The 57,939-nt window shown below is 39.7% G+C and overlaps 2 protein-coding genes across 3 annotated transcripts; both read right to left on the bottom strand.

The window, feature by feature from the left end:
- Positions 1–26,163: 26,163 nt before the first annotated feature.
- Positions 26,164–40,197, bottom strand: si:ch211-266g18.9 (transforming growth factor-beta receptor-associated protein 1). Of its 2 annotated transcripts, XM_035389611.1 has the most exons (12): positions 40,129–40,197; positions 37,926–38,664; positions 37,258–37,452; positions 36,746–36,900; positions 35,933–36,015; positions 35,488–35,829; positions 34,380–34,437; positions 33,493–33,636; positions 31,780–31,917; positions 30,089–30,248; positions 28,704–29,125; positions 26,164–28,247 (listed from the first exon to the last, which is right to left on the bottom strand). In XM_035389611.1, the coding sequence occupies exons 2-12, from the start codon at positions 38,617–38,619 to the stop codon at positions 28,113–28,115; spliced, it is 2,526 nt and encodes an 841-aa protein (XP_035245502.1). In that variant the 5' UTR covers positions 38,620–38,664; positions 40,129–40,197; the 3' UTR covers positions 26,164–28,112. The 2 variants fall into 2 exon arrangements, with proteins under 2 accessions (XP_035245502.1, XP_035245509.1); XM_035389618.1 differs by lacking the exon at positions 40,129–40,197 and having other exon boundaries at positions 37,926–40,115.
- Positions 40,198–41,037: 840 nt separating this feature from the next.
- fhl5 (four and a half LIM domains 5) lies at positions 41,038–47,090 on the bottom strand. The gene is made up of 6 exons (XM_035389631.1): positions 47,008–47,090; positions 45,045–45,216; positions 44,122–44,296; positions 43,409–43,578; positions 43,090–43,276; positions 41,038–42,220 (listed from the first exon to the last, which is right to left on the bottom strand). Exons 2-6 carry the CDS (start codon positions 45,201–45,203, stop codon positions 42,069–42,071), a joined length of 843 nt encoding a protein of 280 aa, XP_035245522.1. The 5' UTR covers positions 45,204–45,216; positions 47,008–47,090; the 3' UTR covers positions 41,038–42,068.
- Between the last annotated feature and the right edge of the window lie 10,849 nt (positions 47,091–57,939).

Here is a 57,939-nt window from a genome sequence, read left to right as displayed (position 1 = left end):
ATATTTAAAACTTATTTCTTAATGATTTATTTGGTGATCTGATGTACTGTTCTGAAAGCTGAAAGGGTACACATTTTTTCATGCAAAAATAAATGAGACTGGGTAAATGTAGAAAGTACAAAAAAATGTTTTTTGATTTGGGTTACTGTGTAATAAGTGACTGGGGGATGGGGAGTCTCCTTTTATTTTGCTGCCGTTTATTGCCCTGAGCTCTGATAAGGGAATGAGTGGCAGGTTGTGGGCCAGAAAGGAGTCTGTTGCAGGGGCTGACTTTGAATCTGTGGTGTGTTTGTGGCCCATTTTTTCCTAAATTGTGGATATTCGCTGTACTACCATTCTGTGGGCGCCGATGCCCATACTGGGAGGAGGGATAGATCTACATAAACCTCCTTATCTCTAAAACTTTACACTGTACATGGTTCACAGCTTGACATAAAGAGCAAAATTGTACCAAAATGGCCCTGATCCTTCAGGAGTCTCACTATTAAACATACAGGACATAATCTGGAAAACACCAAAGAAATCCAAAAATCATTTTGTATTTTCTTGATTCTGTAGTGATTACATGTACTTCTGTTGCTGGTCGAAATTGAATTTCTTTTTCCACTCTTACCCCAGGATATAGACAACAGCAGGATGAAAGTTTGGAGTGGATTGAACTTAAAGGTTAAATTTGACATGTGTTTTCCCAAATGTGAGCCCAAGTGTCCCCAAAACCTCTCCAAATGGAACCAGATCTCTCCAAATTGGAATATTTTCTTCATTTATCAATATTTTCATAAAACCGTGTGTACATTTATGCATAATCGGAAACATACTAACAAATTCTACCGGATTTATCAAGCGCTTGTAGGCACAGCTTGTTTTCATATCCACATACATGTTGATAAATACCAATCAATTGTAAATGAAAAGTGCGTTCACAGAAATTGGTGAGCATAAATTGACACCCCTAAAAAGCCACATAAGGAGCTTGGAATTCCATTGCAGGCAATTTAAAAAGACAAAAGACAATCTGAGTAGAGATAGAAGAGCTTCTAATGAAAGTACAAAGTACACCAAAAATAATAATTTATTCAGTAGTGTAAGCAGTGGAGTGTCAGGAAAAGACTAAAACCTGGCAAGATGTAGGGGGAGTCGCCATAAATGTAACACTTGATAAATGTAACACTGCGATAAATGTCTTCATGTGAAATGTGACTACTGTAGCCATTTCAGGTTTGTACATGTGAAATTCTTTCCTCTTTGTGATATTTCCAAAAAACTTTTTTGAGCGAGCTAAGGAAAAGGCTATTCCAGAAGTAATATTTGGGTATAAGGCTTTACTTTTATTTACGATAAATCAAATCATACGTCAATTGTAAAAGTTATCTGTCATTGAAAAGTGTGGTTTTTGGAGTGTATTTTAGCAGGAACTATATGCTAGGTGAGCAAAAAAAAAACATGATACCCCATCTGTATAGGCTGTTATAGTTATGCCACCTCTGAGTTGCTATAACAAACGACATGCTTTTTTGTGCTATATGTTTAAAGAATGCCATCTAGACAAAACAAGATATTTGCTTTGTAATAGGTCATACCTGGGTGTTAAATAAGGAAACTTTTCTTGTCAGTTTGGATGTTACCACAACTCACTTCACGGTAAGTTACTTCTGCATCAGGCTATAGATATTATTTTGATCTATAATGTAAAAAAAAATGTTCATCATAGTTACTTATCACACACTAAATTTACTTAGAAACTGTCAAACCACTTAGTTTTACATTGCTTTGTGCTGTGACCTACAGTATTTATACTCAGCTGCTGCTGTAAGAAGCCCTCTAATTTGCATATGCAAACAGTGGCTGTATGAAAGGAGGTAGAACCTCCCAGCAGCCCTTGTCAAAACTTACAAATTTCGCAGGGAAGTGTGAAGTGAGGGAACTCATGTTTTTCACCAACACTCAGTGCGTTTGCATGCACAGTTGAAATCGATCTATATAGCTCGATTTGAGCAAAGATGAGATTTAATTGGATTATTGTCATTGTCCCAATATACATGACTCGGAAAGAATCGATTTATTGACTGAGGTGTGTCTGACGAAGGCTTCTTATAAATCCTGCTTCCTCCAATTTTGTCGCAACTTTTTTGAATAGTTTGCCATTCCACATTTTTCTTCCATCCATGTATTTTAGGATATTTAACTCCTTTAGTTGCAACAGCATGAAGTTGGTCTCCTCGTCCGTCCAGAAATGTGTTTTTTTCGCCATGATACTAGGGTAAAACAGAGCTTTAGAATGTCGCCAGCAGTTTATGCACGTGAGCTTGACAATGCATTTCTCACAGAAAAGGTCGTTAGTCGCCTTTTTTTAGTTCATTACAGTGGTGATAGAAGTGACAATAATTAAGTGGTACTGTGCTGATCGCCTTTATTGATCGCCGTACAAGGTTAATGTGAAGTAGCTTGCACAATTGGACAGTACTAACCATAAAAATGTACTTTGAATGGTACTTGCTCAATCGAACGGTGAATGTGAAAAACATTCAATTATAGTCAGTGGCACCGGAATTTTCTGTCACACCCTTAATAAACGGCAAAAGTCCCAGTAGAAGATTGAATTAAATCTTTTAAAGTTATATATTTTCTGAAACGTTATTGATTCCGCTTGGCCACCGTGAGTGTATAGTTGCTATGTAAATTACGGAATATGCACAGAATGCGTAGGCTTATTTTTGGCCTACTGAAGTGCATATATGCCGTAGTAAATCGACCCCCAACCGCATTATCTAGGTATGTTAGTCCGACTTTGTACAATTTCAATCGGACTACAATGTTAACATGATTTTTAAAAGTCCAGTTTTAGCCGGAATAAAACAATAAATCGACTTTTTCAAACATCATGTAAACCCACTGCCTAACTTCTCCTTTGTGTTCACGCAGACACACATAGACACTTGCATAATTGAGCAGGCCACGCTGTCTACAATAACAAAGTTGATTTTATTGTGTTGACCTCTCACCTTAGACCTGTTCAATGTGGTAAAAACCGGCCAGAAATTTTCCGCCACTGGTATAGCTCATAGGTACACAAGCCTCTTTTACCACAACAACATGACAGCCCACAAGGAGGATAATTTGAACTATTTACAAAAATATATAATCAAATCACTAAAGAATTTACAATAATATAGTATGCTCTATCACGATTGCAGTGTTCTTTATGCAAACATTTGCCAATAAATACACAAAGCTCCTATAAATAACTGATAAAGTATATGCTGGGCTGCCAAAAAAGAATAAATAAGCCGCAAATTCAACTATAAGGAAGCTATAATATTTGTTCAAAAGCTGTGTAAATGAGTTTTAATAAAATGAGTTAAAAAAAATGACACAAACCAGTGTGTTCATAAGTGCTTCTGATTGCATCCAGTGAGAAGGTCACATAAGTTTTTTGCTGACACCAAAGCCAGCAACATTGTTGTTTTAATAGATATAATCTGAAGCTTGGCTGTGTGCATGGGTTCACTTTCAATTTTGTCTAGTTTCAACATGTTTGAAACAGCCATTTTAGGTGTTCTCTCTGGTGTATTGTAAATGCAATCACCATTCTCATTTAATAACCGTGAAATGGAACACTATAACTGTAAGCTTGCATACCACTGATTGAATGCAGGCCTATTATTGTGGTGTTCAACAAAAAAAATAACAAAATTCAAACAAAAAGTAACAATGCTATTAGGATGGCATGCATTATATTAAATTATTCAGTTATCAATGACATTTAGAGTATTTACACTTATATATGTCAGGATCTGAAGCAATTCAGGTGAAGTGCCTTGACTTAAAGAGCACATCAACACTGCCTCATCTGAGAATTGAACCTGCGACTCTCAGTCTAATTCCTTAACCACTGCATTACTCTTATGCCACTTCAAAAGGTTTTCCCACTCCATAGATATGAAAGCTGCCTCTAACATGTATTCACACATACTTAAAATGATGACTATGGATCATCCATGAAAAAAAAACTGTATCACCCTGAGGTCAAGGACAATGAGCTGTGCTCCTCAAACACAAGCATGTCTTTTCTTCCACAGACAAGCCAACTGACCACAAATTGAGAGAAGGGGGTTATGAGTCAGACACACTGTAATTTCTGCTCGCACCAAAACTGTACTTAATGACTACTGTCAGGGCATTGTTAATCCTGGGAGATCAACAAGAGAGGCTTTCTCTTCCTCCCAACATCATCATTAGAACATGACTTCAGTGGCTTTCTTTTTTTTCTTCTTTTTTCTTCTTTTTTTTCCCTTGAACAAAACTCCTACTGGTTTTATCACAAGCCCCATTTGAAGACAGACTTTGTACCTTGCTGATAGTTCCAGGTTGTTTTTCCACTGGGGCAACAGTAACTATTGTGTACCCATGTACTGTAACTCTAAAATGTCACTAGAGGTGTACAAACTACTCAGAGTGTGTTTCTCTTTTCAATAAATAAATAAATAAATAAATAAATAAGAGGTGCAAAGTCACTAATTCATTTCAGTTTACCCCCACATACTAACTGCTATAGGTTTTACTGTGTTATTTACTATGTATTTATTTGTACTGCATTGTTGTTGTATGGGATGTGATATGTAAACCTTTAACCCTCCTGTTATGTTGCGGGTCAAATTGACCCTTTTTAAAGTTTGAAAATCTAGGAAAAATACTTAAAATTATTTTTTCAGTATGAAACTTCTTCTACTGGCCTTAATTAGTGTAATCAACATTTTAAATGAAAATGGTTCATTTCATGTATTTGCAAACCCCCCCTGTATGGGGATTGACCCAGGAACATTTTTGCTGTACCTAAAAAATGAACAGAACAGGAGGGTTAAACTGAGAAAAGTGCCCAGATCCTACCCTGGAACAGGAAATACAGCAATTCCTGAGGATGCAAATTACTGGCCACACCTGACTATACATCGCTTTAACAGTTTATGAGAATACAGTGTTTGACAGTTTGCTTACCAATAGACCACCACCAAAGATGACCTGGATCAAGGTCAAACCAATGTACTTCACTGTCGCAGGACCATAATCATGCTCACAATTGCTCATGCTCACAATTGCAGCCGTGAGATGGCTCAACCCGTTGCAATTTTTTTTTTTTTCATGGTCACTTTATGATGTGATCGGTCTCCAAAACTGCACAAACGCGGTTTAGCTCCTGTGCCAGTAAGACTTTCCACCTTCACGCCTGGGCCAGGCTGAAGCAGATTAGACCAATATTCAATTGCCAGCATCACCACGTTAAACAAAGTCCTTCAGTCCTTCAGTCCTTCAGGCTGACAAATTAAGTCCATCTCTGCAGCTTCATACATTTTTAAAAAGTCACCGCATTTAATAAAATTATATTCTGCAAATGTTTTCCTCTTGTGAAAGCAGCACACGTCCAGTCGTCTGTATGTACTTATGTACCGCTAAGCAAACCTGAGGGTCTAAATCCATCCTGAGGCTCCGAGACAAGTGAACTAAAATACTTAAACTAGTAGACCGAGAAGTTCTTTTAAAGACCCAGAGAGTTCACATTCCGGCGTGTTTGCAGACTCGTGAGCGTGAGTCAAACTAACATTCCCGGCACCTTGGCTGCTTCTTTCAGCTCTGTGTGGTCAAATGAAACGGTGGGTTATGACCACAGATGGATGCTGCTCACTATTTAAAATTTGTCTCTAAATTCAGATGAGAGATCTCGGTTGTTCTGTCACTTTAAATGAAGGTGACTTTTGCTGTCCTTTCAGGAAAGAAAAAAAAAGTGCCATGGCATGCAAGTTAAATTCCAGACATGGAAAACCACTTTCCAGCCCTTGGCCATTAAAGGTTGCAACAGGAAAGAAAGAAGGGTATTATCTCACATGATCACAGCCATACCGTACAATATTTAGTTCGAGTAATAATGTGAATTAAAGGATTTTATCTTTAACTATTGCGGTCACTTTAATTGGACTTTTTCGCTCCACGTTCTTAATGAGGTGTTGCATCACTCCAAACAGCAGCTTTTAGGACTTCTGTTTTTCTGCTCATGCTTCAGACACCCTTTGTGATGCTGTTCCTATTTGGGTCATTCTGAATCGTGGATTTATACAAGGTCTTTGTTTCTGAACGTAGTGTGTTTGAATGACTTTTTTCTCTTCATATTTGTTTGTGAGAACAAATCACAAAGTGCTTCATCTTTGAGTAACACATTTAAGAAGGTGTTACTTCCTGCAGCTTTTAAATTTATGAATGAAGTTTTGAGCAAACATTTAGATTTTGGATTTCAAAGAGGGCCTCGTTAAATAAATCAACCTTTGTTAAACCTGAGATGGATTTCAAAAGAGGGAGATGTGGCAAAGCCTTCTACACGTGACATAATGGGAGGTCAGGTACAGAGCTTGAACTTTCTAAACTCCAGACTACACCTCCCATCAGCCCCAATGGTGCTTTTCTGCTTGAACAAAGCTCAGATTTCTCTGCTTGCATAAAACGCAATTTAACTCTACAATACATACCCATCAAACTCTATGGTACTTCCATTATTCAGACAGCTGTATCCTTGCATCCTTCCTCCAAGACCTGCTCTTCCAAATGTCAGTTTCCTGTAAGTATCCACTCCTTGTCTTACAGAATCTTAAGAATGTTCCCCTTTTGCAAGGGGTTGGCTGTTTGAGTCTAGAGCTCGTGAAACACGGACAAGGGTATTTCTCAAAATCCCAGGCTCTGGGTTTCATCTCCCATTTACATAACATGTGTTAACAGATTTCATAAGAGCAACATACTCACAACTTGCTTAGTGCAGGCAGTAAAGCAAGATTAACCATAGCATAGATGCAAATAAATGATTCTAATACAAACCAAACCTAATGGTAAAGTGCAATTAATTTTGTTTATTTTAATGGGTGTTTTTCTTCCCCATCTATGTTTTAAATACTTAGCCTTAGCTTCTTGTTCCAGTTGCTTTTGGCAACTCCCAACCAATATTTGGTGGCAAGTTTCAAAGGGCAAACAAATAAAATTGACCTTATTTTGAACCATTCCAGCACACTGTGTACTTTTGAAAAAATCTGTGTACTTAAAAAAAAAGTTCTTTTGCCATTCTTCTGAAAACGTGTCTTTCAGAAAATGCATGTAGGCTGACAGGAGCTTTCTCTTTAAAAAAATGAGAGCAAAAGTGAGTTTATTGCAAATGAAAGGTCTGTCTACAAGGTGTGCTCTTAGAATCTCTCACTCCCTCTCTGCCAACCCAGCAATTTTCTTGAAATTACAGCTGCTTACTTAGTGGGCTGAGTTTTAAAATAGGTGCTCAGCAGTTAAATGCGAAATAATCAGAACAAATTCAGTCTGCACCCAGTATTGCTCTTAATCTTGTTTATGAAGTAAGCCCTGGGCCCATCAACCTGTTTACCTCATGCGAAACCCTCTTTTTTCCACTCAAAGTTTAAAGAAATTCCCCCAAAAGTTATGCTGTGAATTTAATCTCATGTTTTCCTCAGTGCAGTTTTATAATACTTTACAAACTCAATGGGATACACATATTTATGCCTACACTGAAGGTATTTTAGATGCGTCTATGCTTGCTTTACGTAACGGTCTTCTGAAGAACTGTCTAATCTAATTTTCAGAACATGGCAGCCTTACACAATTTATCTTTTAAAGGTACATATATGGGCCTGTAGCTTGTTAGCATTGTGAAACTGCCATATTCTGGAGGATATCTACATAAGGAACTAAACACAAATGTTTTTCTTTCCAGGACGAATTTCAAGTTTGGCCATGCCATTTTGTTTTATCACTTTAAGCAAGTTGGGGAGGGGAAGGAGGAGGGGTTCACCCTGATTTAAAACATGGGACAATTTAAATTGGTGTTTTCTCAATATGAGGCGGGGACAAGTTACAGCCAATCAGATGAGTGCACAGTGCTCCAAGTGGTGCAGATGGTGGTAACAGAGTTTAAAGATATCTCCACTTTCACAGTGTTCTTCTGAGCACACGACCTGTCCCTATCAACAAGAAGGCAAGAGGGGTTGAATTTGTCTACATGATGGACACACTTCCTGTACCATTCAATGGCTGATAATACCAAGACTCACAGTGGAAGTGGAGAAAATTTACCAGGATTTACTAAATTCCAGATATAATTGTTGTAGGGAAAAAATATGAAGTCTGTATTTTATGAATGGCTTGTTCTCATTATTAATACAAAAGCAGATGTTGCCAGCTTTTACAGTAGATAGCAATAAAAAGGTTATTGTTTATCCCTTCATTACCAGTAACTGCTCATCCTACTATTATTTTCATAAATAAGCACATTCAGTAAAGTCTGTTTTAATCGTTCCCTTCAGTTACAGCAACAGAGAGTGACCAGGCAACATAATCTCCCATTTCTGATACTGTGAAATAAATATAATCTGCAGGTGGTAATTTGTCTTGAATTGTAATTTGCAATAGTGCAGCAGATGAACTGAACCTTCATGTGACAAAAACACTACTTTGTGATGACGCAGAAAAAAAAAAAATGCTTGTTTTTTTCATTCAACCATGGAAATATACTTAAATTAACTTGAATTACAGCCATGTTTTAAACTTTTTACATTTATTAACAACACACATGTAAAAACATAAAATAAATAAAGCCTTTTTTTGTATATAACTCATTTTCGACAAAAAAGTCACTTAGAACCCTGTAATTCTCATATCATGACATGAAAGCAATGCTAAAATGAAAGAAATGTGCTGTATGTTTTCTTATTTGTGTATTAATACCTATAACATAGCATTAATTTGCATTTTGATTTTACAATGCTGCACAAATCCATTTTATCATCAATTAAAATCAGGATAATTAACCAAATGTCTTCTCATGATGTGAGATTAGTCATTCATGATGATCAGTTGTAGCCTCCAAGTTAGCAGATCCATATATATAAAGTTAACTTCAAATGTCAAGATGCAATCTAGCTAATAAAATCCTGCTGTTGCCAGTGCTGACTGTGGCCTGCGGTCCTGGGGGTGGCACATAATTGTCCATAGCCTTGCCAAAGGAGGGAAACCTTTTGGCAGGGTACTCCCTGTCTTGTTGTGTGACACTGTACTGGCTAGATGGGTACCAGTAGCCTGCCTGCACAGCCTGGTTCACTGGTGCAGTCCTCAGATATGTTGTGCATTGACTCCATCTCTCATATGCATATTTTGAAATGAAACTAAGCTCTTTGGGGGATTCATTAAAGAATGAAACTCCAAACAAGGATCTGGAGCACTGCAAGTAACCTGCTTTAGTCAACATCCTCAAAAGCCATAGGTAACATGCAAGACAAAAAAAAATGACTCACAGAAATTAACTGTGCCATTGCCTGTGTGGATAACAAAGGCATCCAGAAATAGGTATTAGCGACTAAATTAAACCAAACTAGAAGAAATGCGTTTCTTTTGATTTGCTCAATTAACTAAAGAAAACCCAGAACATAAGAGAACAAAGAGAAATGCCTGATTACTGATGATAGATTTACCATACTTTCTAATAGCACTAAAATTCTACCTTAGCTCATAAACGTCTTTTACTTATAAATGTGCTGCTTTGTGTAGTTTTATGAACTGAAAGCGGTCTATTTAATATATGAAGAGCAATAACTTGGTTCATTAAAATTAATAGGGGGAAAGTTTTTGAATCTTTCTTTAGAAACACTCCCTGAAGTTTAGGAGCTATCCTGTTAAACATGAAAGGGGGGAAAAGTGCAATACGCGGTTGTTTGATTTTCTTAATTCAACCCTCTATGCTTAATTGAAAGGAGAGCCCCTAAACAATTAGAAACCCATATTAAGATAATAAAAAAATGATTAAAGTTTCTACAGAGGTACCCCTCTAACAGCTAGATGATAAACTCAGGCATCTGGTAAAATTGTATTTTACTGCATACGCACAACACAAGATGAGTTGTAGCTTATGCAGTGAGTGAGAAACTTCACTTGTATTTCTATGAAAGGCATCGATGCATGGAAGGCCTACGGCTCAAGGACATCGAAATCAAGGTACACTTACTTTGCTCAAAATTGATTTTTGCCTCAGATTTGTGGATGGCTGTATTGAGATACTGACACTATGTACTGTTCATATATTTCAATTTGGCCTTGACATTTATGTTGAGATATTTATCAAACACAATCAGAAACTGATGGAATTAAACAAATGTTGCCACAGTGAATCAAAATGCCACTCTGTTGACAGCCATTTCCCTGGTCGTTCCCAATACACAGCTTTCCCGTGTTTAACCTTTGGAAACTTCAACTCCACTAAATAAGCACAAGTAATTTTATTTAACTACTTATTATTCGACTAACATTGCAGCTCACAAAAATGCATGCACAAAGTTGGATACAATTATCAATTAGCAAGCACAAATACAGCTTCATGCACAGTTCATAGTAAAGGCCTGAATATCCTGAAATGGTTGCAAAATTGGATAGAAGTACAGAGTGCAAGAAGTAGTTTAAAATACTACTGCAAACATGTACTTTTGAGTATTTAAGTCAGCATTCCCTTAAATCTTTTAGACAGAAAATTCCAGTTTTCCGTTGAAAAATCCATCTGTGTTAAGCCTTGGAAGGCATTTTGGATCGCAATCAAGCTGTTAGACAAATTAAACATATCGGTAATTGTGGTGTTTTAAAATAGCATTTCTATTTTATATCTGTATCTACTTTGAGTCACATTTTTTGTGGTTTAAGAAGATATTCCCTCATTTATACCCTGTCAATGGGTTGGGCGTAAGTGGTTTGCACCATTGAAATTAAACAAATTATATTCTTGGCATATTTTCTCCCTCTCTGCTATGCCACTGACAAAAAGAGCAAGCTATACTTTCACCCGCTATTATCGTTCTTGGTTCAGTCACTTTGCCGAAACAAGAATGTCAGAGTCAAATGTGATGAGACAAACCAGGCATCATAAGGTATGCTCTTTCTGAATGTTGTACACAAACATGGCCTCTACAGCCTGTTTTAACTTGAAACCGGCTGTGGCAAATCATTGGCTGCTATGTGGAGATGACAGATCCTAAGTTAGTACTTTGGGTTGCACAGCAAATGATAGGCAAACAGGTGCCTTGCGTAATTTCTCCAATATGTTATGCCTCTTGGGGGTTTGGTAGTTTGCAAAATTCCACTAACCTCAGCTGAAAATTAAATTATGGCATGCATTCTGGCCTGGGCAACACTTTTGTGCAATCATGATGTCACTTTTTCTCCCGAATGAACCTGAGTTCACCATTCTTATCACACCCATATTCTAGACCTTGTTCATTCTTGACTCCTTTTTAAAACTATTTAAAATGTATATTTTATAAGTATTTCATTGCTCTATAGGACTGCAGTAATGTTAGTTTCTTCTTTTTTTCTTCTCCAAAGTTTGGAATTCCTTCAGCTAAAAAAAGTCTGCTAGATAAGTTAAATAACTAAAATGAATAGAGAAGGGAATTTCAGTTTATGCAGCATAGCAACAGTGTCCATGTTTTTACAGCTCCATTGAGCTACATATGAAGGTTTTGTCATAAAATCATATTACCAGATGTCATGGTCTGACAGATTAGACAATGGAAAAAAATTGCAGTTGGTTCTATACATGTCTGTGCCACAGTTAAATAAAGCCTCTTTATTTACATAGAAACGAAGGCTTGTATGTAAATACTGACTGGAAGGCAGAGTGACTGCAGAATGGTTGTGTGCAATAATATGGAATCTCAGGCTTAGCAGGCACACAGTCTGCAAAGTGACTGGTGACCTATAGGGGGCAGTGTGTAGTACATAATGGAACATGTCACCAGAACGTTCAAGAACAAAATGAATGAATAGATTTGTGTTTTTATGTGACATTGAAATGGTCACTCTCTAGAACTGAAAAATGGTTGTGGAGACGTGGAAGAGTAAGGTAACCGCGAAACAGTTGCTTTTGGAGAATAAAGTAAAGCAAAAGCAAAGAAAAAGCAAAATGAGAAAGAAGCTGTATGTTATTTCCAGATGAAAGAACCAAGCGGAGTATCATTTTCATCACATTCAAAATGTGCAGTCTTCAATACATTGACCTGGGTTCAATAAACATCGGTCCTTAGCTTTACTTACAAATTATGTGTTTATTTTTTCTTCATAAACATTAAAGTTCAAAGCAAATGTTGATCACTTCCAAGCCATACATGCCAAAGCTGAAGTCTTTACTGCCTGATGCCAACAAATCACGTGTACATAAAAGAACACTCTTTGTCCAATAAAAAAAAAAAAGTTGTGTGCAATGTCAATAAAATAATACTCGGTATGCTGTCTATATTTATCTGGGTGTCCAGACTGTTATGTCTGAGCATCTCAGTTTGCCTTCCATCCTCAGAATTTGTTTGCTAGTTTGGTTTATGGATTATTTCCATGTTATATTTTGCACGTAGTGGTTCACAGATTTAGCACATGGTGCATTTAGCTTTTACCATCATGCAAGCACTCAGTTGCTACAAGCCTTGAAGATTTTGAGATGTGTCTTTCATTTCACACCCATGGAGGGGAAGCACATGCTGCGGGTGCCGCACGGCTAAAGAAGACAGGGTGAACGGTGGTCAACAGGGTGGTGCTGGGTTTCGGATCTGACGCGGTGAAGGGTTGATTCTGGAACGGACACATAAACTGACGAAGTGGAACTGGGCCCAGCTCTCCTGCCCTGCTGCCTGCTGACCTCTGAGGTTTCCCAAAAAACGACTTCCATGTCACCAGCTAAGGCTTGTGCATTAAAAAAGGACATAATAGATGGCAATCTTATCTGTATACTTTAGCTACTGTAGCGTTCCAAGACCTTCCCAGAAAATACTGAAACACGGACTCAATGGCTCAGTCGGTAGCATTGAGATTGCTAGTTTTAGTTTAGCCCGTATAATTAGCCAACTGTGGAGAAGTCCACAGGGCCGAACACAATTGGTTCTGTTCTGCTAGGGTACAGTGGGTTTAAGACCGAGGACAGGGGTTTGTTGGGTTGATGCTCAGTAGTATCTCCATTAAGTTTAAGCAAGAACATGTTAATGTTTCCTCTACTCAACGAACCATGTTTGTTCAAGTTTGAAAGTAAAAATTACAGACAAGCGTTGGTTGAATTCAGGCTATAATAGTTCAGTTGAACAAGATGAGGCATTTACAGTGAGACTCCCTGTTAGTCTTAGTCAGCAATCACAGCTCTCTTTGATTTACCCAGAGTGATTCAAATCACTGCTGTGGTTGCATGACCTCATTCTACTTTTTTTAATAGTCCTGTCCCCTATTATTGTGGCAGGGTGTGTTCATCTGTGGAAAGTATTGGCGCTAAAATTGTAATTGCACAATTCAAAAGGTTAGAGTTGCCATATTTTATATATAACACAGACTGTGTTTGGCCTCTAATCAATGGTGCCAAGCTTATGATGAGGTCCAACAAGAGCTTCAGAAGATGGAAAGAGGACAGGGACAGTAGAAGTGCTGGAACTTTGGGGTAATGTTCATACATTCACTGTCTAGTTGGAACTATAGTTCAGTCATGTTGGGCTTGAGATAGCAATAGTATAGACTTACTTCTTAGTAAAAAATGAACAATTATTTTCATTTTGCTACTGTTTATGAATATATATATATATATATTTACACTCACTGGCCACTTCATTAGGTGACAGGAGTGGTCTTCTGCTGCTGTAGCCCATCTGCTTCAAGGTTGGATGTGGTGTGCGTTCAGAGATGCTCTTCTACATACCTTGGTTGTAACGAGTGGTTATTTGAGTTACTGTTGCCTTTCTATGAGCTCGAACCAGTCTGGCCATTCTCCTCTGACCTCTGCCATCAACAAGGCATTTTCGCCCAGAGAACTGCCGCTCACTGGATATTTTCTCTTTTTCGGATCATTCTCTGTAAACCCTAGAGATGGTTGTGTGTGAAAATACCAGTAGATCAGCAGTTTCTGAAATACTCAAACCTGTCTGGCACCAACAACCATACCATGTTCAAAGTCACTTAAATCACCTTTCTTGCGTGTCTTTGCTAGTTTCAGACCGATGCAGTTGTCATTTTCCCGTCCACCGACCACGTTGTTTAAATAGCAAATGTACTTGCACCCATCTGAGTGACCGTGGGCTTGTTGGTCTTAAAATGAGGTGTGGTCAGGCGCATTGTTGGCGCATTGCTATCTTGAGGCAGGGGAAAGCGATTGCGCAATTGACCGACAAAAACCGGGTCTTAAGTCAATGGCGCAGTATTTTACGGTTATTTTAAGGGCGCATTATTAAGACAGTGATATGCGCCTACATAGGCGGGTACACAACGCGCAATATTTTAAAAAAATACATGTCATAATGGTTAGTCATAATATTTAGCAGAATTCTTTATTTATCAGCGTTCTTTCCTACTACTTGGCGAATCCACCATTATAGTAGCAATCCGCCGAGGTGCAAGCGCACCTGGCTTTTAAAGGGAGTGAGAGATGACACTCTGATTGGTTTATTTCATGTTACGCCCAGAACACACCTATGATTAATTAAGAGACTAAGTACAACCCCTTTGAACCATGCGCCTTACTTTGCGCTCAGATTATCCTCCGTTAAACTAGCAAAAGTGGATTTGGACACGCCCTAAATGCACTTGCGCCATGCGCTTTAGACTGTGCGCTTAGATCATTAAAATATAGTACATTGTCTTCTTTTGAAATGATTTAGAGCATTGTAATCACGTTTGATTACAAGCATTCGTAATCACAGTGATGGCCATGGAATGGAATTTTAAGATCACAAAAAACGATTTTCACAGAAATTCCACAAACAGCACAATCCAGTTTGTTTTTTTCAGAAAAAGTAAATGCTAAATTAAGGTAAATTGGTAAGCTGAGGACTGTGTGTATACTGTAAGTACTGTTATCATTATTGCTGCTGCTTGATTAGCTGTGCTTGTGGATGCATGGAAAGGATGTGCGTAATTCCCTCCCGAAAGAGAATAGGCATTGTTAGGGCCTTGGAAAGAAAAACAAGGTCACCTTGCATTTCAGTTTACATAAAGATGAGAACAGTGCACGAGAGTGGTATTTATGTACACGTCATCGATTTCTTGACCCAGATTTACACATGCTCAAAAAATATTCAGTAAAGCTAACATTTATTGTAATTATCTCATAAAGGATGGTTTAGGAACTCCTCACTTTCACATACTGTACACAATCAGCCTTTTTGGGGGCATTTACAGTTATTTATGGTTGATGGTCATATGTTAAGTTTCAGTTAACAGTGCCCTCATAAAATCTTTATAAGCTTGTCATAAGTGTTCATTGGGGCTCGTAACAACTATAACAAATATGAGGCATAGGTAATGGCAAGTATTGTGAATTGTTAAGGTTTTACATTTTATTATTTAGTAGATGTTCCAATGCCCCATTGAAAAATGTGTCATTGTATATTTCACAGTACAGTTCAAACATGTTGTCACACATAAGTGCCATAGTGTAAGGGAAACATGAATACAACTCAATAGTAAAGAGCTTTAATATTAATAAGTAAGTTGCTGAAGACCAGAGTATTACAAAATGTGAAACTCATATAGATAGTGCTCGGAAAGAGAGGGCTAAGTCTGAGTAGATGCAGTCCTGGGATCCAGAAAGACGGACCCATCACCAAGTGGTCACTGGTTTTGTACTGGTTTTTATAAAGGTCAGTGGTGAGGTGGATAATTTCCTCTCCTGCAAGTAGTAGCACCACATTGGTATTCCCCATAACAGCTGTGCAGATTGGTGGGTGAAAAGAAAACAGAGATCTAGAATTGCACAGGTTTGACCTGGTAGGGCACAGCTACCATGTCCTTGAGTTAGGCCTGCTTAATATGTTTAAAAAGCCTATTCCTATAGACTTGAAATCAATCAATAAAACATTTCCCCTGGTCAGCGAAAAAGACACTTTCCCACCAAGGTTTTCCCTAAGATTTTAAACCACTGAGAGTTAGGCAACATGACACATACCAGCTCATGTCGCAAGCTGAGAGCCCATTGGCTGGTTAATTTTTCCCTTCCTGTATTTCTCAGTCCAAACAGCATGCTAATTTTCCTCAGTGGCTTGGGTCCAAATAACAGTCCTGTTAAAAGAGTTAAAAAATAGATGTTTTGATCATATATAAGCCTATTTATTTATGTTCCCATGCTCGGCACAGCTATAAAATTAGTTGCTTTAGGGGAACCAGAATTTTTAAAAAACATATTTTAAAGGGTCTGTTCTTTAGGTTTTCTTGTACCTTACCATTATTGGTACCACGAGTCGCAAAATAAGATTCTCGTTGCCTTTCCCCGACCACTGAAACAGAAAAATGCGTCATGAGGGATGCGACGCAGTAATTTGTGGCCACTTTTCTAAAAATGGCACAGGTTCCAACGTAGTGTGTGTCAGATTTTTTCCCACCATGAGGTCCTGTTTATCCACCTGCGCTAAACGGGATATTTTTAAAACTCTGTGGCCCCTTCCGTGAAGGGAAATGATTATGAGAAAAGCACATTAAGGCCTTATTTATTAGTTGTTATATCTGACAGGAGATTGCTTCTGGCTGCCCTGGAATAGCAATAAAGATAAAGCTACACAATGGCTACCTAGCTCTGATTATAATTTTCTAGAAAATTGGCAAGGAATAATGCAGGAATTAAAATCTGATTGCCAGAGTATGGAAATAATTCCTGAATATATACATATTTTTATATGAATAATCAGATTTTCTAGACTTTCTGTTATATATGGAGAATGGGAACATGCTTTGATTCACAATGGTTTCTCTCAATGTAGTGACAGAGTTGGTGAGTGTGTATTGGCCTACCTATATAATTCAAGTAGGCATGTCCCTGCTTCAGAGCTCTATATGGCCCTTCAAATGAATTAATTGATTTTCCTTATTTTTTTGCATTATCACAAACCTGTATTACCATTGGAACCACCTCAGCCTTATATTTGCAAGTAAGGTCATGCATAACATGACAGTATGAAGATTAAAAAAAGAATTGCCTTTTCCTCAATGGTGTAAGAACAAATTTTCACCATTATTTTGTCTCAGTTTCTGCTCATTTTGGAGTCAGCAGTCATCTCCATTGAGTTGCTGTTGTCCGCAGCAAGAAGCTCCGCATCTGAAACACATGGACTCCTCCAGTGCTGCTCCCTGCAACCAGAGCATTTTCACACAAAAGGCCGCACAGAGAACAGACATATTACTGAAGACATGCTGTAGCTGGTGGGCACCTGCTGCATTTCTGGAAGGAACTGATGTTGCAGGAACCCAGAGAACCCTAGACTGGTTAAATGCATACTAGCCCTAGGAAAACAAAGCCAATTTTGTCGCTGAGTCATGGCTTTTTGTGCTAGATGAAGGCAAGAATTACCTACTGTAATGAAAAGGCATAACCGGAAGGAGCCATATGGTTTCAGTCTGTTACAGCTCTGGTACCAGTAATATCCTCTCTTCACCATCTATCATGACCAATGGAATTTTTATTCGAGATGACATTAATAAAAAGTGCACATGGTGCCTATACACACAATGTCCACATAAATATATAATATTAAGCCATTAAACATATAGGCTACATATGTGCAAACACACATACACACACATGCACACACACGCACGCACACACGTGCATGCACACACAGTTTATGAATGAAACAAATGGATGGGTATGATTGCAGTGTTTATAGTTGCAATGTTAAAAATATATATTTATATTTGCCCAGCTTGCCTTTTCCAGATCGTGAAAGCAGAAAATTACAAGGAAAAGGGCTTTCTGTTTTCTTGCCTCACCTCCCCGCGCCCCCTCCCGTGGCGCAGTTGTTTATGAGCGCCAGCTCGACGGCCGGCTCTCGACCGTAATTTGCTGCGCAGCTGTTGATCTGTGCATCCTGCTTCCGAGCTTTCATGTGCGAAACGCGCGCGGCGGAAACGGTCTTTTGCCCATGTGAGGAAGCTGGGCACGTGCCAACGGCCGGCGCGTATCGCTCGGTCGGGGCGGGCGCTGCAGGCTAAAAGCAGGCGCCGCGCTGTAATCACTACGAGGGGGCGAAAGACGGCGGCCGCCGATGATAAGGAACCCGAAGCCTCGCGCCACTTCCAAGGCTAGGCGAGACGCGCAGACGTGTCGTTGAGACGGAAAAGACGCGCAGATTGGTGCTTCTATTTTTTGAATGGATGGGAAGGGCTTCACGTGTCGCCAACAAGCTGAGACTGAAAAGCCTGATGACGAGTTGTATTTCATTTTATTTGTGGATGTGGTGCTGCTTCAGGTAGTACAGTTCTATTCATGACAAACGAACATTAACTACTAAGCACGGCCACGATTAGTATTTTACCGTAATGATTTAGGGTAGTGGTGAAGGAGCAGGACTAAGAACCCAAGGGCTGCAGTTTTAAATCCTGAGTTGAGCATTGCTGTTTTACCCCTTAACCTAAATGGTGGCAGTAAATACACTCTGTAATGCTGATAATGTCTTCCATGTGAATTTAGTTTGTCCCATTTAATCTGCCAAGTAAACTGAAAGAAATGTAAAGCGGCTCCCTTGTGCCACCATTTTTCTTTTGTTTTTGAGTGTAGGAGTCTTATTGTTTTATGGCATTTACCCTTTATTATGAAGGAAAATTTCTATTTGAAACGGTAAAAATCCAAATGTGACAAAGTATTCCTCCACATTACCTTCTAAATAGCCAGAATTCTTATTTCATGTCTGAAATTGGACCCAGATACCATTAAAATGTCTATGGCAGAAGAAGCAAGGCAGAACCTGCAGCACAGGCCCACTGATCTTTACATTTTTGTATGGGCTGAGGATGAACACGGAACATGATACAAACCCATCCAGTTTGGTTAATGATCAGTGAAGCTGTGCAGCATTTTCTCACTGATGTATAAAAGGGAAATACTGGTCCGAGGCTCAATCAGCATTTATTCCTAACTCTGACACACAACTTAGTTACATTTTCTTCACAAACAGCCATTAATAGTATTCTTAACAGTTGCAATCATTTGCTCTGTCTTGAAGCTACACTGTAGAAACCCGAGAGTGAATGAATTGATTTGAGGGCACTTTATTTCTTCAACGCTGCGTTTAATTGCTTCTGTGGCACATTTTACATCCCTCTGGAGCCTAGTTATCGACGCAGTGGGGGTGCAAGATCACAGAGCGAGAGCACCAATCCACCGCAAGGGCCACAGTGCACTCCCTTAATCTCTGAACGGTAACCAGAGTCAAAACAAGCCATGCAAATGAAAGGGAGAACACTGACAGATTTAGGATCAGATATGCTGGCAATGGTTTTATTGCTTTTCTTTTCTTTTGGGGCACAAAAGTGTCTTGTGAGCTTTTTTGTGCTTAAAGGGCACATTGAGCCATTCCGTGAAACCAGGATATTATCCCCAGTGTGACTGTGTGAAAATAAATAAATGTGTGTACAAAATTATTCTTCCATTCTTCATTTTATTGTTTACATATGCCTGGAGTTCATTTGAATTGTATGAAGTCAATGGCAACAGTAAATAAAATGCCTGAACTGCCTGTTCAGTTGCATGTACTGTACCCTAAGTGCAGCCCAAGATTATGGTTCTTATAGTCTGATGTTAAAATGGTTGGTTTGTATATTACTGACTGTTTGGACCATGCCACATTCATTTTCAGTACATCGGATGGAAATTAAGCTTGTGATTGACCCTAATGACAAAATTACAGTTGTAATAAAGATGTTGTCAGTCCCCTGTCACTCTATCTAGTGCTAAGATTGTGGGTTATGTGTATGTAGAACACCATGTTCAAGATGACGGGTCAAAATAAGGGTCGTATACAATTTTTGGTGAGTCCTTAACCAAATATTTTGGAGCCATGAAACTGACTGGAAACACTGAAGTAGGGTTGCCATGGATGCCATTTGATTCACTTGTATTGACTTAACTGTTTCAGCGTGTGTTAACACAGGTCTTAGACTTAATCCTACCATATTGGCCTTTGTTCACATCTTTGAGTGACAAATTCAAGCAGCTATCATGTTTTTTCCCTTTGTTTGATAATTACACTGTATTGTGAGATTGGTTGTCATCGAATAAATCAGAAATATTTTGCAGTCATTTTAACCATCCATCCATTATCTATACCTGCTCATCCTGAGCAGGGTCGCGGGGGGTGCTGGAGCCTATCCCAGCGTGCATTGAGCGAGAGGCAGGAATACACCCCGGACAGGCCACCAATCTATCGCAGGGCACACACACCATTCACTCACACACTCATACCTATGGGCAATTTAGAGTCTCCAATCAGCCTACCTGCATGTCTTTGGACTGTGGGAGGAAACCGGAGTGGGCCTACCTGCGTATCTTTGGACTGTGGGAGGAAACCCACGCATACATGGGGAAAACAAACAGAATGGCCCCAAGCCGAGATTCGAACCCACGACCTTCTTGCTGTGAGGCAACAGTGCTACCCACTGCACCACCGTGACACCCTCATTTTAATTTATAAGTCTCCCTGAATTCAGGAAAATGTTATTGAGAGATGAACATTAAATCATTTTCTGAATCAAAACACAATAGATATGCTGTTCATTACAGGTGATATTGAATAATAGAACAATTTAAATTATAAAAAGCATAGTGTTTTACCACAATGTACATCCTGTTTGTGTGTGCCTGTATAATCATGTTTTGAGTCAGTCATGCAATGCAACATTGCCCTCTACTGTTTATAATTAACATGAACTAACAAGAGCAACCATAAAACAACCCTCTATTGCACTGTTTGTTGTAATATTGGGCTAAAATTGTTTTGTTAATTATTCTATTTATTTTTTTAATCTGTGCTATATGGTATAATTTTAATAGTCAAAGACGTGTCTATCATTTCATTCTTACAAGAGTTTTGATGAAATAATTCAAGCATTTTCAAGCTATATGTTACACATCCGGCAGTAATATATTAAAATTTCCATAAAAAATTAACCACCTCACTGTAGATAAATGCAACAACAAAAATATTTTTTTTTTCTAATGAACAAGACCCAGAAAGATCGACAAAGCAGACAGAAATACAGTACTGCATATTGTCCACAGGATGGGAGTAAAAACACGGTGGTAATGACTTTTGGAGATACAAAAAATCTTAATCTTTTCATTTTGACTTGTGTTGTTTGGGCACTAGATGGGTAAAAATAATGTTCAGTGTTCTCATCCTGCTTAGGGCATGGACATTCAGCAAGCTTCTTTCCACAGCTCTACAAATACATGTTTTAAATTGTACCATGCCTGGAAAATGTTTTATTATTTTTGCTTTCCTATTCTACATTAAAAAGAGGATCAAAATCCTTTGTTTGTCCCCTATAGCAATGCCCAATTCCCATCAAAAAATACTTCTTTCTCACAAGATAAGAAAAAGTGATTATGCAAATAACCAATTATATTCATAATTCTATTCACACTCCTAGTCAACATCAATTTAAAAATAACCCAACACATCTCTGGTTGTCAAAGCAACACATGGGCATTATTTATAAAATAATGTTCCCATCATATTGCATCTTACATAGTGGCTTATGCAGAAAATAAATTGAGCAATTTGTTATTTGTAAAATCCCAAATTGAAGTGGATATGATTGTATAGCTATGTAAAGATTACACTTGATGTAATTTAATTACCTGCAGGTTATGTGAAGTTACTGCACATGTGAAGGTTGTGCATGAATCCTGAAGTGCGCTGTGCGCATTTTAAGAATGACATTTAAGATTATATTTAAATTTAAATTCAATAACATTTTTTTATAGTGGCGGCCCCATCTTTATATATGTATTGTCTGGCAGTTGATGATTTTCTTTAAAGTATGCTTGCATGTTGACATGAGATGTTATGCCTCAGATGCAGGTGTATTTGTATTCCCTATTTCCTTTCTGTTCTTTAACTCTGTGTCCCCTTTGTTCTGTTCACTTCTCTCTTTACGTTGGAGTAATTAATTGTATATTCCACTAACAAGCTGGTGTAATGCTTCTGTCTTTTTAACATTGGATGAATGATCAACCAACAAAGGCACGTGTCGATATAACAAATTTGGTTTTTAATTCATTTTAATTCAGTTTAATTCATGATTATTTTTCCCAGTAATAATAATTAAGTTCAATCAAATTAATTATAATATGTATGTAGGTTTGGCACACAGTAAAACTTAGTGTTTAGTATTCAGAGTGATGAATATTATATGAGGGTATTGATCTTTTAAAACCACTGGGTTCAGAAAAATAAACATATCCAGTATCATGGAAATATTTACCCTTTCAGAGCAAGGAATTGTGTTCAGCAGGACGTCATTGGATTAAATGCTCACCTGAACCTCCCACCTGCCAATACATTTCCAGTAAAACACCTTAGCTTCCGAGCTCTGAGGTGGGGAATGATTTCATGAAACAGATTAAAATATGGTGCTGCTTTGACACTATCAATGTTGGCAGATGGTATTTTGTGTTTACTCTGCTATTTGAACTCTCATATATTCTGATTGCCACAGGCAAAGTGCAACACAGAGAGAATGAGCTATATCTACAGGGACCTCTGATCTGCCAGAATCCTTGTGGGCAAGATGTTGGCTGGTGTGTGACTTCACCTTGGCCATGCTGAGGACAATGAGTACCACAGCCCAAAATATTAAAGGGAGGTTCACCTCACAGACAGACTGAAGGGATTTGAGATTTTTTTCCCCCTGAATATTTCCTGAGCTAGCAACTGGCCCTCTCTTTACGTTCCACTCTGTATCAAACCAGAATATGTGAAATAACCCCATAATATCAAAGATTTAATTATATTTCCCTGTTGGGTATACTTTTCTTTTGGTGGCTGTGAATTTTGGTTGCACTGGGACCCAATCAAAATTTCAATGCCATTTATCAAACTTCAGATGTTTATTTTTGCTAATTTTCATCTACACAAGGTCCCTTGTATCAAAAAAGAAAAATTGTATTTGCCTATCAAACCATCTTCACTGAAGAAGGCAGGTGATGACAGATTATGTATCCTTCCTTTGTCTATTAGACATTTTGAACATTTCTTGTCAGCGGTTAGCCCCATCGTGGTCACTAGGAGATGAGGGGACAAGGAAGGAAAGGATACATTCTTAATGTGCTATGATTTTTAAGCAGCCATTTTACATACACATTTTTTTCCTCAGTGAGATAAACTTTAAAAAGTTGCATGCTAATTTTTTATTTATTTTTATTTATTTAACCTTTATTTACCCAGGGTAGGTTCACTGAGCACGGATGCTCTTTTGCAGGAATGCCCTGCTTCACACTTATACACATTCATACCTGGGAGCTGCCCAGTACAACCACAATACTCTATTGTTGGCCACTGAGCAGCTCCACTAATGCAACTATCAGAGATGCAAAAACTGACTTTTTTTTGGAGGGGGGGGGGGGGGGGGGGAATGTTAGAATGTTTTTCTATATGCAATTGTGTCTGTATAAAGGAGCACACAATATATTCACAATATACTGTAGCTCATTATTTGTTTGTTTTTTTCTTTTATAAGCCTTCTTTTCTCAAAAATAATGTCTTCTCTTTGACATGGTGGACAACCCACTTTTGTAACTTTGGGTACTCCACAGCATAACAAGAATCTCCATTCCCGTGATACATCTAGATTTTCGATAGATAATTTGTTGCATTCCATTCAACCACTAATTTACGTCAGGCCCAGTCATTGGAAGATGGGCTCCCTGTCATAGTCCGGTTTCTCCCAAAATTTCTTCCCATTGGGGAGTTTCTTCTCACCACCACCACCATTTTTTTACCTCATGTGCTTCCTTTTTGGGTGTTAAGGTCTGGTTTTTGCTCTTTTACTTTTACTTTTTTATGCTACTCTGTCTAGCATCTCTGTGACAGTTCACAGTGAAAAGCGCTATACAAATAAAATTGATTTTATTTGCTTTCATTTCATTACTGCTGGTATACCACCTCTCTACTCTCAACATCTTTAAACACTGGAGGGCTGCCAGAAGAAGCATTTAGCCAAAAACAAATGTATTTACATAGTGACATGATTTTCTTCCGCCAAACACCTGTTTCCTTCAGTTTTATGACGATGTTAACCTGCTAACTATGCCAAGTTTGTACAATTGCGGAAATTGCAGCATTGATGATTTTAAAAAAATGTACTGGATACATTGAATGTCCCCAGACATCAGCAATTTCATCAAAACAAATTAGACTTGACTAGGCTACAGTATGTTAGCTATAACAACTTGCTTGACCCCCACCAGTCTGGCTTCAGGCCTGGCCACTCGACCGAGACTGCACTCCTCTCGGTCAGTGAGTCACTCCATGCCGCACGAGCAGCCTCCCTCTCCTCTGTCCTGATTGTTCTAGACCTCTCTGCTGCATTTGACACTGTGGAGCACTCTATCCTCCTGTCCTCCCTGGCAGCAACAGGGATCTGCGGCACAGTCCTTGTCTTACCTCTCTGACCATTCCTTCCAGGTTGCCTGGGCGGGTAAGGTATCACCACCCCGTCCCCTCGCCACCGGAGTTCCCCAGGGCTCAGTCCTCGGTCCCCTTCTCTTCTCCTTATACACCAGATCCCTTGGCCCTGTAATCTCTGCCCATGGCTTGTCCTATCACTCCTATGCCGACGACACGCAACTCTTTCTCTCCTTCTCCCCATCGGACACACAGGTCCCTGCCCGCATCTCCGCTTGCCTGAGGGACATCCAGAGCTGGATGGACAATCACCACCACCTGAAGCTGAACCCGGGAAAGACGGAGCTAATCTTTATTCCTGCTCTATCCTCTCCCCTCCTCGATTTTTCCATTTCCCTAGGGGACACCTTAGTGACATCATCACCCTGTGCCAAGAATCTCGGAGTGGTGATGGACAACAGGCTGTCCCTCTCCAAGAACATCGCAGCAGTAAGCCGGGCATGCAGATTTTTCCTGTATAACATCCGGAGAATCCGCCCCTTTCTCACCACCTACTCAACCCAGCTCCTGGTCCAAGCAGTGGTTCTATCCCGCCTGGACTACTGCAGCTCTCTTCTGGCTGGACTACCGGCATATGCCACCAGACCCCTGCAACTCATTCAGAATGCTGCAGCTCGTCTGGTCTTCAACCTCCCCAGACACTCCCACGTCACTTCCCTGCTCACTACCCTCCACTGGCTGCCTGTTATAGCTCGCATCAAATTTAAAACATTGGTCCTAGCATACCAGGCAGTCAAGGGATCAGCCCCAGCATACCTCCACAAACCTAACCACAAACCCTACATGCCAGCCAGATCCCTCCGTTCTGCTACCTCAGGACGCCTGGCACCTCCCCCTCTTCACACCTGCACTTCCAGAACATGTCTCCTGTCTGTTCTGGTCCCACGATGGTGGAATGACCTCCCCGTGGAGGTCAGAACAGCTGAGACACTGACCCATTTCAAGCGACGACTGAAGACTCACCTCTTCAGGCTGCACCTCTCCCCATCCCTCCCTACCCTCCTGTAAATGATTGTAAGCTTAGGGTTGTAACTAGGCAGCTGTTTCGTAGGTGACTTAGGTGCATTAACTGTCTTAACTACTGCTTGTATTTTTTCCATAGACTGCGTTGTTGCCGTTCTCGTTGTTTTAGTGTTAATCAGTTTAACCTTCAGGGTCCAAGTTGAACTATGCGGTTGTTCCATGCACGTGGACCGGTACTTCTCTGTAGGGTTTTCGTCATACTTGTTCCTGGCTATGGCTATACACTTTGTTGTACGTCGCTCTGGATAAGAGCGTCTGCCAAATGCCTGTAATGTAATGTAATGTAATCTATATGTATTTTATTTGTATTATAGCTCCAGGTTGATATAAGTTCATTTACATTTAGTGCTTGACTGATGTTGCACTCAATAGTCTTAGAATATTAATAGCCAAGTCTGGCATTGTTGCTCACATAACTCTGATGGAAGCACTTATGTTCTTCTCCTTAAGTCACCCTGGAAAAGAGCATCTGCTAAATATATATCATTTAAGTCAAAGTGCTGTCCTGAAACAATGGCTTGTTGCAATGACACATTGGTTCCAATGTCTTTGACTGCAACAATAAGTTCCCAGATTATGGATGTTAAGTTTATAGGTTTGTTGAGCCAGTTTAAATTAAAATCAAACCACATCCAAAAAGCTGTTCCTTAAACAGTAAGGTTGATTTTATTAAGTACAGTGCTGGCAGTCCTGAGAGACCAACCTGAATAAAATCAATCAAAACGCTATACCAACAGAGCCCAAAAATATGCCTGGCAGGCACATAACCAAAGGGAAGTGCCATCGACATTCTAACAACTAATTTCATGTTGAATTGATTATGCCTAAAGGAGCTATTTTAGTTTTTTTTTTTTTGTTAAGAAATGTTTTGTTAAGAATTTACTGTTTATCTAGTATGGAGCGCAGTCAGATGCCCTTGCAGATTGCATAATCTTACCCGTTAGTTCACTGAAAAATTCTCACAATTGTGTTGAGCGGTCCAGATTTGGCTGCACCCTCAGATCAGCCTCTCTCATTGTTAGACCATGATTTACCACATGCTCAATTGTACCATCCCTTGTCTCATCTGAGACTTCAGCTCTTGGTCTTCTCTTTTGGTGTCTTCCACCATGCATGCATACTCCTTTCCCTCGCCACTCTTCCTCCTTTGTCAGTCATTCCTCCATCTCTTGCAGATTTCATTATTATGCTAAAAAAATAATCCCAAACATGTCTCCTTTTACTGTGTAGATGATAATGAGATTGAGGACAGGTCCCCAACTGGGATGGGAATCAGCTGTGATAGGTTTCATTCACATAACTTCAATAAACAACTTTTTCACCATGTTTTTAAACATATCTACTTTTTAGAATTTTGAATGCATTTCAATTAATTTCAATTTAATGATGTAGGAAATTGCTCTTCATTTTAGTTTTTTTATTTTAGGTTTTGAAAAGAGTATGTAAACATTTGCAAAATGGGCTGTAGATATATACAGTTCTGCTGGTGGTTGAGTTTGAGTGAGAAAAGAATTCAGGAATTTTGGAAGCAGTGGTCATTAAATGGCTGATGTGTCAACGCAATAAAAAATCCTTCACAATTTGGTCCACATTGACTGCTGTTGGCTAACTGAGTGAGGAGTTTTTTTTTTTTAATAGTTAGAGAACAGGACCAGTAGTAAAAAAAAAAAAAAAAAAACTTATTGTGGTGGGTGTGAATTCATTATGTAACGTTTGAACACATTTCTACCACATTACAATAGCATTGTATAAAGTGAATGTGCATAAGCCAACACTGTTCACAAATGTAAGGCAGATTGTGTTGTATATGTATTGTGAATTTTTCTTTAGTACAGTGGTTTGCATGGCTGCACACTCGGGAGACCCCAGTTCAAGCCTCTCCAGTTCATTGCTCACCACTTTGGTGTCAGAGTGGGATTGGGAAGGTGCGGCTTCGAAACGCAAGGATCGCACCCAGTGAGTGGCGTGCATGCAAGAGAGTATGTAGTGGAGTGAACCACCGGGAGGGCTGCGCAACTGCACTGCTACAGGTTAATTCATTTTTAGCGCAGTGGTTAGCATGGCTAACTCGTATCCTGGAGACCAAAGTTTAAGCCTTGTTAGGCGCTTGGTCGTTACATAGACTTTACAGTACTGATTTGTGTTTTACAATGAGCAATTACAGTGTTATACAGTGTTTGGATTTACAGTAAAGTAATGGTTACTGTGTTTCACATTACAGCAATAACACTGTAAAATGATTTACAGTAACTTACTGGCAACCAGTCACTTTCACTGGATTTTTACAGTGTACTGCAATTATTTAAATTGGGCAGCAGAAATACGGACTGTATTTATGTGAGCATAGGACACTATGTCAGTGATGTGTGTTGGTCTGTGCACCTCCTTGAGTGTATGTGCATGCGTTTATTTGAGTGAGCATGTTTGGGAGAGATGACCTACTTTTGCATGCTGGTGTCAGGATGCTGAAGTAATGTGGGTGCTTGCATGCGTGTGTGTGTGTGTGTGCATGGGCAAATATACATGTAAGTGAGAGTTTACGAGTGGGTATGAACGTGTGGTCCAGAGTGCTGTAGTCATGCAGGTGGCTGCTCATTTATTCCAGCAATGTGTGTGAATCAGTTCTCCTTTCAGACTGCGCATAAACTCTGGTTCATTTAGGTATCTCCCACACCTCTGGCAGACCTGGCCTCTCTCCACTCTAATCATCCCTTGAGTGAGTGTGGTCTGTGGACATAGAAAAGGTAAAATTGGAGATAGTAATTAGAGGCCATTCTCCTTCACACCAGTTAAATGATTCAGGTAATATCATGTCTTTTTATATTGCCTGGAGTCAATTTAGATATCTTTCAAATTCATTTTTGTCCCCTGTAGAGTAGATGAGTCTCTAGTCTTAATATCAAGAACCATAGTTTCTGTTGTGCTGAAATCTACACAAGAAAAATCACGTAAATAACATTTTTTTTAAAAATCTCACTGTGACATGTTTTTTGTCTGCCAAGAACCAGGGGATATGGTGGTTCATTTCGTCAGTTTTTGTTTTCATTTTGCAATTGTGAAACACAACTACAGGCCCATCCCATTAGCTTGTGGTGACAGGCTTGGTAAATGTAGTCTTAACAGGTCTATGTTTCCATTGGTACACTTCATCTGACAAGTAAAAAGCGTAAAGGTCTCACTCACCCTTGTGCATCTGTGCCTGAAGTGCTCCACCTTTGCTAGGTTTCTCTCCACCCCTCCCATTTTCCTGCGGTGGACCAATCCTCTCACGGCCTCAGACAGGAACCTGGACACCATGGGCATTGACCACGCCTCGGGCAGCACCCGGAGGACAGCAACCGGATCAAAGGCTTCAGCGTTGTGGTTCAGTAGGTCCGCAGCATTGGTTGCCAGCTGGGGTGAGTCCAAGTAGATGTCGAGCAGGGCATGGTAGAGGGAGTTGCCAAATTCCTTGGGTTGGTTGCTTGTTACTGTCCTGCAGTAGTCTTCTGCGGCCCTCAGATCCTTCTCCCAGTGAACTAGTAGCTGCAGGGCTTTGCGGTGTTCCCCAGCAACCCCATGCAGGATGGCTCTCTCCAAGTGAAGGGAAGTCCCCTGGATTTGTTCTTGAAAGTCAGTTATGAAAGATGTGAATTAACGCGTGTAAGTATAGGGTTTAAAGGGTTCCCACTTTGCTTTAAAATGATTCAAATCTAGAAATACAGTAGTGACTTCAAAGTTAAGACAACAAAAATTCCTCAAAGAATGAAAATGATAAACTGTATTTCCAAAAGTATATGGAGACTCCTTCTAATGAGTGGTTTTGGCTATTTTAGCCACACCCATTGGTAACAGGTGCATAAAACAAGCATATAGCCATGCAATCTCCATTGACAAACATTGGCAGTAGAATGGATCGTACTGAAGAGATCAGTGACTTTCAACGTGGCACCTTCATAAGATGCCACATTTCCAACAAGTAAGTTTTTCAAATTTCTGCCCTGCTAGAGCTGCCCCAGTCAATTGTAAGTGCTGTTATTATGAAGTATAGGAGCAGCTGCTCAGCTGCAAAGCGATAGGCCACACAAGCTTGCAGAGCTCACACTCACTACAGAGTTCCAAACTACTTCTGGAAACAATGTCAGCACAAAAACTGTTCATCAAGAGATTCATGAAATGGGTTTCCATAGCTGTACAGCCACGCACAAGTCTAAGATCACCATATGTGATACCAAGCATCGGCTGGAGTGGCATAAAGCACACCGCCACTGGACTCTAGGGCAGTGGAAATGCGTACATACAAAGGATTGTGTGCTTCCAACTTCATGGCCACAGTTTGGGGAAGGCCCTTTCCTGTTTCAGCAAGATAATGCCCCCATGCACACAGCAAGGTTCACAAATAAATGGTTTTCTGAGTTTGGTGGGGAAGAACTTGCCTGGCCTGCACAGAGCCCTAACCTCTGCCTCATCCAACACATTTGGATGAATTGGAATGGCAACTGTGAGCCAGGCCTTACGTCCAACATCAGTGCCAAACCTCAATGCTCTTGTGGCTGAATGGAATGGAAGCTGCCTTCTGTTGTACTGACCCTGAAGTGCAACAGTGCTGTATAAGGTTGACTTCCACAGGAATTGTTGCAGTTTGTCCCTGGTTGAGTTTGAAGTTCTGTCTGAACCATCTCCCTTCTCCGTTACCTCCAGCACCTGTGTGATGTAAGTCATGGCTAGAAGGGTGTGGTGCCTCTCTTTCTGAAAGAAAACAAAAGTCAATGTCACATTGTATCTTTGATGATGATAATTATTGATTGTATTTATATAGCACATGCCTCAAATGTGCTCAGTTGTGAAGTAGGAAACACACCTCAACCACCATCATTGTGTATGACCCACTTAGGTGATGTATGGCACCAATTGTTTCAGCTGAGGTAGATGGTGTGGGGAATAGTTAGATAGAAAGTTGACTGAGCCAGGTTTTGAACTTTCCAGAGGTGGGTAACCCGGCTTCAAAGAGTAAAAAAGACTGACCATGTATTTGGCCTGCACATAGCCTTGACCTCAACCCTATCCAACACATTTGGAATCAATTGGAAAGCCAACTGCAAGCCAGGCCTAATTGCCCAATCAGTGCCCAACCTCACTAATTCTCTTCGGGCTAAATGGAAGCAAATCCCAGCAGCAACATTCTAACATCTAGTATAAAGCCTTCCCTGAAAAGTGAAAGTTTTTATAGCAGCAAAGGGTGGACCAACTCCATATTAATACCCATAAATTATGAGGAGATGTTGGATATCAGGTGTCCACATACATTTGGCAATAAAGTGCATGTCCTCAACCAGCGTAACATACTAAATTTACCCCTTATATATAATTCATTCACATTGCTGGAACAGTTCCAGTTAAGTTATTTATTATTAATTTTTCATTATTATTAATCAAAGGATTCTAGACTATTCAGAAAGCTCTACCTCATTGAATTTCAATTGCAACCTTTAAAATTAAAATTCCTTACACATAGTAGCCCAGCATACAGCTTCCCTTTGCTGCTGCTAACGTGTTGCTTATGTAACCACACCTTTCAGGCTGCAAAAATGGTCTTCTAAGTAGTTTGTTTGTTAAAGATGCCAATAAGTAGCCAGGAGCTCATGCTGAGCTCAGGTTCCTGCTAAATAATGTGCTGATTTTGACAGAAGTCTGCAGTGGAGGCACACAACTGGCTCATTCTGCCAGGAGTAGGGTGGGTCAGTTAGGATCCTTGGCCAGCCCCTTGGATTACCACTGTATTAATTCCTCCCAACAGCACTAGCCACCAGTTATTACCAATAAACGATATGTCTCTTCCTCAGTCGACATTAGCCCTCCTGTTGTACCACTTATTTTTATTGCCTCCTGAGGCTCAGCAATAAAAAAAGTTAAGTATTTACATTTTTTGACAAAATACTGTGTCCTGGGTAACAAAAACATGTTGATGTGGAAATATTGTTGTGTTGGTTTCAGCACAGTATATAGAATATGCAGTCCTTGAGAGTAAGACCAGAGACTAATGTCCCCTACAGGGGACAAAAAATAATTGGCAGTTCTCAGGAGGATAAATTGACTGTCCCATGGGCAAATGCATCGGAAAAGTGCATGTGCTTCAGCTGCAGTGCCCCTTGCGCAAGGTGCAGGCGGAGATTCCAAGCTAGGAAAAAGACTCCAGCAGTTACAAAAATCTATATTTGATTTCACTGAGAAAACAGAGCTAGTATGCTAGCTCTGCGTAGGAATTAAATGGGGCACCAACCTTGCTTTTCAGAGTGAAAATCAAATGTTCCAGGTACAGCACCAAAGCCAGGGGATACTTTTTCAAAAAGCTTAGGACTTCTTCCTCCTCAAGTGGATCCTGATCTTCCTCTCTCCTGGTGAAGATCTGTACCCCTACCTTCAAAATCACAAATAATTCTTTAAAAATATGTTTCCAGGTGATGTACTGCAGCAGGCTGGGACAATTGTTCTTAGTGCAATGATGTCATTAAAAAAAATTATTCGATACACCTTGCGACTTGTATACATATGGCAGCATGTTACTGGTTTTGAGAAGAAACACTCCATTACCATTACTACCAGTCCCACACACAGCAGAACATGGTTATTGTATAGTTTCAGGGATAAACAAAAGGTATTGCAGTTTAGCTTCAGTAAGCTCTATAAGAAAGAACAGGGAATAGTTCCCTTTTATTAGTTTAGTCTGAACAATTCTTATTGCTGCAAAAAAATATGCATACCGTTGCATTTGTACTACAATGAGGACGAACACTATAATGAAGAATGCATATAGGTAATATTCTTTGATGTCAGTTAATCTGTGCTGCATCTCATTGCAGATTTTCTCATGGGCAGGGCTTTGAAGCTAGTACTGGTCATTGCTGTAGCACTTCTACCCTCTGTTGTTTGCTCAGTGTCACTGCAAGTGATGTTTCTCAAGGTTATTCCCAATTTCACCTATGTGAATTTCTGGGATCAGTGCCCAGTATGATGCTTGAATGAAAAAAATGCCTTTGTTGATTCTTGGCTCTTTCCCACTGTTTTTAAAAAAAAAAAAAAAAACAGAATCAATGCATCTTTGGCCTTGTGAACATTAATCTAGTTCTCAGAAACCTTGTGAAAAAGGAACACCTGAATCTTCCCCAGTAAGACCCAATTACTTTCGAATCATAGTATAGCCACATAAATAATAGGCTTTCATTTGAACAAAAATTGGCTCCAAGTCCAAACAGTCTCCTTTTCAATGTGGGCTTAAGTGTCACCATGACAATTAACAGCATGCAGCCTGGTTGTCATGCCAACCATGGTGCCGTCTGTGTCTCTTGTGGGTATAAGAAGCCAGATATGAGAATACCTGCTGAGATTCCTGTTACTTCACTATTCTAAGTGATACTTAAAATTAGTGAAGTTATTTTTTCCTGATAAAATACAATAAGTATCGAGATAAGTATATATAGCAAGCATAATGACTCTTATGAGGCTGACAAATAAGCTTTTAATCCTGAGTTAAGTACTTCCGAATTCTTATTCACTGAGAATGCGGAATGTAGCCTGGTGCTGTTGGGAAAGAATGCTGCAGCATTCAATATGGAGCAAAATCCTATTCATATTATTGCGCTGTTCAGCACATGCTGTGTGCACATCAGTGTCATCCTGATTGTTAATATGACCGTGTCTCAGTGGTTAAACCAAGCAAACGCTATAGATTAACTTGTGAATTTATTGCAAAGTAAAAATAAAATAAGTTGAGAGAACAAAGAAGATACATAGTAGAAGATAGTAAATATAAAAAGTGTAGTGAGTTCAGTAAAATGAAGTGTATTTAATAGATAAAATGCTGTGTGAAATACAGACCAAAAAAACACAAATGCTATTTTTTATGGGGATTGTTGCTTTCTCAGAAAGCCTATACAGTACATGACCAATTTATCATCAGATACACAAAAACTAGTTTGAGTTTATGAAAACCCACCTCCTGGCTCTTCTGCAGAGCCCAGTCAGCAAACTTCCAGATGAGCTGTCCGCGTTTCTGTCGGCTGAGTGAATTTACGACTTGCTCATAAGCAACAGAACTCACAGCATCTGGAGCATTGCCATCCACGATATCCACCCAGGTCTGCAACACCAGAACGCCCATGTATACACTTAAGGCCTCAAAATAATTCTGACAGTGCACGTAATTACTTAAAACGTTTTTATATGCAGCAGTTGGGATGTAATAAATTACACAGGAGAATTTGTTTTATAGCCAGTGAAAAGATGCATTATGGTTGCCTGGGCAATAGTGCATGAGTTGATTTATGAACATTTCTTCTGACTCACCCATCCTGCTATTTTCTGTCTTTTGGGTTTAAAGCAAAGAAATTGTATTATTAAAAAAAAAAAATGACTAAATTGTTTCTCAGTTTTCCCTAAACACTGTACATCTAATGGTCTGTAGGTAACAAATAAAGAAACACTGCTACAAATTTCTCACTGAGTTGAGAACTATATATAATATCACAATTGCTAGGTCAGCTGAGATAAATCTTTTGCATCTCTTACATGTTGGTAGCAACTTTCATGAAATATAAGTTCATTTCTATATTTATCACTTACTTTTCTATTTTAATACCTTTCTGTACAGCAATTTGTGTAGGAAAGGTGCTACATAAATATATAATAACTATGGGGATGTGATAATGGTGACTATTATTATTATTATTAGTAGTAGTAGTAGTAGTAGTAGTAGTGGTGGTAGTAGTAGTAGTAGTCATAGTTGCAGTAGTAGTAGTACTAGTAGTAGTAGTAGTAGTAGTGGTATTTGTTCACTTGCCTGTATTTCACAGAATACACTCACAGGTTTTGTGAAATTATTACCTGGATCGCATTGTCATCTTGGCCATGGCTCTGATGCAGTAGACCAAGGGCATAGAATCTTAAACACAAAAAAGAGGTCATCACACACTCTGGCGAGGGAACCGTGCAGGTACATTAACTCATGTCATTTAAGTGCTGTGCTGAGCTTTTTTTTAGGTCAGGACTTTTAAGGAGCTATTCACGTCCTCAGTTATACACATCCTTTTTTTTCTCTGACTTCATTGTGGCCTGACACAATATCTTTGAACGGCATGCTTCTGGGAGGAACCATTAATGATTGCTGGCCATTTTCTGCTTGCAAAATGCCCCTCTGAGCATGTTTAAAAAATCTGTTCAAAATATTTTGTTCTCATTCATTGGAATGTGTAGTACAAGCCCCAAGAACAGCAATAGCTGATCTTTTGGTCATTTCAATGGACATTTTAAAGGCCTGACCCAGGGATGTGCTGCTATTACCTGATCAGTCTGGCCACCTTTTCCTGATGGCGGGGCCTGATGCTGAAAGTTTCAAACCTTGGCAGGACAGTCAATTATGCAACAGTAGGGTTGATTCTAAAACTTCTTCTTCTTCTTCACGTCCAACTTAACATTTTGGTGTTGAAAAGTCAGTGAAACCCTGCCTAGGCACTCAGATGAAAACTCTGCATTTGCTACATTTGGTTGAAATTTTAAAGTTTTATGGGCCACTGTAGACATGGCCAGGCTGTATCCGGATAAAACCTGAGCTATATTGGAGTTATCCTAGTTTATGTCAAAACATCTCTCAACCTGGATTTCTGTTCACTGGAATAGTCTGGTGAATGTTTGAATGCTTTGTAAGTCACAGCTGAGGACAGATGTCGATTAAATCCAGACAAAAGTTAAGTAACCTCTGCTGTAGGCTCTCATACAATTTTTAATCCATTCACTGCACTTATAAGCTTTGCGTTGAGAGTCACTCTTTTTTAGATTGACTGATAAATTGAGGTAATGTAAAAATGTTAATAATCTCATAATCTACCCTGACCCAAAATGACAATACAGAGTATTGTGGAAATATAGAGAAAAACAATTAAATTTGTTGATTTTTGATTATTTTCCATGCTTTCCTCAGATGACTGCTGCTCACCTTTTGTGGTGTGCTAAATAGGGCACACACGTACTGAGAACACAATCATTGGCTGAGGACAGGAGTTCCACAAGGTCTGCGTCACTTTCTCCCCCCACGTAAAGTTTCAGGAGCGCTCCGTCAACATCCTGGCGGCAGTCGCGGCTCTGGTCAGCCCACCGCACCTCCCTCAGGAAGTTTGTCAGGAAGCTCTGGTATCGCTCAAATGTGGCACGGTCCTCTTTCAGTGCCCTGAGGTCTTTAGCGTTGAAGACTGGGGTATGCTGGGATATGAAGTCTTCGCAGAGAAGACGCTGCTCGGGGTACAGGGTAATGATTTCTCTCGGGTCCAGATTGCCCTTGCTGTGAAAATAGAGAAATAAATAAATGTGTGTGCATGTACATGCGTGTGTGATGTTTTGGTAATAATGAATATATATATATAACTTGACCAGAGTCTTCTCACATGAAAAGGTTTTTGGCTTCAGAGAAACTTTCCTCGTAGAACTTTACAAATCCCACTGTACACGTAAGGTTTCTGTGCAGCACCTGCAAATTGAGCCATTCTTTATCATCTGAAGACCTTTACCAGGAACATTGCAGTATACAGCACAGACCACTACCCCCCTCCCCCGCCCCCAACCCCACCCTTCAAACACCCTGGGGAAACATGTAGCATTGCAATGAAAACACATGGTAAAATACAGTAGCTGGTGTCAGGCTGGTAATCTTACATCATTGTACTTGCTGAAGGGACAGGATAGAGATATAAGCTTGTGTTCCAGCCGACTAGAAACAAAACGATCAAAAAAGAAATTGCATCTGTGGGATGATTTCCTTGAAATCCCTGATGGTTACCTTCTGAGCTAATGTCTCTCTGTTGCTCATCAGGATGACCATCTGGTGCGCGTGTTTTATAATGCATTCGGTCCCGCTGAACAACTGAGGTGCTTGTCATCACTGACCCTGGTCTGTCTGGTGAATTTTTGGGGAACGCCAAATTTGAAAGGCTTTCTCAGATTTTTCTCCCCCTTAAGGGCCAGAAAGAAATTGCAAGAAAGTGTTTTCCCGCCGAATTTGAGGGAATCTGCTGTTCTGGCGTTGACTTGCATGACTACATGACTTGCGGAATTCCATATGAAGGTCAGCGAGCCTCTCTTTTCATTAAAGGCATTGTGGGAAATGTGGATTACAAAGTGGATTACATTATTTTTTCATAGGCTAGGAACAGATAAAGGGAAGATCTTTTGTGTTCGGCTCTTCATCCTGACAGATTTACCTCGTAGGTGTCCTTGGATAACAGGGATTGTACCCCCTGGACAAAGTCCAAAGCATCGTCCACGCGTTCGCTTGCCACCAGAGCCTTGATCTGCTCCTCCATAGCGACGGGGCTCAAGCTGTGCACCTCTCTTTCCGAGAAAACATACACCCTTTCTAAACGAAACAAAATGCCAAGCAAGATTAGTGAAAGAATAAGTACAACACAAATACAAAAATTACTGTAAATGAATTACAACTGTGATATAGGTAATTACTGGACTTTTTTCCTCAAAGGGCTTCTTCGCAATTATTAGCCAAAGACTGAAAAAAAAAGGTTGGACTGGCTGATTTATTGATTGGCTAATTAATCGATTAATTGGCTGGTTGCTTTGCCTCAGTAGCTTCATCATTTACTGACTGCTTCGTCAGTGACTGATTGCTTCTTCATTGACTGGCTGCTTCTTTATTGACTGGCTGATTAATGGACTGGTGGAAATGTTTCTCAGAAGAGCTGAGAGGGTAAAAGCCAACCTGGTGTTGAGAGCAGGCCCTTGGCTCTGTTCTGAGGAATGGTTTGCTTGAGTCTCTGGTCCAGCATGCTGTAGATGTGAAGAGCCTCACTGCTCAGAGTCAGCACATAGGGGAAATGAACTACAGCCCCCAGGACCCCCTCCAGCCACTGTATAGGGGGGCGGTGAGACACCCCGGTACTCGTCACAAACATGCCTAATAAATAAATAAATCAATTAATAGGCTGTGTTGTTGAACCTTTTAAGAATGCATTTTTTTCCAACTTTATTTGCTGCACACTAAGCTGTAATATTGGTTGAATGTAAAACTGAGAATGTATGAACAGCTATTAATGAACAAGAGTTATAATTATTTTTTAAATAAAACCACCAAAATGTAATTTTATTTAGCTAAGAACATGGCTGGAACTCCTGATCTGAAGGTATGCAAAAGGAACAAAAGATTAGACATACTTACCCAGAATATAATTTATAATCAACAAGAATTGTCACACGATCACAACTATATTTAGCTAATGTAAACCTATATATTAGCAGATGTTTTAAAAGATTTTCAAAAAAGTATTTTGGCTGGAAAGTAAAAAAGAACCATTTTCCTCTGTTTCACATTCTTTTGCCTCTGTAGGATAGTACAGTAAACACTAAATGTATTATAAAAATGATTCTTACCCAAAGACCCTGGGCTGTGCAAAAGAAACTCTCCTTTTCCGATAGCATCAACGATGATGCCTTGCTTGGGCAGGTCATGCGGGAACAGGTCAATGGTGGCCCCGCCCTCGCAGTCGTGAAGGAAGTACCTGTCGCTCGTGGCAACACAAAGGCAGCTCCCGTCCACAGCCAGCCCCAGCGGCTCCTGGGGCAGGGCCACCTCCCTGAGGCACTCCCACCGGTCCACTGACACGCTGTGGACGCTCACCGCCCTCCTCCGGGCTGACGCGGTGAAAAGCTGGACCACGAGGTCCGGCCGGGAAGACGCGGCAGCCCAGCGGAGGCGGAAGAACGAGACGCTCCGGATCTTGCGCAGGCCGGTGAGGGGTTCCAGGGAGAACATGTTCAGCGCGACGAGGGACCCGTCGCTCAGCGCCAGCAGGTGGTTCAGGAACGGGACGGCCCCCAGCTGCGAGACGGGGCTCCGCGAACCCAGCTGCCTCCTCCGGGCCTCCCGAATGCCCACGCCCTTCCCTTCCATTCCCGACCCACCCTCATCCAGGAGGACGAAATGCTGGACGAGAGAGTCTTTGCCTCCAATGTAAAGGTTCCTGCCGCAGGCTTCGAGACACTGGATGCTGGACTTGTCCCTTTCTTTGCCTGTGGTTGGCTTCTCGAGAATCAGCGTCGGGGTGAAGGCTTTAAGACTCATCATCTAACATTCAGACCAGCAAGCTAAAATGCTGGCGACCAAGAAAACCTGAAACATGTGTCGTTACAGATTGTTACCCTCAACCCTCTCCCTTTTGAGTCAATATTGACCTCTACTGATAAATATCGATCATGTACTCAGTGCTGGACAAGGAAGCATATGTAGTGGTATTTCTGTGTCACCCATGACATAACAATATATGAATGACTGTTATATTCTTATAATTTACTCGCCCAAATTTCCAATTTAGTCAGACGTTACAGTTCTGATACCATTCATGCACAGGTATACTTATATATTATTTATTTGCATTTATGTTGGTGCCCCCATCTTCCTCCACAGTGAAGGGATTGGATGTGTGCGCATGTGTGATTGTAATTGTGGAATTAGATAATAAATAAATATGGAAAAAATATCAACAGTAAATATTAGGGGTGGAGGAAGATGACGCTATTTGTATTTGTATCTGTATTTGTTGAACCAACAAAATTATTTTTATTTGTATTTGGATAAAACCAGAAGTGGGTATGGTGTAAACCAGAAGTGGGTGGAGTCCAACAAGGAATCTGTATAAAATGCCAAAAATCCTTGATTTCTACCATTATAATCACTGGCACTGCTATTCTTGAGATAAAGCATTAAAGTTATAGTTCTCCAATAACATCAATAATAATACAGTTTCACAATAGGTAATTAGCTTTTTAAAGCCGTATTTAACAAACAGTGACCTATATGTTATATAGCCATAACAGGTAAATAAACAGTCAAGTTTCAAACATGGGCAAACTGTTTTTATAAATCAAAACATATGCTACTCAACCTTCTCTGAACTGTATGAACCAACACCATCCCTACCTAAAGTCATACACTAAAGTCAATTATAAACTGAAAAGTGCTTTTATAATAAATTTAAAAAATCTGCATTTTCGTTATAAAATACTGTCTGCTATGAACTTCTAATTAAATAAAAATATATATACAGAATGTAAGGCTAACCTGTTTCTAAATGTGCATTAGTCTCATTTACACATAGGGCAATCAGTATGATTGTAGCCTTAGAAAAACACATTTTGATCTCAATCTTGAAATAGGCTAAAATATTGCAGAGTTGGTCTTGAGTCAAATTCGATTTTCAGTCATTTAGTTTTGACCTGGACTTGACTAAAACGGTCTAAACTACAGCCCTGCTGGAAATACAGCGTGTGTACAAACAGCTTTGGAAAAAAAGTTTAAATCTTCAGCAATCGGTCACATCAAATTTAGCTCAGTGGGACCTCCAAATGAAATAAAAAAGAGGATACATAGGACACGTTAGAAACCACCAAGATTTCAGGAAGAGAGCTTTACAGCTGCTTTTGCAAACAACTGCACATAGAAACGCATACTTCTGCCAGAATGCAGGTTTTACTGTTTTAAGCCATGCCATATCATAATTCTCACAATGCAAAAGCAGGGCAACTCATATGTACTGAGAAACACAACACATTTTATGTTACAATAAAATGACCATACCTTGCAGAACAGCAGCCGTAGTCTTTCAGGAAGAGAGAAACTGTTGTTCAGCTAAAGTGTATTTTGACCTTGACCATGTGACTCTCCTCTCCCGAAAGGAAATGCTGGTCAGCGGTTTTTGTGCCACAAACACTTGGCTAATCAGTACAGATGGACAAATTTTGACAACGATAATGGCTTACTTTAGAACAGGGACTGCTTCTTTAAAAAAAAGTCATATAAGGGTTTCGCTAGCGGAGCTAATGTAGATAACTAACTTGAAAGATACTCAGTATTGCTGACACATCCATATATTCACCATCCATATATATATATATATATATATATAATTTCATTTAAATCTGTGAAATATTCCAATGCCTACATAATAAGAATTTTTATTCTTTGTCTTTCTGTCCTATTGTTTCTCCTCCAGGACATACTTTAACCCAAAAGCAATTCAGCAAAAATTGTCACCACATGTACTTGAACTGCGTTGTATTCATAATTATTCCAAGCACAGAAAGATGCCCTTATGTGTGTCAAATTAGAAGAATACCCCTGACATTTATTTCACTTAAAAAATTGTATATGTACTCACACAGGTCTCCTAGCAACCTTTTTCAGATGACTACACTCACAGAATGTGTTTGAATGTTAATGTTATCAACTGTTAAATGTCATGCAAATCAATGCCCTCATAATTTTCAAGGCAGAAAAGAAAATCTCACAAAGTTTATCTTGTCTTTCAATCAAAAGGGTAGGTTATTTTTAAGAGCTTGTTTTTTTGACCACTTGAACTATTTTGTAGACATTTGGGGGTGTTAGGCTAAATGAATAGATATCAGACCTTTTTGAATGTAATCTTTGTGCATTCATTGTTCAAGGGCAAACAATTAAAAGCATGAAAGACAGAAACAGCACTGTGCAATCATTTTATTCATTCAAAGCAGTCAACAGCGTGGAAATAAAATAATATACTTTTATTATATTACTATACATTATGCAACCACACAAAGTAGCAATCATTGCCTGCTACCATCAGTGTGCTTATCTTATTATATCATTGAAATTTTTTTTATTTTATTTTAAATGGGGTTGTGGGAAAAAGGGCTATTAGGGGGATGAAGGAAATGTACTCCACTTGTCAGCCATCTTGAATGGAGAAGCTCACTCACAGAGAAACCACCATTTATTGCCTGGTATTTAAAAAAAAAAAAAAATTTATATAGAAAACAATGCAATGAGTTAGAATACACATAGATTACTCTAGCTATCCTGTAAGGCTGTAAAGCAACACAACAAGTATCATGGCCTTCAATAACACTTTCCACACTAGGGATATCTTGACAATGTTTCACAGAACAAGGTGGATTTCTGCCTCTCTAGAATCAAAGCTTCTAGGTGCTGCTGCCCTCCTGCACCAGTAGCACAATGTTGAAGGCCTATATTAAGAAATCCCTTTTGAGGTTATGCCAGGCTGGTAACAGAGAGTGGAGGACTTTTAAACAAAACTAAAAATAAAATAAAACCAAACAGTACCTCTGTGCATCTATGCTTCAAAACATCAGTTTCTCTTTGGAGACCTACCATAAGCAAACACTGATATATGATATCTTCCCTTCCCTGAACCTATCAAGAAATGTCACCTTGCTTTATTATTATTTCTTATTGTTAATTCCAAACTGTTTTTAGTATTCCAAAAACATACAATATCTCCATATCTTTTCTTCATTATAGCTGCATCTATAGTTATAACTTCTGATGACTGAAATGCATTTTTGACATTCTGAAAACATACCGTAGGCCTATTTCCAATTTCAGGTTCATAGCTGCCCCTGTGATCATAGCTACAGATGGGGAGAGAAACGGAATAAGCAAACTACCCCTGCTTTGACTAAATCTGCCCCGTACATTTCAGAAGCGATGAAACCCAAACGGTGACAGGCAACGCGTGCTGTTCACTTTTCCCGCCCGCAGTCAGTGCAGACGACGTCATCGCGGAGGGTGAGGAAGCCACGGCCGGCCAGGGACATGGAACACTTCATGCAGTTGAAGCACTCGCTGTGCCACTGACGCTCCTCGAATGAGATGTACTTTGCCCCTGACAGACCTGAGAGAGAGAGAGAGAGAGAGAGAGATGTGCAATCCCACATCAGATTTGATCAGTTGCAATCCCATTTTTTGTTCTCAGTGACAGACAAAATGGGTAAACAGTAGGGTTTGATATCTATTTTATATCTTCTTCTTGTCTTAATGCTTGTCTGTACAGAGTAATCACACGATGCAGTAAATGTACACTCTACTTGGCTGCAAGTAACCCTGGGACGACACAGAGGTCGGATAAACAATCAGAAACGCATCAGCATTCCCATAGCATACACACTGGACTGTGAATTATAATAGGATTTAGTGGAGCATTAAAAGCATTATCCTCTTGAGTTGGCTTTGGTCGCTATAATGCACTCAGAAAGATGTCTATGGTTGTTATATGAGAAAAATTAAACCCAGAGAAAGTGTATGTTTAGACACAAACAAGCAGTTATGTATCTGCCTCAAAAAGGACATTGCGTCCAAGTGAACACATTTCCTTGAGTTCATTTTCAATTATATTCAGAAGAAAAAAATAACATACACTTTCAGCTACTGGTTAGATGAACTTCACTGCACATTTTCATGTTAAGACAGGGTAAGGATTCAGATCAGTTATTGGCTAAATATGATACGATCAGCCAAAAGTTGGCTTTACATGAGATGCTGTTTTTTTTGGCAGATGAATACAGAAATTTGCACATGAATATGCAGGTCATTAAAAAATCACCTCTGGGTGAGCTACAAATAATTTCTCAGAGAGCAGCCCAAGATCCCAGGAGTATAGAGTATATTTTTAAGATCCCCTTTTGGCAATTCAAGTAGGGAAATGTTACTTCCCTGCTGGGAGTGCTTCAGCGGATGATATAACTTAGGTGGGAGATCACTTACTCGAGATGGGCTTTGTGCAGCCAACGCACTTCTTGGCATAGAGGTTGCCGAAGCAGTCCAGGCAATAGGGGTAGTTGTCTCTGGAGGTGAATCTCTGCCCCGCCAGCTGCTTCTTGCAGCCAATGCACAGAAAGCACTCGCGGTGCCAGGGCTTATCGTGGTAGGTCACCCCGCCAGTGGTTATAGCCTGTGGAAGCAAGGCGCATTCTTCACCCTCACAGTACGCGGCAGAAGGTCTCAGGGTGAAACCCGCTCACGGCGGGACGCGCTGCAAAACTTTTGGCGACCGCTGCTGCCGTCGCCACGGCAAATGACTGACCTTTTTACAGGAGCAGCACTGGTAGGCGAACTGCTTCTCGAAGCACGCCACGCAGTAGTAGCTGTTGTCCTTGGGGATGAAGGACTTGGTTCCTATTGGCTGCTGGCAGCGGTGGCACATGAAGCAGGTCTCGTGCCAGCTGTTGCCCTTGTACTCCATTTTGCGTGCGCCTGAAACCAGAGAGACAAAAGTGTGTACTTGCAACAGGAACGCCATCACAATCAGATACGCTATTGCAACACGTCCATGTTCTCGGATGCTTCCTTACAAGATTGTTCAGATTTTTTTTCAATGACACCTTTCAAATATTGGGGCAAGCAAGGGGTTGCATGGTACCAGAGTAAACCTGGCAGGAATCTTCAGAATGCTATGCACATGCAGTAACAAATTAAAACTTCTACCACTGATTGCTATGGATTTTACATCAAATTTACATTAGCATAAGCTAACAGCTACACATGGAGATGACACTGCTCACCTCAAAAGTTCGCATTAAGATTTAGTTGGCGTTGGAAATGAATGTCTTTGCACACAACGCAAAATACATCACAATCTTTTTGACAGTTTGTGGAGGTTTTGGGTATTTGTCCATAACAAATAAAGAGAAAGAATTACAATTTAAAATATAAATGATATGCTGAGACTGTGGAGCCCACCTCAGGGATCCTCCCCAAATTAGACCAGTAGATGAGAGCAGGTATTTGTTATCGTACCTGGCATGATCGTTTTTTTGCAGGTGTTGCACTTGGAGGAGTATTCATTGGCGTAGCAGTCTGTGCAGAGCAGCTGGTCATCCTTGGCGGCGAAGGGCTTTTCCACCAGCGAGCGGCTGCATTTGGCGCACTGGAAGCACTCCTCGTGCCAGTGTTGGTCCTTATAGGACAGATCCTTCCGGAAGCATAAAGAAACAACACACACTGAGCAATCAAGGGCAAAAACTGCTGCAATTTCCGCCGGATGGTAAATTCAACATAAATAGTATAACCTGTTCTTTTTAACCGGAAATACAACACCAGTAATCTCATGTACTGCTTAGGGCAGGGCTTTCCAAAATTATTTCAAAGCCCTTACCTCAAAGCACCATCCATTACAGGTTGCAATGCTGTGGATTTATTACAGTTTATGTAATATAATATGAACATTTAATAATTGGTTTAGTATATAATTATTGGTTTGTTTTCTTTGAAAGTATTGTTTGAAATGTCATTTTTGAGAAGTGTTCTGTGGGGACCCCTGGATTAGGGAAGTAAGTGTTCAGCCAGAAGGTTACAAACTTTTTTGGAGCACTGCAGCCAGTAAAGAACTCATGTAAAGTTATGTAGGTAATGGACGGATTAAAATGCATCAGAATATGATGCATCCACTTATTTAACAATACACATACAGCAAAATCAGAGACTTATACAACCTCCAAAGTTTCTGTATGGTCAGATGCTTCAATAGATGAAGATTGTATCATTTAAACCCGTAGCTACATTGACAATAATTACAAATCCCACATTAATTTACCAATGTTTACACACTGCTGACACTAATAATTAGCCACATTTGATTTGACACTAGTTTATTGTTAACTGTGCATGTACTGTACTCCATCATTATTAGTCTTAGAGAATGGACACCTCTGCCTCCCTACCTTGGTGTTGCATCCAATGGGAAGGGAACATCGCTGACAGCAGTTAGCGAACAAGTTCTCGTAGCACTTGGTGCAGTACTGAGTGTCATCTTTCAGAATGTACTTCTTCCCCAGCAAGGAGTCCTTGCAATAATGGCAATCAAACCGATCGGCAGACATCTTGGCTCTAAACCTGAAGTTCATACAACAAAAAACACTCAGCCCAGTCGACAGAAATGATGGATAATTTTTCAGCAGTGGGATGATAATAAAAAACAAACAGTCATAGCAAAAAGCAAAAGCAAATTGGAGATTAAAAAGCAGTTTACAAAAACAAGAATCAAGTGACCCCCACTGATTGATCAGGCACTCATGGACCTCATATCATAGCCACATTTGAAACTTTATGCCAGCTTGGCTTTAGTCTGCAATGTGACAAGAAGCAGCTGGCGACACCGTGAATTTTGGAGAAGAACCACAGATGTCTACACTCCCAAATTGGCAGTGGGGTTCGCACATGAACGTGGCTGTCATTGCAGATAATTGGATGTCCAAATAAGAATGAGAATTGGATGTGTTCATCCTCACATTGGGTGCCAAATTTATAAAAACAAAAAATTTCAAGAACACAGCGTGAACTGCTAAACTACTCCAACTACATTCAACTCCTGCCAATTTCACCTGCTTTATATCATTATGATATTAAGCACATAACAAAATAATATATATAGGAACATATGAAGTCAAGAGGGTTGAAATAGGACGAGCAAATGGATGAGGAAAAACTGATGTGTACAATGTTATTAGTGAGAGTTGACTGTAATTTATCAGCATTTCACTCTCTGCAGTAAAATCATAATAGAACTTTATGATATGCAAATGTGGGAAATGCACCATCTATAGTAAATACAGGTGCCATTCCAATCTACTGCTATATCCTCAAAGGCAATGCTATTGCCAAAACTAGCTGTTTTTGTTCTTTTGTACTTTTTGTAAATGCTTTTGTAAATGCTTTAATATGATTTCTTTTAACAAATGGTTCCAGTGAATGCTCTGAAGCGATCATTAAAAATAGTAACTGATTGGCAGAGGTCTGCATGGTGACTGCCCCCTGCCAGTTCTCAGACTGAGAATGAGCTCTGACAGGTGATGATTGTTGGTATTACAAAACAAATTGTGTTGACAGACCTCAGGCTCATAAACACGTATAATCTCTGCAAAATGTGTACCATAACTGGAATTAACCTTTTTGCCTTCTCTGAATATCTTTACAGAAAGTCTGTAGTTTAAGCCTGCGTGGGCTAGGTAGACTGCCCATTCTTATTATAGCATAACTCTACAGTTGGCCCGGTTAATTCATCTCAAAAATACTGTAGAATGTATAACTTTGCATTTATACCATGCAAAAATACAATTTTAACTAACAGGCAGTTAAAACTTGCATGGGCCTCAACAAGAAATTCATTGGTTTCGGAACATATTCTACAGATAGAGAAATTATTGAAAAAAACTACCCCTGCCTGATCTGAGACATACCCACAGTCAATGAATATGAAGCATCAAGTTTTCAGATTAAAAGCACACAAAGGCAAGAGAATCGTACATTACACAGTAATATAGTAATGACTGAGCCCTGCTCAGCTAGTTACACATTCACAGAGAGCAATCAGGGCATCAAACAGATAGACAAGTACACTGCTAATTGGCACATCACTTACCCAGCTGTTCGTTCATGGAAAATGCATTTTTTTCACATGCAGAATTGTATGAGCTAATGCATTTTAGCACAATTGCATCAAACAAAATCGAACGAATTCCAGACCTAAGAGAAAATAATGCATTGAGCATATGAACTGCCAATGCTTTCCTTTGAATTAACATTTGGTTTGAGAGCATTTCCACAATAATATAATCAGATTTTCATTCAGGCCTCAACAGCTGACGAAACTTGCTGAGATTTATAGTAAAGGGTTGAAAACACTACCTGCTTTGCTCAAGTTTCTCAGAAAGATTCCCAGTGGTGAGTCCGAGTGCTTGCAGAGAGCAGCGATGAATATCGCGATGGAGAGTCGGGATTAAATAGGATGCATGGGACAGACCATCTATAAATACAAGCCCCTCTGATTAGGCATAATCTCCAGGGAGAGGAACCATGCTGTCGGGCACATTTCTGCACCTTTTAAGGGAGCAGTTTAGTTGGCGCACACGTACCTACCTCTCAGTCAATGGACTTTAGTGCTGGCAGTATGATGGCGGTGAGGGAGAAAATGGAATGCAACGACTTTGAGGCTTCGGTGGAACGGTTCCCGCTTTGGCATTTCCTAAAAGCACGCACATCCAGTGACATACGTGCAGATTAATATGTAATGTTTATTTTGGCCACGCTGCTAGTTCATATGATCTTTGCAGCCGCTTTGGTTTAACTGCACTGAACTGAAAGAGCTTGAATGCAAAAGGTCAAGGCTTTCTTTACATATAAACACTGTATTTAAATAGAAAGTATTGTGGTGTGTGTGTGTGGGTGTGTTTGTTCATAATAATAGATGATTTTCCGAGGCCTTCATACAAATTTGCCACTGGGGCTGATTTACTGTACACATGCACAGTATGTCCAACCAAACATTTTCCCTGGGGTTGTTTGGCTTCCCACAGGCCTGTCTGAGGAGGTTTAAAAAGGAATGCAGTGCTGCCTAGCAGATGGCTGACAATCCCTCTTTATGGTTATCTGGTGCAAACTCAATTAAGGCAAGTGGCCACCTCTGACTCTGCTCCCAGCCCTGAGGCCAGTCTCATCTCCTCACAAGGACAGCTGCTAGAAACTTGACCCTTGACCTCTGACCAGAAAGATGTGGCACCCTTTGATACAGATATACCCCAGACATTCAATCCAAAAATGATTAATCCTTGTTATGTAAGAATACATAATAATAATAATAATAATAATAATAATAATAATAACAATAATAATAATAATAATAATAATAATAATAATAATAATAATAATAATAATAATAATAATAACAACAACAATTATTATTATATTTTTCTATTCAGCCACAGGTTCCCTTGAACCAGGTTCAATCTAACATTATTGCATTTGTTTTTAAAGTTGAATGATGATTTTCAGTGTAACTTTTTTTTTATAAACTTCAAATTCATACTCAGATTCTACTTAGGCACCAATCATCACTATCCATTTTACTACAGATTTTGGACAGCCCAAAGAGACTGAAACTATGCTTTTAGACTTGCAGTTTTCCAAGAAAAGGCAATCAGAGGAACCATACTGTTGCACTACCTTCTCTGTCCCAGTGCTCGAGCTTGTAGAGCTTCCAACTAATTACTGGTGAATCTTACACCATCTGTTCATATCATTTTTCAGGAGGATCAGAAACCAATCTTCTTATAAAAATAGCCTGAAGAACACCAGCCTAGGGATTTTAATCCCTAGAACTGTACATAAACATTCACACACAAATATAAACACGAATCAAGGTCAGTGTCAGTGGAGGTCTAGCAGATAGGATTGCAGAGGCAGTAAAGGCCCCACCCTGTTGTGTGATGAGAACACTGCCCATATTACGACTGCCATACTTCTATGGGAAGATAAAAGGCAAGGGGGCTTTCTTTGATCGTTTTTAAACATGGCACCAACAGTTAACAGTTAATGATCTAATGCTGCTTCAGCTCCAATATATTAGTACCTATATTACTATGCATCTCTCCTTAAATATACATTATACATCTCACCACTGTAGTAAAATTGGCAAAAACATGTATTCACTTAATTTTTTTATTTAATTAAATATAGATGCAAGCAGCAGTGTCAGGAGCCAAGCACCAAGGGTAAGCTGTAGCATATTGGGGGTACTTGGTCATAGACTGCAAATTCAAATATCTAATTCAAATATCATCCATACCAACTTTGGTGTTTATTGGATGTAATGGTACATTGGTTGCATGAAATATGAGACACATTATCTACATGTGTCCTTCTTCAATCAGTACATTTCATTTATTTAATTAATTGGATTTAAACAAGGTGTGGTTCTTTTGCACAATTTGTGCATATTCATATTTTATTTTCAAAGAATCTTAGACTGAGGGGGACTTGCTTCTCAGGACTGTTTCAGGAAAGCTGTCTGATGATTCCTGTCAAATTTCATATGATTTTGGCTTATGGAGGCAATGGAAATGAGCATTTTGCAAGAAGTGCCCCAATAGGCCATATTGCACTATACCAATGTGTGCCTGTGTATGCTCATTCACAATATGGATTTTTATTATCCCCTGAAGTATCATTGCCATCTACCTAAAGTTGGGGCAAAATGCATAGTATGTGTGTGGACAGCCATTTTTGTTAAATTTAAATGGTTATCCTGCAGTCATCTTTGAACATGCTGTCGATCATGCATGCAGAATTTGGTGAGAATTTGACAAACATTGTAGGAGCAAACATTGTAGGAGAAGTACAAAACAAAAGTTTTTTGTTTCTCAAAAAAATCAAAATGGTGGAAAATCCAATATGGCCAATATGGGTTCTATGAGCAAATGTATTCAGGTTGAGGAGATACACATAACGAAGAATTATGGTTTCATGTAAGTAAAATGGGATCGGCATTTTTTGTTGTAATTTTGGTGTCATGCATACTAAATTTGTTGTTGTACTGAACATGCTTGCCAAATATTTTTAGTTTTTGAGCATGGGTGAAAATTTTGGAAAAGGAAGAAGAAGATTTTTTTAGCAAAAACAATAGGGTCCTATGCACTCTTAAAAGTACTCCTTTGGTGGGTAAAGTGTAGCTAAATAATGTTAAGGGTTTTTGTTTAAATGTAAACAGTAGGTCAAGATGTTCTTGAAAGGTATAAATCACTTCAAGCTGTATGCGTGCTGCAGTGAGTGAGAGACATTGCTGCTGCATTCCCAGCAGCCTTTAAATAGCTGCAAAACACAGATGGTGCTACAACACGGAATGTAATGCATTCAAAATGTATATCGAGGTGATGAAATGTGATGCTTTACAGTCAGGATTATGTAGCACCAACAGTAACTACAATAAGCTACAGTGTCAAATGGGACTTAATTCAAGCCACATTTTTTCCTTACCTTTGACTTACGAATAAATGCGGCTGTTCCTCTTTCCTTAAACAGTTTTGTCAGTTAGTTTTTAGGACTGCAGAACTGTGCAAACTGTGTTTGTCAAGGAAACAAGGAAGATGATTTTTTTAAATTTTTTTTTTTAAGATTCTTGAATGTATATATATTTTGGCCTCACGTGTGCTTCCCTGCAATGCCTACTGGCTGGGTGTTCTGCCAACAAAAAAATAAAAACATAGCTGAAAACCATGGAGATGGTGACAGACCAAATTCAGTAAAGAACAGAAAGAGATGACACCTCATTTCCACCTTTTTTATTTTTATTTGTTTTGGCCTTAGCTAATGCATTTGGAAAAGTATTCACTAGCATATACTGTACAAAGCTTCGCTACTGTCTTATGAATTAAGTTTATATTCCTTTTTGATGGTGTGCTGCCATTTCCCATGGCTTTGACTACTTGTACTGTGAGTCAAAGTTAAAGACACATTTTGGGAAAAAGCTGATTGGATCACTGTTACCTGGGACTTAAGGGTCTTTGGAAGGAAAGTTTTACATAAAAAAATATATTTTTGAGGACAAATGTTCACTGAATCTGGGTCTTTTGTCTCAAGCAGTTCAAGAGGCAAATTGTGACACTGGGCCTCTGTCATTCTGTTCTCATGCATGGGAAGGAGACTCCACTAATCTGAGATCAGTGTGCACCGAACAGGAGAAATGTCATGCTGGGTGACCAGATTCAATCCTAATATCATCAGTGCCAGTGCTACACTCCCAGCTATAAACAGACATTAACACAGTGTTGGTTGCTAGGCACAGAAAAGCCTACCTCCTACCTTTCTCTGCAGCTAAAAACAGGACTGAAGTGTGATCTGCTCTTTGAGAGGTTTCAGTCTTGCTCATTTTGTATTAAGCCGTTCTCTTTTAGCTGCTGGATTTATTTACATTTTACTTTAACCTGTTAAAACCAATGTTCTTAAAGCATCTTAACTGGGGGTGGGGTAGGAGTGTCTGAGGATTCAAAAGGCTGAGTTGGTGGAAAACTGGGCGCAAATCGAGAATTGATGTTCCCTTGACAAAGTCCCTGATCATGAGGCCTTATCAGCTGTAGTGCCAACAGCCAATCAGGAAACCCTTGGAATGAAAGTTTTTGCTCATCTGAAACTGACATCTTCTAGTCCACAAGGGCCTTAATATGTGTCTTATCTGTGCATAGCTGAAAAGATAAGAACAGTCAGCAGCGTTTGTCAGTTTGACACCAAAGCTCAAAGAATTTCTGTTGGCAGATTCGGTGCCGTGGTGTGGGGTTGACCCCCCCTCAACCCCCCCCAAACCGCCCCTTCACAAAGCGTCCGCAATGAGCCGACAGCTGTCCAAGCGCGGCGCTGACAGAATAAGTGCCACTACTGGGACCAGATCAGGTAGCTCTTGATGTCATGGGCACGTTGTCGCCCCCCCCCCCACCCACGCGCACACAAAATCTGTTCATCTGCTCCGGCCGATGAGCTTCGCCACCGTATCTGTGGGGAACGCCGAGCTCTCTGGTGAAGCACTCAACTGGAATGGGATAGTCTCAGGAGGACCCTGAAGAGCGAGAGCCGCTCTGCCAGGCCCTAGGATCCGCAGAACCCAAAACTCTGGCCGGGGTGGGAGAAGGTGTCTGTGAAATGTACGCTCTCACACCGCTGCCAAGACAGTGGCCCTCTAGTGACAGGATCTGTCCCAGCGCCAGACATCTAAATGACCGGCCCGCATCAGAGAGCAAGTCCATTGAATCTCGGTTGATAGGGGGAGAAGGAGAGACAGAGGGAATGAGAGAGAAAGAAAGCGGAGAAGCGGAGAGGGAGAAAGAGGTGGGGGGAGAGGGCGATGGAAAGAAAATGGAGGAAGAGACAGAAATAGGCCCAGCGCAATACTTTCAGCTGGAGACAAGGAGTGCCATTATTCTGTCCTGTGTGAGTTCCGTAACACTGGCGATGTCAGACTCTTTTGTTCTCTGGCAGGTGGCCATTGCACGGCTTTAAGTGTGACTCAAATGTCAATCCATCTGATTGTCCAAATCTGATTGGCCCAGTGTCCTCTTAGTAACCCATACCCATAAATCTCAACCTCATCAGAATGTTATAAAATCTGAAAAGCAATGAATAGCGGTTACACATTAATTATTTCTCTTGGATTGTATTGATGCTTTTTTGGACAAAAGTTGGACAGCTACAGTAGTATGAAATATTGTCGAAATTTTGTAGGAACAATATTGATTATTGAACATGGAGAAAGTGAGTGCTTTTGAGCTTAAAATGCAAAACACTATCCTTAGCTGGCAAACGAACACTGATTTAAGTAGCAAGGCTTTATATTGGTGACAACAGTTGTATAAACATGCCTGACCATGAGTGGAATTGTGTTTGCTTGACTTTTTTATGGTACCATTAATACACATGTGGTGACTCTAAATATCCTGGACAATTATATCAAACAAGATGAAACCGGCAGTTAACTATGACCTTGATGCAATGGTATTAAAAGGAAAAAGCATCCATAATGAAATTAAATCTCCATCACACCCACAGGTATCTTATTCCTCTGAAACCAACCTCTTTTACAACTGTGCTGCAGGTGTGCTACGGTCTCTAAAATTAGGCTGGGCACATTGTAATTTGTTACCACTAGAGTCTGACAGTTATATATTGACTGCAAAAACAGGGCCCTTATAGTGTAGTTGCATATACATTTTCAAGCCTGGAGTGCTTTATCAGAAGTAGCACTTTGCTCTAAGTTTTATCATGATTTATTTGTCTATCTACAATATGCAGAAAATTAAATGAAAATTGAATAGTCTTAACACTTGGATTGTACATTTTGTATGTAATTAAATTGCTCCACTCTCCTTTTATAAGAACCTGTAAATGCTTGCTCATTACACAGATACCTATGGGCCTACTTTTAGACTGCCAAAAACAAATGGTTGTATTGGTTAAATTGACATTTTTACCATTTTGAAATTGATCAAAGCCCAATATTAATAAAATGAAACTGATGCCTGTTTTTTTATGATATAGCGACATCAGAGACTGACATGCATCAGTAGGTCTTAGCAGTGCGAGAAGCATTCAACAAAAATGTGAAATCAGAGCATGGGGATATAACGGCACAGTATGCTTAGCAATGTTCCCCATAAGCAACAGTCTTAGTTCCTTGGGCAAAGTCCAGAACTGCAAAAGCTCTACCAGCTATAAATGCCAGGGTATCAAGACACAGAGGTAACTAACAACAGATGGGCCATCTCATAGTTACTATCAAAACATTGTCCCTGTGGTGTCATCAATCATTTTGCAGGGCATTCAACTTGCTTTTAGTTTTCTATTTATATCAGTGCAATATATGTCACTGACAAAGAAAAAAAGATGCAGTTTGACATATTACCACACGATAACAGCTGAGATTTGAAGTTTGGCAGCCAGTGAAATTACATAAATGGTAGCACTGCCTTATGAGTAAGTCTTTATGAATGCTCATACCTATTTTTAGTGGGGAAGATCCTCTTTGTGTAAACTAGGATATAACCTTTCAAGTTATAAAAAGTTACCTCGTTTGACTAACTGTGTGATACAGTGACACTATATGGTCTCACACGAATGTTACATAACTATGCCTATCATTTTTAAAATGTCAAATTGTTGGCTGATTTGATTTAAGAACTTTGCAGGAATGTTTCTTTGCAGCTCAAGTTTCAGATTAAATTTCTATTAAAGAACAAACTACCAAAATAATGTGAGTGACATTTGATAAAAGGATGCTTTCAAATGCTATATTCTCCAAAAATAATACGAAATAAACAAAATTCACTAAACCTTTTTATATAAAAATGGGGTAAAAGAAAGATGAGGCCAAAAACATTTTCTCATACTTTCTTCCATAGAAAATGTTATGATTGTGTTGTCAGCCTTTGCATATTTTATTTGATTTGACTTGACTAAAATCCCACCACAAACAAAATTGATATGAGCAGAACTTTCAGTCTATACTTTCAGCCTATATTGTTTGTAGTACCGTAACTTGGCGCCATTTTGATATCAATACTTTTAATGGCAGGCCTGGATTTTGGCAGTCTGAATGAATGAGTTACAGACGGTGTATGTTTTGTATGTGTGAGTAACTTGGCATTTTTGTACGTTGAAAACATGTTTTTTATGAGATAGTATTTACATTTTCAGAGGTTCAGGTTGCATGCTAGTTAATGTGCACTCTTTTCATGCAATCTGGACATAACCAGAAAAGAAAAAAAGAAGAGATTAAATATTCTACAAGTAGTTCATTCTATTCTGCTAGTAGTTAAGACCAGTGTAGACCAGAAAAACCAGCCTGTCGAAAGTTGAAGATGGTCAATCAAAAATGTATTTTAAATAAAAAATAATTTTATTTGATTTAGAATTTGGTGCCTGTGACAGTGACAAATATGCTACCGCAGTCACTGTGGAGCGACTGAAGTGACCTGTAAAATCTCTGAAATTGCATGCTATTCCTTGCTGAAACCCCCCCCATTGGGCCATCCATCTGGCATTTCATTATTTGCCAAGATGCTGTGGGAAGAGATACTGATGAACGTACCACCTTTGAGAAATAACAGGGGTGGAAGCCAAGCAGGTCTTACTGCCACCTGGTGGCCAAAAGAACCTTACTGTACATTACATAGGCTAAATCAAAGCAGTAGAGAGATGCACAATCCCAAAGCCATATTTATTTTTTTCCACCTACTGAAAAAAAATCTATAAATGTGCATTTTTTATAGCCTAGTAACAATGTTGTTTTTTTTTTTTAAATAGTATTTTCCTTATGAGCATTTTTATTTAATCTATCTTCTGTGATGAAATAGAAATTGTCTTGATTTTGCTGATATGCCTAATATATATGATCTTTCGATATCCTTTCACTGTTTGATATTTTAAAACAATATTAAGGGGTTTATCATTGATTTAATGATGGACAGATCACTAACTCACATGGCTCAGCATTCATTACAACAATGCTCAAGATGAATTTTCGAAAGCAGAGACTACCTTAAAATAGCACGACATCTGTGATATTACTAATGCAATTTCTCAGATTGGTTGCAAGCTTAGTGTGGCAGATGGTCACTCCCGCAGAAAAATCACATCCACAGCCAGCCAACAGTCCACCTCTTCTAACAAACAGCGAAGCAGACATGGGAAATCTGCAGGTAGTGCAGTAATGTAGACAGGAGTACAGATTTTGAAACTTCCGAATTAAATTTTACATGCTGTCCTTACACGGTTAGGAATTTACTGCAGCATTTCTGTCAAAGTGCTCAAGGGTGAAACAGCTGCCCCCCACCCCCTTTCAGACATAAAACCTACAACCTTCTGGTTTAAATCTTAAATCTTTCCAGCGATTCAATGTCACCACCAAGTTTTTTTTAATGTTAAACAAAATACACTGCTGTGTTCAGATTACCTCTGTCCTCTACAAACAGACTGACTGCTGGACTTATGTTTAATACAGTGCCCTCCAAAAGAATGGTAACAGTATAGTGAAATTTGTTATTTTTGCTATATAATTAAGGCATTTGAACTTGAGATCAAAAGATGAATATGAGACAAGTATAGACAAACAGCATTTATTTCATGGTATTTACATGTGTACAGTATATGTTATACTGTCCAATTTTATAGAAACCGCTGTTTTTGTGTCGAGTCCCTGTCATGGTTCTGTGTTTTCCTGTCTGTGTTTCCCTTGTTGGGCCGCCAGATGGCGGCACTTCTGTTTTGTGTCCTGCTCCCCCCTGTTAATTGTATTATTGTTGTCTCATTATTCTATCATTGTTCCCACCTGTGTCTTGTTATCCCCTCCTTTTCTGGGTTGATTGTTTTTTTGAGTTCACCTGTGTCTTGTTACCCCCTGTCTATTTAAGTTCTTTGTTCCCTTGACTCGGGTGCTGGTTCCTTGTGTTTGTTTCCTACTTGTGTTTGATCTGTTTGAAATGTACCTGCCGTTGTACTATGCCTGCCTGTGTTCTGCCCTGCCTGTGTTTTTGAGTTCCTGTTGTTTTCTGTTTTATTAGATATTTTTTGAGTTTGTGTTTTTGCCCATCGTGGCCTTTTCTGTTCCCTGCATGTTTGCCTGTCGTGTAAGTAAAGTCTTTGTTAATTTTCCCTTTTTGAGTTTGTGTTTTTTTCCCTCTGCGTTTGGGTCCCCCCTACCCGTTACGTGACAGTCCCCCCATTTTCAGCAGAGCAAAAGTAAGTTAATGGATGACTGACAGGTGTTAACTGTTGCTCAGGTGTTTCCTTTAGCATAGATTGCTCACAAATAAAAGGGCAGAGCATAGTCTTGGTTTTAGCCTTTGCTTTCTTCTGTGGGGATTGCATTTAGATATAGATGGTATACACTGCCTCATGGACAACCAGACAACCCCCTGAAAACATGAAAACCCTCTAGTCTGTAAGATGAATGAACAGAATAATTCATTGAGAAGGATAGCACAAAAATTGGGTATAGCAGTGTTACATCCCAGGGTATTATTTAGAACACATTATTAAGGGATGTTACTGTTTTGGGTTTTTGGCTGGGTATTGCTGGTTGTCCGTGTTCCCCTATACAGGTGGAGGTAAACATGCTCCTGTTGCCGGGTGACCTGACTTGGAGGATGCTGTTGGGAAGGACGCACCGACGACTGTTGCGGAGGAACCGTTTTGGAGGATGCGCGGCGACGAGGACGACGGTGTTGTCGCTCGGAGACCGGACCAGATGTGGCCGTAGCTGGGGACGCCGGGGACGCCGGGGACCGTTGCGGAGCAACGCTTAGGAAAAGATGTGGACCTATATAACAGCTGGACGCCGTCATCGCATCAGAAAACCGTCTCTTCACCTGCTGCTGAAAGCCACACCTGACTTCGCTCTGCTCTGAGGGTTATATCCAACCTCTAAATTAACTAATAGATTTGGGTTAGTCGCGCTGTATCCGGCAGTTCAGTACCTGACCAGCAGAGGACACTAACATCACGGAATCCTTGTAGTTGGGCTTGGTGGAGAGGACCGGCCTCACGGAGGACTTGGACTGCTGTACTGGCTGCCCGTTGAGGCTCTAATGATTAGCCTTTGTGTCACGGACTCTAGCTAGACCGACACTGTTAGTTGTAGGATTCTTTAGGCTGTATGTAATAAATTATCATTTTCTCTTAAAACCTCTGCGTGTTGGTTGCGTCTTTGTGTAGGCTAGTGGTTGTGGTGGTTAAATGTTATGATCAGTTCCACCCTCTTTGTTATTGCAACATTGTAGGGCTTTCAATTCGTAACAAGCAGGAACAGAAGTTTGAAAAACCCTGAAAAAGAAAGAACCCACTGGTGGTCTTAGAAATAAACACCGTTCAGGTTAGTCAAGGAAGATAAATGCAGTTCATGACAGATGAATCCTAAGCTGCAAAGAAAAACCCTAAAACAACAGTCATCACAAGCCACTGTATGCAGAAGTTTGAGAGCAGAATTATTGAGGCTAACCTGCAAGATGCAAACCTCTCACCAGCAGCAATAACCAAAAGGCCTGATTAGAGTTTGCCAAAAAAAAGAGACAAGCTAAAACAGTTCTGGTTCAAAGTTTGATGGACAGATCACACCAAAATAAAGTTTTACCAAAGCAAAGGGAAGCCTAAAGTGTAAAGAAAGGAGGAACACGATCCAAAGTACCCCCCTCATCAGTGAAATCTGGAGGAGGTAATGTCATTGCTGCTTCTGGAACAGGCTAGCTCATTGTTATTGATGATATAATGGAGGATGGCAGCAGTAGGATGAATTTGGAAGAGTAA

Source organism: Anguilla anguilla, chromosome 1 (assembly GCF_013347855.1).
Source record: "Anguilla anguilla isolate fAngAng1 chromosome 1, fAngAng1.pri, whole genome shotgun sequence".
NCBI lineage: Eukaryota > Metazoa > Chordata > Actinopteri > Anguilliformes > Anguillidae > Anguilla > Anguilla anguilla.
Note: the sequence above shows the minus strand (reverse complement) of the source record. Positions and strands in the feature narration are given on the sequence as shown.

Coding starts and splice junctions, on each gene's coding strand:
- si:ch211-266g18.9 (XM_035389611.1), bottom strand. CDS start 38,619: ATGATGAGTCTTAAAGCCTTCACCCCGACGCTGATTCTCGAGAAGCCA. Junction 36,016..36,745: donor TATCCAAGGACACCTACGAG/GTAAATCTGTCA, acceptor CTCAATTTGCAG/GTGCTGCACAGAAACCTTAC. Junction 30,249..31,779: donor TTTTCACTCTGAAAAGCAAG/GTTGGTGCCCCA, acceptor GTTTTCTTTCAG/AAAGAGAGGCACCACACCCT.
- fhl5 (XM_035389631.1), bottom strand. CDS start 45,203: ATGTCTGCCGATCGGTTTGATTGCCATTATTGCAAGGACTCCTTGCTG. Junction 44,297..45,044: donor CCATTGGATGCAACACCAAG/GTAGGGAGGCAG, acceptor TGCTTCCGGAAG/GATCTGTCCTATAAGGACCA. Junction 43,277..43,408: donor AGTGCTGCTCCTGTAAAAAG/GTCAGTCATTTG, acceptor TTGCTTCCACAG/GCTATAACCACTGGCGGGGT.